At 37.7% G+C, this 72,089-nt stretch overlaps 3 protein-coding genes across 4 annotated transcripts in view; all 3 read right to left on the bottom strand.

Annotated features, from left to right (window-relative positions):
• The window catches only part of LOC116880592, a 12,934-nt gene extending 3,776 nt beyond the window's left edge, over positions 1 to 9,158 (bottom strand). Inside the window, exons 1-3 of the mRNA XM_032879902.1 lie at positions 8,807 to 9,158; positions 7,104 to 7,157; positions 3,003 to 3,146 (exon numbers count right to left, since the gene is read on the bottom strand). Of these exons, the coding sequence (XP_032735793.1) occupies positions 3,003 to 3,146; positions 7,104 to 7,157; positions 8,807 to 9,158 (550 nt within the window). The remainder of the gene's footprint in view (positions 1 to 3,002; positions 3,147 to 7,103; positions 7,158 to 8,806) is intronic.
• Positions 9,159 to 28,750: 19,592 nt separating this feature from the next.
• MS4A13 (membrane spanning 4-domains A13) lies at positions 28,751 to 47,638 on the bottom strand. 2 transcript variants are annotated; one of them, XM_032879053.1, is made up of 7 exons: positions 47,614 to 47,638; positions 45,276 to 45,394; positions 42,762 to 42,902; positions 39,427 to 39,483; positions 38,381 to 38,500; positions 33,659 to 33,754; positions 28,751 to 29,108 (listed from the first exon to the last, which is right to left on the bottom strand). In XM_032879053.1, the coding sequence occupies exons 2-7, from the start codon at positions 45,327 to 45,329 to the stop codon at positions 29,046 to 29,048; spliced, it is 531 nt and encodes a 176-aa protein (XP_032734944.1). In that variant the 5' UTR covers positions 45,330 to 45,394; positions 47,614 to 47,638; the 3' UTR covers positions 28,751 to 29,045. The 2 variants fall into 2 exon arrangements, with proteins under 2 accessions (XP_032734944.1, XP_032734945.1); XM_032879054.1 differs by having other exon boundaries at positions 45,276 to 45,391.
• Positions 47,639 to 54,432: 6,794 nt separating this feature from the next.
• LOC116880591 (membrane-spanning 4-domains subfamily A member 12-like) lies at positions 54,433 to 65,092 on the bottom strand. The gene is made up of 6 exons (XM_032879901.1): positions 64,829 to 65,092; positions 61,194 to 61,331; positions 60,532 to 60,588; positions 58,880 to 58,996; positions 54,725 to 54,835; positions 54,433 to 54,534 (listed from the first exon to the last, which is right to left on the bottom strand). The coding sequence occupies exons 1-6, from the start codon at positions 65,090 to 65,092 to the stop codon at positions 54,433 to 54,435; spliced, it is 789 nt and encodes a 262-aa protein (XP_032735792.1).
• Positions 65,093 to 72,089: the final 6,997 nt, after the last annotated feature.

The raw sequence follows: 72,089 nt of genomic DNA, 5'->3' as shown, positions 1-72,089 counted from the left end.
TTTGGCCTCCATTATTTTTCTGACATGATTTTTGCTACTCTTGTTCTTTCTCACTCAACTTTGGCAATCCTGGCCATACTTTTTTAAGGAGTGTTGCAGGCACATCGGTCATTGAAGACTTTGTTCTGGCTGATTCCTGTCCTAGAATGGTCTCCAGATTTGGCAAAAACTCACTTTTTCAAATATTTGTTCAAATATCATTGTGGTATTTTGAATTATTGGCCCCAATTCTTTCTTCCAGATAGTAACATATTTCCATACCCTTGCCATGGTCTCATGGTGGTTGGACTATATTTCTTTGTCCCCCAAATTATAAATTGGCCATTTTATTTGCTTTGGCTGAGATGTTAGCAGATGTGAGCCAAGTCAGGGCTGGCAATGTTCCTGTGTGATTAAGCTTGTCTTTCTGATGATTAGTAATGTTGAGCATCTTTTCATGTGTCTATTCACCATGTGTATGTCTTCTTTGGGAAAATGTTTATTCAGGTCCTCTGCCCATTTTGTAATCAAATTGCTTGTTTTTTGTTGTTGAGCCATGTATTTTTTAAATATATTTTGCATATTAACCCCTACCAGATCTATCATTTGCAAATACCTTCTCCCACTCAGTAGGTTGTCTTTTAGTTTTGTTGATGGTTTCCTTTGCTGTGAAAAACTTATCTTAATGTAGTCTGAATAACTTTTGTTTTTGTTTCCCTTGCCTTAGAATTCATATCTAGAAAAATGTTGCTATAGCCAATGTCAGAGAAATTACTGCCTGTGCTCTCCTCTATGATTGTTATGGTTTCAGGTCTCACATTTAGGTTTTTAATCCATTTTGACTTTATTTTTAAAAAGCTGTCCAGTTTCATTCTTCTACATGTAGCTATCCAGTTTTTCCAGCACCATTTATTAAAGAGACTGTCTTTTCCTCATTGTATATTCTTGCCTCCTTTGCCACAAATTAATTGATCATACAACCATGGGTTTATTTCTGGGCTCTCTATTCTGTTCCATTGATCTGTGTGTCTATTTTTGTCCCAATATCATATTGTTTTTTTTAAAAATTGCTATTTATTTTTTAAATTTCTTTTCAGTGTTCCAGAATTCATTGTTTATGTACCACACCCTGTGCTCCATGCAATACATGCCCTCCATAATACCCACCACCAGACTGTTTTGATTACTACAGCTTTGTAGTATATCTTTTTTTTTTTTTTTTAAGATTTTATTTATTTATTTGAAAGAGAGAGAGAGAAAGAGGAGAAAAGTCAGCAGGAGAAGCAGACTCCCTGCCAAGCAGGGAGCCTTATGTGGGACTCGATCCTGGGACTCCAGGATCATGACCTGAGCTGAAGGCAGTCACTTAACCAATTGAGCCAACTAGGCACCCCGCTTTGTAGTATATCTTGAAATCTGGGATTGTGATACCTACTGCTTTGTTTTTCTTTCTCAGGATTACTTTGGCTGGTCTTTTGTGGTCTCATAAAAATGTATTACTTGTTTCTAATTTTGTAAAAACTGCTGTTGGTTTTTTTTATAGGGATTGAATTAAATCTCTAGGTTACATTGAATACATAGACATTTTAACAATACTAATTCTTCCAATCCATGAGCACAGTATATCTCTCCATTTGTTTGTGTTGTCTTCAGTTTCTTTCATCAATGCTTTATAGTTTTCAGAGTATACGTCTTTTACCTCTTTGGCTGAGTTTATTCCTAGGTATTTTTTGTTTATATATATATATATATATATATATATATATATATATTTATTTTTTTTTTTTTTTTTTGGTGCAATTGTAAATGGTGTTGTTAATTTCTCTTATTGCTACTTTGTTATTAGTATATAGAAATGTTATTGATTTCTGGATAATAACTATGTATCCTGTAAGTGTACTGAATTCATTTATTACTTCAGTAGGTTTTGGTGGAGTCTTTACAATTTTCTTTGTATACTATCATATCATCTGCATATCATCATGTGACAGTTTAACTCCTTATTTCCCGATATGGATGCTCCTTATTTCTTTTTCTTGTCTTATTGCTATGGCTAGGACTTCCAGTACTATGTTGAGTAATATGCACAGGGGGTCAGTGTCCCTAACCTCCACATTATTCAAGGGTCAACTGTACTTTTGGTTGTGTGCCACTGAGTTTTGTCATGGCTTCTCCATAACAATAGATTACTAATAGTAATTTTTTCAATGAGGACTGCTTCTAACATCCCAATTTAAAAAAATAACTTGTATGCTTTTGTTACTTTCCCAGAACCTTCACTCCCCCTTACTCTACTTTTTCTGTTTTACTTCTATAGCCTTATCATCTTCCAACACACTATCCCTGCTAGAATAAAGCTCTGGGATCTGTTTTGTTTGTTATAGTCCAGGCACCAAGAACAGGACCTGACACATAATGGGTAATCAGTAAGTACTGGCTGAATGACTAAATTTAAAGTGTATTATTATTAAGATTTTTACTCAGGATTTTGTGGGGACAATGTTGCATCATCCACCATACTCTCAGACACGATAAAATTTTCTTTAGAGATTTCTCTTTAATTCTGCCAAATTCTTCTTGGACCAACAGAACAAAAAGATTTCATTTTTCTTTCCCTACTTAAATTCTATATGTCCCACATTTCCCTAGCAATTATGCTTTCTCATTTTACTTGTCCCACTGGCAAAATAAATGACCTATGGGTAGTGGAATGGTCATCAACCATTTTATATTTTCCCCAAATGCCCCCTGTGCATCTTACTATTGTACCCCTTATCCAAGGAGCATGTAAAAAGTGTCCCTTTAACAAAGACATATTCTTATTATGAAAGAATGTTACTGGTAAAAATCTAGGTTTTTTTCATTCTGATATATTCCTTTTCAACTAGATATAAGAATTCATTCATTGAAAATAGGGATTGTGAATTTTTTTCTGTTCTGACACACTGCTTGCTTCAGAAACAGTTATTAAATATGATGAATAAATTAACGAATAACAACCAGGGAGCAGATTATTCACTTACACATGCAGATGACCAATATGGGTACCCTGTTACTGCTGAGAGAGGAAGATACGATTTTGCAAATGCAGAAGGTTGTGAGAGAAACAAATATGTCCAGAGCAGTCCCACGCCATGAATATTCAGACCAGTCATTATTTCTATGGCCTGGAAGAAAAGAATGCCACTAATTACTTACTACTTTTCAGGCCCAACCTTTGAAAGGAGCAAACATCAAGAAAAAGTAAAGATGGAGAAGGCAGGTGACAACTTTTGAAGATTCTCAACACTTAATTCAAATGAGGAGGTTTTCTTATCATTTCAGAACAGTTTTAAGATGCAGCGACTATTTACATGCCCCATAAAACTGTACTAGGGGCTTATCTACTTGGTTCAAGTGGTCATATGGCATGAGCCCTCGAGCCCTGGAAGAATTGATCTCCCTCAATATTCATCAGCGGCTATGCGGCCAACAATCCACATCTACAGACACAGCTCTTGTATCAGGCTTGGTATTTCTGACCTTATCTGCCCTTCTCTCATCTTCCCAAAATTTGATTCCTTCTGTTCTACCCGCCCTGAAGTCATTTGTAACTATGGTTTATAGCAGAGTTTGCTGTGCTTTATAAAGAAGAGTCAAAGAAAGATAGTGAACCCTTGGGATTCCTGGTTTCCTATAACTCTTCCTAGGAACCATTATCAGGTGTGGAATTTGAGGAGGATCTCTGCCCACTGAAGCCAGATCAGCTGTGATAGTTTCTGAGTCAAAGGAGGAGGAAAATTAAAAGCTTACTACATAAAGTCACAACTCACTGTAAGAACTTTCAGTTGGTTTTCAGATAGATGTTTCTCAGGTGTGCCTCCTGCTGGCACAGCTGAATAAACTACATCTGCCTATATCCCTACCACCCAAACACAGGAGTTAGTCTGAAAAAAACCTGTAGCAGTTATACTGGAGTTCAGAAACTAGCATCTCTTGCCTTACTCATATTTCTATGAGGCCTGGGGACACTGACAACTTTTTTCTCACAGATTCCCTCATACAGGATAACTTTAACTTGAAGTTTGCAATAAACTTCTGTTCTGGCATGTGATTATGAGGCGAATGAAGATGTGGCTGGTTGGTGGGGATATTTCTCTCATTTAGAGAGTACTCTGCCTTCCAGGCAACATATAACTCTGTATTTAGTGGCATTTCTGACAGGTTGTGTCTGGGGAAGTAAGCAAGGGGACATTGGGGTAGATAGGTGGTGGAGCTTCATAGAATATGATGACTTTGTCTGAAATCTGAGTTTAGTGAAGGATATAGGATCTTTAAAAACTTTTATTTTTAAATAATTATAAATTCACAGGAATTTTCAGAAATAGTACAGAGAGGTCCTGTGCATGCTGAACATGGATTCTCCCAATGGTTACATCTCATATAACTTATAGTACAATATCAGAATGATGAACTAGACCTTGGTATAATGTCTAAGTCAAGCAGAAACATGTTTCCTACCATACACCTCCCCCCACCCCCAATCACTATCAATAGGCTGGAATGACACAACAAACTCTTAGTAGAAAATATAGAGGAGACAAGCTTCATGACATTGGATTTGGTAATGACTTTTGGAAAAAAATGGATGAATTAAAGTACATCAAAATTTAAAACTGTGCATCAAAGAACACAATCAGCAGAGTGAAAAAGCAACCCACGAAATGGTAGAGAAATTCGTGAATTATGTATCTGATAAGGAGTAAATATCCAGAAAATATAAAGAACTCCTATCACTCAACAACAACAGCAAAAACATACAATCCAATTAAGAAATGGACAAAGGACTTGACATTTCTCTAAAGAAGATATGCAAATGGCCAATAAGAACATGAAAAGATGCTCAACCTCCTAACCAATCATTAGGGAAATGCTAAACAAACCATAGAAAGGTACTACTTTATACCTATTAGAATGGCTATCATCAAAAAAGAATACAAGCGTTGAAGGGGATGTGAAGGACTTGGACCCTACTATAGGTAGGGATGTAAAATGCTACTACTACTATGGAAAGGTTCTTAAAGGTTAAACATAGGACAATATGACCCAGCATTTTCATACACACACACACACACACACACACACACACACACACAAACACACACACATGAAGAACTGAAAGCAGGGACTCAAAGAGATATTTTACACCTATGTTCATAGCAGCATTATTCACAATAGCCAAGTGTCTATTGACAGATGAATGGATAAACAAAGTGTAGTTATACATACAAGGGAGTATTATTCAGCCTTGAAAAAGAAGGAAATTCTGACTTAAACTACATCATGGATAAACCTGGGAGACATTAACTAATTGAAATAAGCTCATCACAAAAGAACAATTGCTACATGATTGCACGTATCTGAGGTACTAGAGCAGTCAAATTCATAGAGACCGAAAGTAGAATTGTTACTGCTAAGTGCTACAGAGAGGGAGAGGGAATAGGGGAGTTATTATTTAGCAGGTATAGAGTTTTAGTTTTGCAAGATGGGAAGAGTTCTGTGGAGGGACAGTGGTGATGGTTGCCCAACAGTGTGGATGTACTTGATGTCCCTGAACCAATACACTTAAAAATGGGTTTGATGGTAAATTTTATGTTTATGCATTTTAGTATAGTTTATAAAACATATCACTTAAATCTTTTGCTTCAGCAAGTCTTCTCTTGTACTGTGTTGGCAAGGATATGGGGGCATGGCCACCTATGGCCGCTGCTAGGTGGGAGTTTGATACCCTATTCAGACTCCACTGACACTGTGGGGGAGAGGGGCACCTTAGGGTTCCCCACTAAGCCTCTATGGATATCACCAGGGCTGGCTGAGGTAAAGTCACCACATTATTTCCTCCCCATGTGACCTCTACTGACACTGGGGTGGGGGTTGGGATAGGTGGCTCATTCCAGCTGAGAGATGGATGAAGGCCTTAGCCTCCCACTTAGCTGCCTCCTGATACCACCCTGAGGAAGGGGAGGGACCTTGTTGTAGGCAGGTGATGAGGTGATATACACACACACACACACTCTCTCTCTCTCTCTCTAGATATACATAGAGTGTATATGTATACACTCTATATATACACTCTCTCTAGATATACACTATATATAGAGTACATTTATACTCTATATATCTAGATATATCTATATCTATATCTATATCTATATATATACTCTCTCTCTCTCTCTCTCTCTATATATATATATATATATATATATATACACATTCTATATATACACTCTGATCCAAGTGTTTTGGTTACAGTTTTCTTGATCATTCAGTTTTGCATAAAGCAAAAAACCAAAAACCAACAAAAAAAATCACAAAAAAGCCAGGAAAAGGCCAGGGTTAGGAATCAAAATCTTTAGTATCATAATATTGGGAATGAGGAGAGGAAATTTTGGATTCATTGCTTGCTTTAATGTAAACTTCTAGGTCAATTCTAGCAGAGGATTGGGTAAATCTGAAATAAGTGATTTCAGATCACTTATAAATGATAAGGCACTAACAGACTTTAGTTGTTGGGAATATCCTTGGATGAAGCTTTAAACCTGATGGTTTGATTCCTAATCTGGCTCTATCACCCAGCAATATGGGTAGATAAGGCAAAGGGATATACTCTGCTACATCTGATGGGAGCTGATTGGGGAAACAGTGTCATGACTAGGGGACGAAGTCAAGAACATAGTGCCATTATGATCAGTGTCTACAAAGCTTTATGTCTGCAGCTTCTGAATATAGTTTCCACAATCTGGCCATCTCATTTGGGACCATGTTATCATTAGTTTAGCATGAGATAATTTATTGATGCCCAAAAGGGATTTTCTACCCATTTCCAAACTCAGAGGATATTTTCTGGGAGTATGATGAGGTTGTGATGGTTTGGGGTTATGTAAATGTAGTTGATAGATTAATAATCTCTGCTTTATTTAACTTTAGCGTGATATACAGCCTATCCAATCAGGCTGCAAGTGGAAAGTGCAGGTATTTACATAACTCTTAACTCTCCTCCATTTGGAAAGGTCATAATAGACATGGTTAAAGTCTTTTCATGAGTCTGTAGTCATTTACTTGCTCAAGTAGTACTTAGTTCTTACCCCCAACAATCTTGTTTCCTTTCTTATCCGCAGATGACGTCTTGGCATTTTTCACTAAAGATACAGAAGAGAAACGAAAGGATAAATGTGTTTATCTTTTGTTGGAAAATATGAGGACAAATTAATAATAATTATTTTCTTGGGTAACACACTTAAAATCAAGAGGATAATCTACTTCTAGAGCTACTAATTTTTCACTGTTTTGTAGTTCCCTGAGAGATGTTTTTCATCAAACCATCAAGATGGTTATCTTGAAAAAATTCAAATAATTATTTCTCAAATAGTTTTATTCATTTGCCATCCTTAAATTGGGCTGTAGCAAATTGTCTGGGGTGGCTGCTCTGATCCATCAATCCCTCTAGAAATTACCGATGTCCCCGCAGTTTATGGGGTCTGGGAAACTGGACTTCTGTTTGCTGTGCTTTAGTCTCTTACTCTATGCTATTTCTTTCCTAATTAAAATCTGGTACAAGGGCACCCAACTGACAGACTCCATTCACATGCCTATATCAGCTGCAAGGGAAGCTGAGAAATAAAGTGTCATATATTCTGTTTTGGAAAGTTGGCTTCACCAGGTAGGGACCCACAAAAATGTAGGAGAGGTGTTCAATAGCTAAGCCAATCAAAACTCATAGATATCTATCGTTACATTTGTGGATATCCTTTGAGATTTCTGTAGAACTCCTATCAGTCCTTCCTCGAATGCATATTTAATATCCATGAGAATTTTTCCCAATAGGGCCAAAGGTGAAGATCTAACTCAAATTGGGTCCATAATGTGCTCTCCCAGGTTATTTCAGCTGGTCTCCATGTGAGAAGATCTAAAACCTTGGGAGCTATGGTTTGTCATGCTCCACCCTAATGGACAAAATGGTAGAGAAAGGGAGTTTTGAGTGTGAGATGAACAGAAAGGACACACAAAAACATGAAGACAGGGGGGAGGAGAAGAACTTCCGGAGTTTCTGATGGCTTTCAATTTTCTCCTTCTAGTTTCTTTTGGAGAGCTGGCTGACTTCTTGCCCTTACCTTATATAAACGTATCTGTTCTTACATTACAATAGTTGTATTTTCATTTTGGTAAAACCAGTAAAAGACAGTTTCTGATTCTTGCAATACAAGTCTTTTTATTTATTTATTTTTAATGGCCCTGTCTTCTCACTTTCCTCACATGCCTTTGAGAACCTGCTCTCCAGGATCTCCAATGTCTGACGGCCCTTCTTTTTTTTTTCTTCAACCTCTTATCTACAGCCATACAAGTCTAACAACTTTCCCTTCTATTTACATAAACCGGCAAATCTTACAATCTGAGTTGCCCCTGAGGGAGACTCTTGACGCTTGACACTCAGAAAATGTAGAAAGGTACAGTGGAAAGAATCAAATTTTGTCCGTAACAAGTTACTACGTGGCCTTGTCCGTATCATTTATTCTTTCAAAGGTTTTCTCAGCCGCGAAAACAAAACAACCAAAACCCAAAAACCAAACCCAAACCAAAAGACCCCAAGCCGAAAACCCCTGTAGGACTGTGTTGGGGAGCAAACAGGAGAAATTGGCACAACACTGTGACTCAAACAAGAACCAGCTTTGGGAACGCCTGCTTTCAGAGCGGTCCGCTCCGACCCCCGGGGCTCCCTGCGGTCACGTGATCACAGGGCTGGCGGGGCTGGAGGGACGTGATCCGCCAGGTGGCGCCCTCAGTGCCCTACCTTTCGTCTCCTCCCGGAGTCCCGGCGGCGGCGCTTGCCCAGCGGGCGCCCCTCCTTGAGCGGCGCCCCTCATCCCCCCTCGCGCGGTTCCAACGCCGCGGTTGTGGTCGGGAGCGCGGCGTGGCGGCGCAGCGCGAGGAGTGGCGCGCTGGGGGCCTCCAAGGTCTGCGGAGTGCTGGCTCCCAGAACACTGGCTGGGCAGGAGTTGGGGAGCCGAGAAGGAGCCGACACGGACCAGCCTTTTCCGCCTGTGCTGGCAGGGCACTCCGGCCGCGATCCGGGCTGCTCCTGATTTCCCTGGCTGCCTGGGCAGACACCGCTCCAGCAAACAAACAAATGTCCTCCTCTCCATTTTTCTGCTAGGCTAGCATCCGCAAACATCCTTTCTACCTTTAATTTCTACACGGTATAGAGGGAAGAGGACTGGTCAGCAAACCTGGGGTTTGGGTCCTTAACTCTCCTTTTTATTAGATACGTGAATGCCTGGGCAAAATATTTCTCTTCCCTGTTCTTTAGATTGGTTCCCTGCACAATGAGATAATCTGTGTTCTGTGTACCTCCCACATTCACACTAACTTACTCTGAAAACTGCCATCGGGTTATACAAGCTTAAAATTTGCCATAATCAGGGTGAGTGCTGTTAAGTGTGTAAACCTGGCGATTCACAGACCTGTACCCCTGGGGATAAAAATATATGTTTATAAAAAATAAAATTAAAAAAAAATTGCCATAATCAGGGACGCCCGGATGGCTGAGTTGGTTAAGCGTCTGCCTTTGGCTCAGGTCATGATATGGGGGTCCTGGGATTCAAACCCGCATGGGACTCCAGGGAGTCTGCTTCTCCCTCTCCCTCTGCCTGCAGCTCCCCCTGCTTGTGAGTGCTTGCTCTCCCTCTCTCAAAATAAATAAAATCTTAAAAAAAAATTGCTGTCATTAGTTCCTGACAACTAAGATGTTCTAATCCTAACTTGAGTGCCATCTCCATGAGGCAGGTACCATGTAGGACCTTTTTTCTTGAACAAACAAATCACTGAACACTCAGCGCAAGGGCATTGTGTCTGGCACATGGTAGAAATGAATAAATGAATAGAAGGTCATCCACTCAAATTCCCTTGGTTTATACTGACTCCCAGTTTACAAGAATAAATGCTTGGCTTTGATGACTAACTAAAGGCAACATTTTCACAGGGAGCGGAAGGAACATTTGTTGAGGCTTTCGGGGTCAGTTGTTTTACATATGGTATACTTTATTGAACAAATTATTTGTTAAACACCACCGTGTGTCAGGTACTGTTTCACATATTGGGACTAGAGTAGTGAAGAGAATATGTGTATGTCCCTGAACCTCATGGAGCTTACCTTGGAGGTAGGTATAGATGGAGGAGACAAGTAAAAGTGTTTGGAGGTCAGGGAAATGAATATGACTTAGTGTAGGAGACAAAAAGCATAGCCACAAAAGGACCTGAAATGTTCTGGAATCTAAGAAAGAAAATGCAGAGTTATGGGAAAAGCCTCCTGGATGGTCCCTGAAGATGAGCACTGAGCATCGGTCATTAGATTTTGTCATATGAAGGTCCCTGTTGTCATTGACAAGAGGAGTTTTAGGGGAAAGGTGGAGGCCAGACTAACTGGAGTGGATCTGAGAGATAATAAGAGGAAATAAACGGGAATAGTCAGTACAAACAGTTCTTCGGAGTTTTGTTCTTAAGGGCAGGAAAGAAATGGAGTCATAATAGAGGCAGAAAGGGTCAAGAGATTTTTGTTTTGTTTTGTTTACACAGGAGAAATATTTACACGTTTATATGTTGGTAGGGACAATCCCGAAGAGAGGGAAAACTGAAGTCATCAGCTGAGATGAGGGGGAGGGGAAAGTCTTTTGACTGTGTCTCCCGGAATCTGCCTTCCAGTGTGCACAGACCCCTATACATTCTCCACCACTTTCTGTATCTTCTTGGCCTGAAACCTAGCGTTCCTTTGAGGGTAATACATTTTTTTTTTTTTTTAAACACTTGCTCAGTCTCTAGAACCATGAATCCTTGGGTAGGGAGAGTGAAGAAAGCATTTTCTATGAATTCTGCTGAGACTTTGAGACCTACACTGTCCACTGCAGCAACCACTAGCCACAGATAGGAATTAGACATTTCAAATGTAGTCTGAGTTGACGTGTGTTGTAAGTGTAAAGTGCACACCACATTTCGAAGACTTGATCTGCTAAAAAGAATGTCAAAAGGCTAAATATTTTTGACATATTGGGCTAATGAAATTTATTATTAAAATTAATTTCATTTTAATCTTTCTGTGTATTTTGTTTTCTGTTTATTTTTTGAGTGTGGCTACTAGAAATTTTAAAATTACGTATATGGCTCATGTTCTTTTTCGATGGGGTAGCACGGCTTTAGACTTTTTTAATGTCTTATAAACCTCTTCCCTCTTTCAGTTCTTCTCATCTTCTTAATGTCTTTTTTTTACATTTACATAAAATCCTAACAACTTAACAAGGCCAAAGAAGTCTACATGACCTGGCTCTGTCTGTCCTTCCAACACCATCCTTAATCACCTTCCTTTTTGATCAATGAGGTCTAACTATACCATCCTCTCAAATCAGTTGACCCTTTCCCCTTCTCAGGACTGCTTCTTCTATTTCCTCTGCTTGGAGCACTTGTCTTCTGACTTTAAAAATGTTTGGCTCCACCTTTTCCTGCTGGTTTTAACCTAAAAGTCTCATTCTTAGAAAAAAACATTTATTTCTTATCTAAAATAGTGCCCACTATACACCCCACCTCTCTTCCTATCATCCTGCTGATTTCTTAAAAAGTATTTCTTAAAATTCTCCTTCCCTTTTTAAAAACTTATGTATCATTTATCATCTTCATTTTTTTAAGATTTTATTTATTTGTTCGTCAGAGAGAGAGGGCACAAGCAGGGAGAGTGCCAGGCAGAGGGAGAAGCAGGCTCCCTGCTGAACAAGAGGCCCCATGAGGGACTCGATCCCAAGACTCTGGGATCATGACCTGAGCTGAAGTCAGACACTTAACCAGCTGAGCCACCCAGGTATCCCTCATTTATCTTCTTTAGTTCCATTACTATAGGGGTCTTGTTTGTCTTGTTTATATGCAGTATCAAGGGCAGATACCCAAATCTATGCTAAATGAACATAAAAATGGGTTGTATGTATGATATCATAGGAATAGTTAATTTTTTAGTCAAAATAGTACAAATGTGGCTTGGTAGTATTAGAAACTATGTGTAAGTGTTAACTGTAGGGATTAGAAACAAGTGATTAACGTTAATGTAATGAACAGTTATTATGGTTAAAACAACTGTGGGATATTTTTGTTTGTTATACCACTGTCTGTCTCGTCTTTAGTTTCCAAAATTTGGTTCACTCCTAGTTCTCTTTGGGCTCTAGTGTACTCCCTTCCATGGCCTTATATTTTGGTCTTAGATGATATTCTTCCCTAGGGTCTCTTCTATTTTTATCTTCTACAGAAATCACAATTAGAAAGATAATGAACTGAACTTAACAATTTAGTTTACAAACTTGAATGGGTTTTGTTTGTTTAATTCTGTGACTTGGTTTTTTAACTCTGAGGGTGTTTTTGAGGAGCTTTACAGGGGTCTTGGGATCTCTAAGATATCATCTGACCACTACTTTGTAAAGTTTCATGCCCGGTTTCTTGTGGACATTTGGATGGCTGGACCTGGGCTTCTCAATGGGACGTGCCATTTGCATATATAAAGTGTCCTACAATCCTATAAACAACTTCCAAAGCTGAACTTCACCTTAGAAATCTCACTGAGTTCCTAGTCTCATATTTCCAACTTCCTACAAAATGTTTCTCCATATATTCAAAGCAACTAGGATCTGATCTAAATTCACCCTTTTCCTCTATTTCTATTAGTAGCATCTCTATCCAGCTAAGGGTCCAAACCAGAGCTCTGGAGTCACTTGCCAATTTAAACAATCTCCAAATCCTTTTGATTTTATCTTTCACATACAGTTTAAATTTTTCCTCCCTGTCTTTGTCTTCCACAATTCTGGTTGAAGTATGTATCTTTTCTCCTCTGGAAAATTGTGGTAACCTAACCTGGGTAACCCACTTTTAGTAATTACAGCTGCTTTATTACCATCCTCCACATTCCAGCTACGAGGACCTAACCAAAATTCTAATCATGGTTTTATTTATTATGTTTCCAAGGTATCCCATCACGTATGGACCGAAATGCCAACGCCTCAGCGTGTTATTCAAGTGATGTCATCTGTCCCCTGTCTACCAGTATTTACCACCTTTTCTCCCCAGGTTCACCTTCATCACATTACTTGCCATTCTGCAAATATATCATGCTTTCTTCCCCTTGGTCAGAGCAGGTCAACTTCCTTTGCAATACTAAGTCATTCTGATTAAATCTCTATTTCTAAATGAATCTCATAAAGTTGGGTGAGTAGAGAGATATCATTATCATTAAACATTAGAACATTTTTTTGTGTGGGTGGAACTCATCATTTTCCTTTTTTTCATTCAATCTCAGAGTCTGAATCTTAATTTTTAATGGCCAGAAACAGTTTTTTTTTTTAAATTGTGTTGTGTAAATGTCAATTCAATGGTTTAAGTTCTTGAAGCTTCGGTTAATTAATAAAACTGAGGCATTATTGTCAAATTATCTCTTCATTTTTTTCTTTCTCCTTACTGTTTTTATCACAGAATTGTCCCTTTGGGAAGTTCTTCATATTTCAGCTACTATAATCTATATTGTTGAGTATTCCCTATTATCTGTTATTTGTTATGAGTAAAACCCAAAAGTTAGGCCTTAATTTGATAAGTGAATGTGTTTATTGATTTCTTATTCTGCCAGCCTAAAATCTGTACTGAAAAGTCCCTTGTAATTCTATTTCTTCACATAATTTGAACTCTTTGTTTTTATTCCCTCTTATTTTTTAATCAATTATTTGTATTTAATATGAGAGAATGTCAAAGTTGGAGTTGCTATTAGTCTATTCCCATGAGAACAAAAGGATTATCTTGGTATCTCTGATTTTACACAGACATATATGCAGTATCTGAAAATAGGCTCTGTTACCATCTGGTTCCTAATCCCCTCCTGCCTCCCAAAGTCCCAACCCTCGGCACTTCCCTTACCCCAAATCTTATTCACTTCCAATACTCCCATGTGCCAGAACCTGTTCCCATAAATACCCGACTCTATCTACATGCTCTTTTGGAACAAGGGTATAGACAAGAGCCCCCACATTGGAACCTACTATTGCCTTTGAATTTATCCTTAAGTCTGGGCCTGTGATGTGAGTTTTAAAAACAGTTGGCATCGAAGTGAAACAGGTAGATGTTCCTTTGACAAGAGTTTTCTGAGTGATAAATGAAACAAGTTGAAGACAAATTTTGTCTTCCAGATTTGGAGTGGTAAATGTTGAGAGAGTAGAACCATATATAGCTTTACTAAGTAGCTTCTGCATCAACTTTTCTTAGGATAATATCTGATGTTCCAACTCTTTAGTTCTAAAATATATGATTTTTAAAGACATTAGAATATCTTGAATTTTTATACACAACAAATTATAAAATATAGGGACCACAGATTTCTTTTTCTAAAAATATTTTATTTATTTATTTGAGGAAGAGAGAGAGAGCAAGCTAGCAGGGGAAGGACTGGGCGAGAGGGAGAGAGAGGATCTCAAGCAGACTCCCTGCTGAGCACAGAGCCTGATGCAGGGTTTGATCTCACAGCCCTGAGACCATGACCTGAGCTGAAATCAGAAGTTGGATCTTAACAGACTGAGCCACATAGGTGACCAGGACCATAGATTTCAATGCACTTTTAATCCTGTGCCTGGGGTTGGTGTGCCAAATGTCCTTGGTCCCAGGGGAATATATATATATATCAAATAAAGCAGATCTGAGAGAGATAATCATATCTACCTACCTCTATTGTCTCAGGAGAGTGAAGATATAGAAAACAAACTTCTAATTTACTCACAGTTTCGTATAAGAGGGGTGGGTTGTTTTTTTTTTTTTACATTCAATTATAAGCCAAACAAGCAAACAAATAAAACAATGAAGTACACATTTACCTCAGGATTTTTCAATTTTCTAGGAAAACTCTGTAGAGAGAACATTTTCAGTTTTCCAATTATATCAATATACTAGCCCTTCCTAATGGGTTTATGTCCTGATTTACCAGAAAGAAATGAAATACTGACTCTAGCAGTCATCAATGATTTTAAAATGTTGTTTTTTATGCCCAATAAAACTTTGTGCTCACTCCCAGATGCTGAATAGGAATAAAATACTCTCCCATAGCTTAAAAAGAAAAATGTATTATGTCTATAAATATATAAAAATACTGGGGCATCTGGATGACTCAGTTGGTTATGCATCTGACTCTTGGTTTTGGCTCAGGTCATGACCTCACGGGTCCTGAGACTGAACCCAAGTAAGGCTCCCGGCTCAGCAGGGAGCCTTCTTGGAGACCCTCTCCCTCTGCTCCTTCTGCCTCTCTCTCTTTCACTTGATCTTGGCCAAAAGGCCGAGAAGCGATCTCTCTCTCTCTCTCTCAATTAAATAAATAAATCTTTTAAAATGTATGTAAATACTTTAAGTATACAATAATGTAAAATTATAGAGAGTTTATAAAAGAGGAAAAAACCCATAATAGCATGATGACTTTATGAATTATTCATATCAGTATCTTTAGTCAGTTACAATTTATTATTTTTCTTTTTTTTTTTTTTAAGATGTTATATATTTAGAGTTAGAGATAGAGGAAGAGTGCAAGTAGGGGGAGGAGCAGAGGGAAGAGGGACAAGCAGACTCTGCTGAGCACAGATCCTGACTTGGAGCTTGATCCCACAACCCTGGGATCATGACCTGAGCCGAAATCAAGAGTCAGACACTTAACTGACTGAGCCACTCAGGCACCCCAGTTAAAATTTGTTATTAATAGGTATTATATATTATGTGAGATTTAAAACTTAAAAATATGCCACAGAGTGTTTGGTGTCTTAGACCTGAAAATAATTTTCAGCAGAGTGAGCTGTCATTTCTCTGTGTAAGTAGACAAAAAAATGTTATTTCAGAGTGTTATCTTTTGGGATTTTTCTCTGACCCCATATGTATTTCTACAGATATCAGGAAATTGACATCTAATGAACACAGGGAAAAACACAGCAGAAATTTGAGGGGGGGGGGCATGGAAAGGACTTGACAAAAGATGCCTTTTGAAGGTACTTACTAAATTGGTACTTTATCTGTTGAGCAGATAAAGTGAGAGAATTTGTATAGTGGCTAAGGGGTATCTGAGAATGGAACTGAGATGGTGACACATTCTCTTTGAATCACAGTTATTAGAACCTCCCTGGTGGACTGACATGATCCCAGATTAGATACGCTCTCACGAATGGGCATGACAGGGGAACTCACCAGGAAGGAAGGTATCTGGATGTGTCTCTAGACTCATTGGAAAGGAGCAACGGAAAGGTTCTTGGAGGCCTCCTTATACTATGCAGGACTAGTTTTTCAGATTCACCAATTGATTCCATAGGTTGACATTTGCTGTTTTCAATCGGAGGGACTGAAATTTTAAAAATTAACATTAAAATGTATTAAAATTCCTGAGGCTAAATGTGAAATAAATTTAAATAACTAAATAATAACTTTGTTTTGTTAAGTTTGCACTTCTGAAGTTATCTAAGCTTAAAGCTACCTTTTAGGACACTGTATAAATTGAAATACCTTCTCTTCTTAGTCTGTGGCTTGCCTTTCCATTTTTAAAATAGTGTACTTTGTTGAGCAGATGTTCCTAATTTAAATGTATATCATTTTATCAATTTTATCAATATTTTTCTCATGGTCAGTGCTTTCTTTTTATCTATTTAAATAATCTCCACTTGCCTCAAGATCATGAGGATATTCACTTACGGTAAAATCCAAAAGCTAATTGTATTATGTTTTCTAAAATTGTAGTAAAATATATATAACATGAAATTTGTCAGTGAAACTATTTGAAGGGTACAATTCAATGGCATTAAATACATTCACAATGCCACTACCCATAAGCCTAACCTTGTCATCATAAATGCTGTATCCATTAAAATATAACTTCCCCTTTTCTCTCCTTCTAATACCTGGTAACTTTTATTCAGCTTTCTGTCTCTACGATTTTGACTATGCTAGGTACTTCATGTACTTGGAATCATACATTATTTATCCTTCTATATCTGACTTATTAACTGTGTATAATGTTTGCAAGATTCATTCATGCTGTAGCATGGATCAGAATTTCATTCCTTTGTAAAACTAAATGCTGTTTCACTGACCGTACAAATCACCTTTTGTTTAACCATTCATGTGTTGATGAATATTTAGGTTATTCCCACCTTTTGCCTATTGTGAATAATGTTGCTGTGGATGTTGGTTTACAAGTATCTGCTCGAGCCCCTGTATTCAGTGCCTTGGGATACACACATAGAAGTGGAATTGCTGGAATGTATGGTAAAGCTATGTTTATAATTCCACTGCTTTCCAGAGACTACACATTGTATATTCCCACCAGCAAAGCACAAGGGTTCTAAATTTCTACATACTCATCACATTTGTATTTTATTTATTTATTTAATAATAGCCATCCTAGTGAGTGTAAAGTGATTATCTCATTGTGGTTTGGCTTTGCATTTTCCTAATGATTAAGGATTAATTGTACCTCTTTGGAGAAATGTTTATTCAAATCCTTTGCTAATTTTTGAATGTTTTGTTGTTGAGTTGGAGTTTTTATACATTCTGGATATTAATCATTTGTCATATATATGATTAGCAAATATTTTCTCCCATTCTGTAGGTTGTTTTTTCACTTTTTTGATAGTGTTTTTGGATGCATGAAAGCTCTTAATTTTGATGTTCAATTTATCTACTCTTTCTTCGTTGCCCATGCTTTTAGTGTCATTCCCATGAAATGTTGAAAAATCCAATGTCATGAAACTTTTCCCCAACGTTTTTTTCCTAAGAATTTTTTAGTTTTAGCCCTTAGTTTAAGTCTTTGGTCTATCTTGAGTTGATTTTTGTGTATGTATATAAGGTAAGGGTCCAATTTCATTCTTTTGCATGTGAATATCCAGCTCTCCCAGCACCATTTGTTTGTTTGTTTTTGTATGATGAAAAAAATTGTATTTAGATTTAGCCAGCTGGACTCAGTTTAGATGATCCCAATTTTGCTGGCAACATCAAAGCATCATAGTCAGGGGCCAGTCGAACATAGGCCTTCTTCTCCCCATCAGGCCTGATCAAGGTGTTGACCTTGGCCACATCAATGTTGTAGAGCTTCTTCACAGCCTGTTTGATCTGGTGCTTGTTGGCCTTACATCCACAATGAACACAAGCGTGTTGTTGTCTTCTATTTTCTTCATGGCTGACTCAGTAGTCAGGGGGAACTCGATGATGGCATAGTGATTGAGCATGTTTCAAGTGCTCTTTTCCAGTATTGGGGCTGCCTTGGGAGACGCAGATTCTTGGGTCGTGGGATTGTAGGTGATGTGCGGATCTTTATTTTGTGCCTGTGGATGGCTTTCAGCACCACTTTCTTGGCCATCAAAGCCTTTCCTTTGGCTTTGGCTTTGGGAGGGGTAGGGGCTTCCTTCTCAGCTTTTGGCACCATCTTCGTAAAAGGGATCCCAGCACCATTTTGTTGAAAAATTGTCCTTTCCCCAATGGATGGTCTTCGCACCTTTTTCAAAAATAAATTGGCCAAATATGTGAAGATTTATTTCTGGTCATCCTATTCTATTCCATCAATCTGTCCATCTATGTGCAAGTACCACACTGTTTCAATCCCTAAGCTGAAATGGCACAAAGAAGTAATTACTATTCACTTATGTGGAACAAATTTTGAATGTTCCCAGACCTCAAAAATAATGTGTTAGGCTTTTCTGATACCTTAGGATATATCTTGCTAATGGATGCAGAAGACAAATTGAGATAAAATACAGATGCTCAAAGACACAATTCAAAGTTATGGCAGCTTGATGCTGAGATGCTGAGTGTAGTTCTCTAGGGACAGAGCTTGGAAGAGCTGTGTTTGCTACTCAGGATGCACAATGCTTCTATAATGGCTCACTGTAAAACAAACACTAAACATTATTTTCACTTTTTGTCCTTGTTAAAGCAAAAATCTTCTTTGGATTTCTTTCAGTTAGGAAAAACAGACATTAATGTAGATATTTTTTCTTCTTTCTTTTTGTAGGTCTTTTGTAAAAGTGTGGTGACACAACACGGACTTTTGAAAAGGGGGGGGAATACATGTATAATTTTGTAATATAATTTAAAATCAGGAAGTGTGATGCCTCCACTTTGTTATTTTTTCCTCAAGATTGTTTTTGCTATTTGTGGTCTTTTGTGGTTCCCTACAAATTTTAGGATTTTTCTTTTTCTGTTTCTTAGAAAAATGCCATTGGAATTTTGGTGGCTTGTATTGAATCTGTAGATCCCTTTAGGTGGTATGGATATTTAAACATTATTAATTCTTCCTTCCAGGAACATGGGGTATCTTTTCATTTATTTGTGCCTTCTTCAATTTATTTTATCCATGTGCTAAAGTATTCAATGAACAAATCTTTCACCACCTTGGTTAAATTTCTTCCTATGTCTTTTATTGTTTTTGATGCTATTATAAATGGGATTCTTTTATTTCTCTTTTGGTTAGTTCATTGTTACTCTGTAAAAATGCAATGATTTTTATGTTGCTTTTGTATCCTTCAACTTTACTGAATTCATTTATTAGAGATTTTGTGGAAACTTAAGGGTTTTCTAGTTATAATACCATGTCATATGCAAATAGAGATGATTTTACTTCTTTTCTAATTTGGATGACTTTTATTTCTTTTTCTTGCCTAATTGCTCAGGCTAGGACTTGCAGTACTATGTTGAATGGAGATGGCAAGAGCGAGCATCCTTGTAACATTGTTGATCTTAGAGGAAAAGATTTCAGCTTTTCAACATTGTGATGTTAACTGTAGGTTTGTCATACACAACCTTTATCATGTATGGGTACATTCTTTCTATTCCTAATTTTTGAGAGTTTTTTTTTCATAAACGCTATTAAATTTGGTCAAATGCTTTTACCTCAACTACTGAAGTGATTATATGATTTTTGTCCTTCATTATGTTAATGTGTTTTATCGCATTTATTTATTCAGGTATGGTGAATCATCCTTGTATCCTGGGGATTATCCCACTTGAGCATGATGTATGATCCTTTTAATGTACTCCTGAATTCAGTTTGCTAATATTTTGTTGAGGATTTTTGCATCTATGTTTAATAGGCATAGTCCCTGTAATTCCTTTCTTTGTAATGCATTTGTCTGGCTTTGGTATCAGTGTAATGCCAGCCTTGTAAAATAAGATTGAAAGTGTTCCTTCTGTTCATTTTTTTTGAAGAGGTTGAGAAAAACTGGAGTTAATTATTTAAATATTTGGTAGAATTCAGTAAAGTCATCTTGTCCTGGGCTTTTGTTGTTTGGGAGTTTACTAATTAAATAGCCTTGCTTATTATTGTTCTGTTCCCAAATTTTCTATTACTTCATGATTCAGTCTTAGTAAGTTGTAGTTTCTAGGAATTTATCTGTTTCTTTGAAGTTATCTAATTTGTTGGCATGATAGTACATAGTAGTCTCTTATGATCATATTTGTTTGGTATCATTTGTAATGTCTCTTCTTTCTCTTATAATTTTATTATCTTTTTTCTTTAGTCTAGCTAAGGGTTTATCAATTTTATCTTTTCAAAAATCCAACTCTTGATTCTATTGATCTTCTCTATTATCTTTCTAGTCTCCATTTCATTTATTTCCTTATTATATCTTTCCTTCTACTAACTTTGAACTTAGCTTATTCTTCCTTTCTTAGTTTCTTGAAGTATAAAGTTAGGTTGTTTATTTGAAATTGTTCTTGTTTCTTCATGTAGGCATTGTTTCATAATTTATTTATAGGCTATAAGTGTCCCTTTTAGAACTGCTTTAATTGCATCAAATAAGTTTTGATATGTTGTTTTTCCATTTCTGTTGTCTCAAGATATTTTTCATTAAAAAAATTAATAATTAAAAAAAAGATTTTATTTATTTATTTGACACAGAGAGAGAGAGCACAAGTAGGCAGAGGCAGGCAGAGAGAGATGGAGAAGCAGACTCCGTGCTGAGCAGAAAGCCCATGCAGGCCTCGATCCTAGGACCCTGAGATCATGACCTGAGCTGAAGGCAGAGGCTTAACCCACTGAGCCACCCAGGTGCCCCCCAAATTAAATAATTTTTAGATTTATTATTTGACCCATTGATTGTTCAGAAGTGTGTAATTTAATATTCATATTTTGGTGAATTTTTCAGTTTTTCTCATATTGTTGATTTATAGTTTCATATCACTGTCACTGGAAAAGTTGGAAAAGACTTGATATAGTTTGACTTTGGTTAAATTTGTGAAGACTTCTTTTTGTAACCTAACATATGGTCTATTTTGGATGTGCATGTGCCCTAGAGAAAAATATATATTCTGTCTCTGTTGAATGGAATGCTCTGCATATGCCTGTTAGATCCATTTGTTCCAAAGTACAGTTCAAGTCTATTATTTTCTTACTGACTTTCTGTCGGGATGATCTGTTATCACAATTAGTATTATTGCGTTGTATATTTTTGCCTTTAGATCTGTTAATAATTATTTAATATATTTAGGAGCTTCGAAGTCACCTTTCAAAGGAACACACATACGGGGATGTGAAGCATTTGTGACCATTTGTATAAGCTACCGGTTATCAATTCTCTGTGCCCTCTCATTTCTCTTGGCCTACATGAAGGCTCAACTTTCTTCTAACCTTCTTGAGAGTATCCATAGTATAAATTAATTTATACTCTTGTCTCTACTTTTTCATATACTGTTACATCATTTTTACCTCCTAAAATTTAGCCCAAGATATAAATACCAACAATTTATTATTTGCCATTTTCATTACTTATTTGACCTATTTGAATCCCTACCTTGGAACTCACCTCTCCTTTAGCTTTCATGATACCATAATTCTCTAATTTTCTTTAATTTCTATGACCACTGCCTAGACTTTGTTATATCTTTTTTCTTGTCATCAATCTTAAAATTAGGTTTCTCCATGGTTCTTCCCTCAGTACTCTTTACTATTCACTCAGTAATTTCATGCTGGCTGGTTTTATCCATTCTCATATTAAAAGAAATAATTAGGTTGAATTAAATGTACCCAAAACTGTACATATCAATTATACAGGTAGATGAATTATCCAAAGTGAAAATCCATTGATGTAAATACTACTATCTCTTGAGAAGCTCCCCTTCAGCTCTGTGATATCAAAACCCCTTTTTAAACTTTTTATTTTGTAGTAATTACAGATTCATGAAGCTTCACAGAATTATAGATTCACAAATACGGTACAGAGAGGTCCCATGTAGCTTTCACTCAGTATGCCCAGCAGTTTTTGTCTTACATAGTTACAATGCAATATCTAAACTGAAAATGTGATATTGGTACTATGTGTGTATAGAGTTCTAGGTCGATTTTATTATATATGTAGAGTCATGTAATCTCTACCACAATCAAGATACAGACCTACTTCATTACCACGAAGATTCCTCCTGATGCTACCCCTTTATAGTAACAACCATCCCCCATCTCCTCACAGTCTCTAACCCGTGGCAGTCATTAACCAAAATATTGTTTTTTCCCCCCTCACTAGAATAATGCTCTTGAGATCCACTCAAGTTGTTACATTTGTTAACCCTTTATTAAGAGTTTTTGCATTTGTATTCAAGGGGGATATCAGCTGTAGGTTTTTTGTTTGTTTGTTTGTTTGTATTTTTGTACTGCCTTTGTAATGTTTAGCCATCAGTGATACTGGCTTCCTAGAATAAGATGTAAAGTATTTCCTCCACTTCTGTTTTCAGGAAGAGATTGTGTAGAATTGGTGTTAATTTTCCTTAAAATATGCGGTAGAATTCTCCAGTGAAACAATGTAGACTTGGCAATTTCTTTTGTGGCTAGTTTTAAATTATCAATTCAATTTTTAAAGTAGTTATAGGGCTAGTCAAATGATCTATTTGATATACATTAGTGAGTAGTGATTACTTGTACTCTTCAAGGGACTGGTCCATTTCATGTAAGTTGTTGAATTTATGCACATAGAGTTGTTTGTAGGATTCCTTTATTGTCCTTTTGATGTCTGCAGGATCGATAGTTAAATCTTGTTTCATATATTGTTAGTAATGTGTTTCTTCTCTTTGACGGTCTTGCTAAAGTTTCGTCAATTTTGTCAATCTTTTCAACAACTAGCTTTTTGTTTCACTTTATCTATTTTTCTGTTTTCAGTTTGATTTCTTATTTTTTCTTTTTCTTTCTTATTTTTTATTTCTTTCTGCTTGCTTTGGGTACTTTTTCAAGTTTCCTAAGGTTAGGACTTAGTACTGCATAGATATAATAAAATAAAAATAATTTAAAACTTATTAATAAATTTAGATTTAATAATTTAATAAAATTAAAAATAGTAAAAGTAAATATGCTGGGTGGGTGGTTTATGTTTTATTTAACATGTACTCTGATGTTTTTGTCTGCTTGTTCCATCACTTATTAAGAAAAGTTGCTAACATTTCCCCAGTATAACGGGTGGTCTATTCAATATTTTAGTACTTTTCCACCTTTGCTTTATATATCTTAATGATATGTCACTATTTACATATGAATCTAGAATTATAGCTTCCTGGTGGACTGACACTTTTGATGAAATTTCCTCACCTCAAGACTTTTTCTTGCTTTAATATTTACCCTAATACTAGTTTGTCTACTCTGCTCTATTTTTTTTTCTTTCTTGCTTTCTTTTGGATTTCTCATATTAAATCAGTTTTCTAAATTATTAGGCTGTTATACACTCTTTTATTATTCTTTTAGTGATTAGAGATTATAGCATGCACCGTATTTCAACTTATTAAGGGCTGTTATAAATCAGTTCTTTAAGGTAAGGACCCTACAACACTTTAGCTCCATTTATCACCTGTCTTGTGCTGTTTCAGTTCTTTTCTAAATGTTTTAGTATGCCTAGAAGTTATTATTTATATGGGCACATTCATTTATCTTTACTCAGATATTTATCCTGTTCCATTTTTTTTTTCCTTCTTTAAGTTTCCATGTGGGATCCTTTCCCTTTTGTCTTCAGAACACTTCCTGAACTTTTCATATTCAGTTCAGTGTTAAGGACTTTTGGCATTTATTGTTTTTGTTAACAAATCAGCTGCCATTTTCTTTTATCACTGTTCCTTCAAAGTAAAATGTCTTTTCTCCTCATCAACTTTTTTTTTAATTGTCTTATGCATTTTTTGGTATTTTTTTAAAATTTTTAAAATTTATTTTCAGCGTAACAGTATTCCTTGGTTTTTGCACCACACCCAGTGCTCCATGCAATACGTGCCCTCTCCAATACCCACCACCCGGTTCCCCCAACCTCCCACCCCCCACCTCTTCAAAACCCTCAGATTGTTTTCAGAGTCCATAGTCTCGCATGGTTCACCTCCCCTCCCAATTTCCCTCAACTCCCTTCTCCTCTCCTTCTCCCCTTGTCCTCCATGCTATTTGTTATGCTCCACAAATAAGTGAAACCATATGATAATTGACTCTCTCTGCTTGACTTATTTCACTCAGCATAATCTCTTCCAGTCCTGTCCATGTTGCTACAAAAGTTGGGTATTCATCCTTTCTGATGGAGGCATAATACTCCACAGTGTATATGGACCACATCTTCCTTATCCTTTCGTCCGTTGAAGGGCATCTTGGTTCTTTCCACAGTTTGGCGACCATGGCCATTGCTACTATAAACATTGGGGTACAGATGGCCCTTCTTTTCACTACATCTGTATCTTTGGGGTAAATACCCAGTAGTGCAATTGCAGGGTCATAGGGAAGCTCTATTTTTAATTCTTGAGGAATCTCCACACTGTTCTCCAAAGTGGCTGCATCAACTCGCATTCCCACCAACAGTGTAAGAGGGTTTCCCTTTCTCCACATCCCCTCCAACACATGTTGTTTCCTGTCTTGCTAATTTTGGCCATTCTAACTGGTGTAAAGTGATATCTCAATGTGGTTTTAATTTGAATCTCCCTGATGGCTAGTGATGATGAACATTTTTTCATGTATGTCTTCATTGGAGAAGTGTCTGTTCATATCTTCTGCTCATTTTTTGATATGATTGTCTGTTTTGTGTGTGTTGAGTTTGAGGAGTTCTTTATAGATATTTATATATCCTGGATGTCAACCTTTTGTCTGTACTGTCATTTGCAAATATCTTCTCCCATTCCGTGGGTTGCCTCTTTGTTTTCTTGACTGTTTCCTTTGCTGTGCAGAAGCTTTTGATTTTGATGAAGTCCCAAAAGTTCATTTTCGCTTTTGTTTCCTTTGCCTTTGGAGACATATCTTGAAAGAAGTTGCTGTGGCTGATATCAAAGAGGTTACTGCCTATGTTCTCCTCTAGGATTCTGATGGATTCCTGTCTCACGTTGAGGTCTTTTATCCATTTTGAGTTTATCTTTGTGTACGGTGTAAGAGAATGTTCGAGTTTCATTCTTCTACATATACCTGTCCAGTTTTCCCAGCACCATTTATTGAAGAGACTGTCTTTTTTCCACAGTGTATTTTTTCCTGTTTTGTCGAAGATTATTTGACCATAGAGTTGAGGGTCCACATCTGGGCTCTCTACTCTGTTCTACTGGTCTATGTGTCTGTTTTTATGTCAGTACCATGCTGTCTTGGTGATCACAGCTTTGTAGTAAAGCTTGAAATCAGGTAATGTGATGTCCGCAGTTTTATTTTTGTTTTTCAACATTTCCTTAGCGATTTGGGGTCTCTTCTGATTCCATACAAATTTTAGGATTATTTGTTCCAGCTCTTTGAAAAATACCAGTGGAATTTTGATTGGAATGGCATTAAAAGTATAGATTGCTCTAGGTAGTATAGACATTTTAACAATGTTTATTCTTCTGATCCAAGAGCATGGAATGGTCTTGCATCTTTTTGTGTCTTCTTCAATTTCTTTCATGAGTGTTCTGTAGTTCCCCGAGTACAGATCCTTTACCTCTTTGGTTAAGACTATTCTCTCTGGCTAGTTTCATGCAGTTTCACTATGATGTGTGATGTATTTGCTTAGTTTAGGATTATAACCTTTCTTGAATCTATTATTTATTTTTTTAATCAACTTGGTTAAATTTCCAGGACATAATCTCTTCGAGTATTACTTGTTTTTAATCTCTACTCTCACGAAATTTCAAATATGTGGTATTAGAACTTTTCAAGGCCATCTGTATCTTATTCTTTTCCTTCCACATTACATTTTGTCATTTTCTTAATGCTCAAGACTGATTTTTCCTTCCATTTTATCTTTTAGCTCACTGATTTCATCAGTTATATCTAGTAGCTGTTACATTTATATATTTAGATCTTATTTTATGTGATTTCTCATTTCCATTTGATTCATCTTTAGATTTCCATTTCTCTGCTAAAATCTTGTCATTTAAGGTTTTATAATTCTGTTACTTGGATCTATTGTGTGCCTGTGGTTTCTCTTGGATTTCTGTTAATTTTTTTCTTTAAACTCTTGTTTTGATGAAATCTGACATTGTGTATGAAAAACTGTCTTTATGCTCAGGACGCTATCTTCCTCTTGAAATTTTTACTTTGGCAGAATATCACATATGGAGAAGCTCACTTTATTACAATCTGTAACCTGGCTGATTTGGGTCCAAGCAGCAGTCTATGAGAGGGAAGGCCCACTTTTTCTCACCTTTACTGTTAGGATATAGCCCTTGGAGAGAACACAACAGAAAATTTTAGGTGTTTATGAGCTTCTCACACTTCAGTGAGCCTGGGCTCCGATTAGTTGTCTTTACAACCCAAAAGAACACTGGAAGCTCTTCTCACCTTTTAAAATATTTTTTTGTTACATTATGTTAGTCACCAGACCATATACATCATTAGTTTTTGATGTAATGTTCCATGATTCACTGTGTATAATACCCAGTGCTCCTGTTTGTGATTCAGGAAATGCATCTTGGAGAAAAGCTATGTCGAAAGCCTGGACTGTATCTTGTCTTCAACTCTGGAATCTTGACTCCTTAAATCCTAGCTCCCTTAAATCTTAGATCTCAGATACCCTCCAACAGATGTTGTTTTAAAATTCTGGCTTGCTTTTGTTGTGTTCTTTCCAAGAACCTAGTTCTTAATTGTTGAAAATGGAAGCTCATTTCTACATCTTTACCACCAAAATCAATCAACATATAGCTAATTTTTATTCAACCCCAGGTATTTTATTCAACCCCAGGTAAGTATTTCAACTGCCTAATAGATAGCTCTACTTTAATGTCTCCTAATTATCTCAAATTCAATTTATCCAAAACAGAACTTATCACAGTTCATTCAATCCTCCCATGTCTTCTATATTTTATATCACTGTAGGTATCACTCAATCCAGGAACTGGGGAGTTAAAATTATTTTTTTCCTTTTATAGTTATGTCTGCTCAGTCATCACAGCTAAAACTTACCCTCTTTTTCATTGCTTGTCTGACTCATTGCAACAGTGATCCATTACTCTCTCCTACACTCTAGCTGTTCTTATCAAATTTATCCTTTCTAATGCATTTCCACCTAATTAATAATTTTTCCTCAAAGTAAATCCAAGCCTATCATTCCCTATTTAAAAACTCCTCAAGGGCTTCCCATTACCTGCAGGATATGGTTCAGTACAATACAGTCATCAGTCCATCAATATTTGATTATTTGACTTAGCATATGGCTTCTTACCTCTCCAATTTTCACTTGACCTATTCCTTCCTGTCATTGTGTTTTAATGAACATATTTATTTTAGCTACTGGAATATACTATGAACTTTCCCCACATTTTGGGTTTTGCATGAGCTAATTTTATTTGAATTGTTTTCCCACCTTCCAGTCTGCTTTGTAAACTAGAATTAATGCCCTGCTGAGAGGCTGTATCCATCATAAAGCGTTATTCCCTCTCCCTCTTATTTTCTAACAAAAGGATTGTTATCTCTTCTGTGCCACTTCAATTTTCTTCACACTTATGTTAATATATGTATCACACTGCGTAGCCTTGATTTGTTACCTGTTTGTTTCTTCCCCTAAAACAAAAACTTTTTGTGGTGAGGATGCTCATTAATCTTTGATACTCCTGACTTTAATATAGTCATTGGCACAATGGAAGACACTCAATATGTGTTGAACTGATAGACGTAAGTTAACCACTGAAATTCTTAGACCCATGAAATTTTTTGTAGTATTAGATAACAACTGATGAAACCAATTGAGAGACAAGGCAGAAAATTAAAAAAAAAAAAAAAAAAAAAAACCCAGCAGCACATTTAAAAGATATGGATGAACTCAGTGGTATGATTAATATTGCTGAGCAAGGCTCTCTGGCACTCTGTTTCCTATTAGACGAGAGGTGGAATCTGAATTCAGAACAGGTTTTTGGGAAATTCTCATTATGGAAAAGCCACTCGTTTGCTTTGAAAGACAATTGAACAGATGGTACAAGCAATGGTAAGAAGTAATAAGCAAGGGAAATGAAAGGGAAGGAAGACAGTAGAGACTTTCAGAGCAGAAAGGAACTTTAATGAGGAGAGGAGTAGTCAAAGAAGAACAATGAAAGGATTATGAGTTGGATGACTTTCGATTTGTACTTTGTTCAGGTAGAGGCTAGTTCAGGTAGAAGAACTCATTCTGAAATGTACTCTTCACTTGTAGGGGCATAAATTATTTAAAGTTTTCCTGGGAATTACACAGTATTGTGCTCCAAGTCTTTACTGCCTGTACTCTAGAGACGTTTTGCTTGTCCTCTAGAGACAATCACAAATCTTTTTTAATGGTCTTTTGCAAAAGCTCTATTAGGGAGAGTTGACAGATTTAGAGTTACACAGAGTTGACAGGTACAGAGTACTTAGAAAATAAATTTCTCCTTGTAATAATATATTTAAGTAGGGAAAAGCTTTCTACTTGGAGCCTACAAAAATATGTGCAGAGAAATTTCTTGAATACCAAGAAGAAAAATCCAGCTTGTTTGTATTTTCCTTTGCACAAAATCTGTGGGCTTTGTAGCAGCCTTGTTATGCAGAGATATAATTAGGGCCCATGTCAGGTATGAGCACCAGGAGAAATCTCACATTTCTAAGGTTTTTAAAAAGTGCTCTCAGCTTCCTCTGAAACAGCTGTGAGAGTATCTTCATCATGATGATGACTCTGAAAAAAAAATTAACTTCTTATAAATCTTATCATTCTTCCTAAGATCATACATGTAACAAATACTCAATTTTTTAAAAAAATAAATGGTACTGATGTTTACAGAATAAAATGTTAAAGTGCCATGTGTCCTCTTTGTGTCCCAAGTGTACTTCAAACTACTCCCTTAATTCCTACTAGACATTTGAAACGTTTTTTTTTTGTTTTTTTTTTTTTTTTAAGTAGGCTCCACACCCAGTGTGGAGCCCAGCATGGGGCTTGAACTCAAAACCCTGTGATCAACCTGACCTTAAATCAACAGTTGGATGCTCAACCAACTGAGCCACACAGGGACCCCAGACACTTGTGACTTTTTGGTATACTTCCAAACTACAACAAGAACAAAAAATTCTTCTTGAACATGAACAGATGCCAGCACCCCAAAAGTTACCCTGTCATGATATTTCCCAGTTATTACCCATTTCTTCCTTCCAAAAGTAACTTTTTTTTTTTAACTTTTAGGTAATTAATCTTTTCTTTTCTTTCCAGTTTCACTAGCTTGCATCCCTCTGTAAACATTGTAGCTGAGCATTAGTTTTGCCTGGTTTCAAACGTCATCTGAATGGAATTAAAAAGTACACATTCTTTGGGTCTGTCTATACTTAACATTATGTATGTGAGAATCATCCTTATTGTAAGTACAGGTATAGTTCATTCTAATTACTATGCAGAATTTAACAGAGTTATATACTTCAATATACTCACCATTCACTCATTTGCAGCGTTTCCACTTTGGGACTATTATGAATACTATTGGTATTTTCCTGGAAGTGTATCTTAATACATATGCATACACATTTCTTTTGAGTATATGCTAAAAACTAAAATTACTTATAAGGTATGCACATCTTAACTTTCCATAAAAATGCCCCAAAAGTTTTTGAAGTTGTTGTAATAATTTAAATTCCATGTAGGAGTGAGAGATTTCTTTTATCCATCAGCATTATCATCAGTTAGAATTGTATTTTGAAACTTAATCATTCTGTTAGGAAATGAATATCTCAGTGTGGTTTTATTTTAGTATTATTGAAATGGCTGGATTTATGCCTAATCCCTTGCTTTTAAATTCCTATAGGTCTTGTGTCTTTTATGTTTCTCCTTTGCCTATTATTACTTTCTAGATATTATCTTAATTTCTTTGTTATCTTATTATACTTTTTGAGTGTTCTTAGTTTTTAGTTCTTAGTCTAGGAATTAGAATGTGCATCTTAATTTATCACAGACTGCTTCAGGTGCCTGCTACTTTAATTCCAGTAAAATATAGAAACTTAATTCTCATGTAGCTCAATCCTTCCACCTTCCTTTGTGCTATTACTGTCATGTATAGTACACCTAGATGTTATGTACTCAACAATACAGTGCTGTAATTTTTAATTTTATAAACTTATTTCTTAAAATTTCAGAGGAAAAAGGGAACAATATATATCTATAGAACAAGGGTTGGCAAACTCTGGAATATGGACCCAATTGAGTCCACTAACTGTTTTGTAAAGTTCAATTGAAACAAAGCCATATCTATTCATTTATATATTGTCTATGGCTGTTTTCAAGCTATAAGGTAGAGCTGAGTAGTTGTGACAGATGGAATTAAGGTTGGTAATAACATGACTTTAAAATAAGGAGTTAATTTTGGATTATCTGGGTGGACCCAATGCAATTTATGCAATTGTTTTTTCAATCAGCTAAGAGAAGCACAAAAGGTATATTTATATATTTTTTATAGTCATCTGCAATAATTACCTTTAATGATGTTATTTCTTCATGTATTTTTGAGTTCTATCAGATACCACTTCTTTTCAGACTAAAAAACTTCCTTTAGTGTTCTCCTAGCCATGCATTCTCTGTCTGCTCATCTGTGTATGTCTTTATTTGCCCTCCATGTTTGAATGGTTAAAAGATACAGAATTCATGCTTGACTGTTTTCCTCCAACACTTTGATGTGCCATGTCATTGCCTTCAGGTCTCTGTTATTGTTGATGAGAAGTCATCTGTTAATCTTACTGTGGTTCTATTGTATAAGAAATCATTCTTCTCCTGCTGCTTTTAAGATTTTCCCTCTTTCTTAGTTCAGTTTGGTTCTCAGGTGTCTAGGAGTGAGTATCTTTGTGCTTATTCTAATTGGAAGTTATTGAGTTTCTTACTTATGCAGAATATTTTTCATCAAATTTAGGAAAATTTTGGCCATTATTTCTTCAAGTATTTTTCCTGTTCCCTCATTTTCTGGGATTCTCATTATGCATATGTTGGTGTATTGGGTGGTATCCCAAAGATCTCTGAGGTGTTATTAATTCTTCTTCTTTTTATTTCCTGATCTTCAGATTGGATGATCTGTATCATTCTATCATGTTTACTAATTTTGTCTTCTGTCAGCACAAATCTGCTACTCAGCCCCTCTGGTGGGTTTTTCATTTCAGTAGCTGTATTTCTAAAGTGGATTTCCATTTGGTTCTTTTTAATAATTAGTATCTCTTTTATTTATATTAATACTTATTAAAAATTAATAGCTTTATTGAGGTATAACTGTTATACAAATAACTATGTATTAAATGGGTGTAATTAAACAAATTTAAACATATATGAACACTATGATACCATCACCAGAATCAAGGTAATAGACATTCATACTCTTGAGGAATCATTATTTTTAATGTTAATTAACATGTTAATTTTTTAACACTTTTTTCTTTAGTTCTTTGAAGTCTTTGTGAAGCCCAACATTTGTCATTCTCTTCCCCCCCAAAACTGTAGCTACTGTTTTTTTAAGTGTGTATGTTACCATTTCCTGTTCTTTGCATGTCATTATTTTTGTTGTTGAAAAATGGATATTTTAGATAAGATATTGTAGAGACTCTGGATTCTGATTCTCTTATCTTTCCCCCAAAGTGGTTGTTATAACTGCCTTTTGTGACTTGCCTATACTAATTTTGTGGAGCCTGTGTCCCTTGCAGTGTGTGGCCTTTGATATATTTACTTATGTTTTTCATTTTTTTAAATTCATGGTTTTTGTTTTTGTTTTAAAGATTTTATTTATTTATTTTACAGAGATCACAAATAGAGAGGCAGGCAGAGAGAGAGGAGGAAGCAGTCTGAGCAGAGAGCCCAATGCGGGGCTCAATCCCAGGACCCTGGGACCATGACCAGAGCCGAAGACAGAGGCTTTAACCCACTGAGCCACCCAGGTGCCCTGATGTTTTTGTTTTTAAGACGCGTTTAGTGGGGTTCTCCCCTGGTCAGCTTAAGTAGGCACCAATGACTAGTCAGAGGTTGTGCTTAAACACTATGTAAAGGGCTTTACCGTGTCCCCCTAAAGTTCATATGTTAAAGTCCTAACTCCCAGTGCCTCAGAATTTGACTCTATTTGGAGATCGAGTCTTTATAAAACAGTAATGAAGTCATAATAAAATCATTAGGGTGAACTTTAATCCAATCCAAATATTTACTAGTCTTACATGTAAACATCATTGATTATAATTTATACACACATAGATAGATATATATTTACTTGTTAATTGTCCTTTTCCTCTACTGAAAAGAAAACTTCCTGATGGCAGGGATGTTGTCTTGTTAATGATTGCATCCTTAGTGCCTATTACAATGCCTAGGAAATAGTAGGCCCTCCATAAATATTTGTGAAAGAATGAATGTGTAGATATCTAGTTTCTTTTTTCTTTTTCTTGAGAGAGAAAGAGAGAGCATAGCATGCAAGAGAGAGGTGGAGAGTAGCAGAGAAAGAGAGACAGAATCTTAAGCAGGCTCCACATGTAGTGCAGAGCCCTATGCAGGCTTCCATCTCATGACCCTGAGACCATGACCTGATTGGAAATCAAAAGTTGCCTTAACCAATTGAGCTACCCAGGCACCCTGATATCTAGTTTTATTTAAAGCTTGTATAAAATAATCATTCTCATAAACTTTTGTGGTACTGTGAATTATTATAGCATTTAGGGATGTTATCAAACTTGTCATTACACTTCTAGGAATCAACTACCTACAGAAATACTAGTCTTACATGTAAAGATCATTGTTTATAATAAAAAAATAAAAAATAAAATAAAAAAAGCCAAAGATGCAGCAAGAAAAAAAGTCAAAATAAATATTAAGGAAAAATATGATGCAACTAAAAGGCATTGTTTTGTTTCATAATGAAAAGATGTTTATGATAGTTGGGAAAAATCATGTGACAAACAACATGAATATGATTACACAATTAGTAAACAAGAAAACTGTGTATAGTGTGTCTGTGTGTGTGTTTGTGTCTTTTTGTTTAGATTTGGATGTGTGGGTATGATGAGGACTACAGTAAGAGGGACAATAATTTTTACTCTATAATTTTACTTTATAATTTCATGTATTATTTTTGTAACTTTATAAACAATAAAAATAACAGAAATAAAGGAAATATTGTGACATATTCCATTTTCATGAATTTTAACATATTGTATCATCTCCTTATAGAGTGTATGTGCTAGAAATCAGCAACTCTTGACTTGCCAGAGTAGATAAACACTTACCAAATCAAGACAGCCAAAGATTGAGTAAGTTAATGCAATAGAAAATTCCAAGGGGTAAGATATCAGTAAAATCCGTGAAACTTCCCTTCCAAGTTTCTGAAACCAGAAAATAGGGAGAAATCTTGCATTATTATCTTTAATAAGTGTAAATATGTTCACAGAACAGCTCCTACTATGAGTGTCAAGGAAAATAGGAAAAATAAATAAGCTGCTTAGACCATTCGACTTCCCTAGTCATCTCTACTACTTTGCCTTCCACTCCACTTTTCCTAACCTTAATTCCCCCTGCTCATTATCTTCAGCTTCCACTGGTGATCTTCGTCACTCAGCATTCTTGTCTCACTTCTTATAACTCCTCATTCTCATTATTCTCTTCATGACAGAGTCTCTAGCTGTTGGGGTTAATGTAGAGCATGAAATCATCCCTAATACCTGGCTTACTAAAATGTAACACAGAGGCCGCTGGGAGCAAGGGAAGGTTTTGGAGAGGGGTGTAGGACTTTGGAATGCCGAGGCCTGTGCGACCACTCTGCCACTGGAATGCTGTGGGAGTTGCCTTTCCGGAATCTTAGCCCAAACAACCTTCCTGTGACCTAAAAGATGTATGCACTGTCCTCTAGGCTATGTTTAGTAGGACTTGGAGAACACACAGGTTAGCATATACTATCTTTCCCATAAACAGATCCTCCTAGTTCCAGTAAAACCCCTTGTCACACATTACATGCTTGAGAAACAGTGACAAAGATTTGTGATTATCCTGAAGCACCAATAAAGCTGGGAGCAAAGAAGCACAAAGGGTCTTTGTCTCTGAGCGCTGACCCCCTTGCCTCGTCTCTTTCATGGCAAAGTCTGGAGTAATCTTTCAACTGTCTGCAGAGGGATTGCTGGCCATCCCTGACATCTATCCAAGCTCTTAGGTCTGTAAGATTTGACTCTCTGTCTCCAGTGATAAGATGGCTATTAAGAGATTTTATCAAGCAATTCTCATGTATTAAAACAACTGTTATTAATTACAGACTTACTTAAATTTGTATGTGTGGTGATAAAAATCTTACATAGAAATTGCTGTAGCATGATGTGGAAGGATGAGTAAATCCTCAAACAACAACATCTCACTTGAAAATAAAGAGTGACTATGATTTTGCTGGAATAATAAAGCAGATCCCTTCTACTGCAATCAGAAAGATATTTTCAACTACATATCAGGATGAATGATATTGGTTCCAATCCTGAAAATAAATGTAGTTTTTGTGCTGGCTGTAGAAAGACAAGAATGATTCAGACCTGGAAATAATAACATTACAATCTCTCTCCTTCAATTCTTTCTCTTCCTCCTTCTGTTTTTGTTGGGTTTATTTAATATCTTTTATGCAAGAAACTATTAGGTGGTAGGGAGTATATGGTAAGAATGAGATGACAAAAAATTCCTGCTTTCTCAAAGTTTATATTCAAGTAGAAAAGACAGAAAGATAATATAAAATAACATATAATAAGGTCAAATATGTCAGAATGGATAAAAACTTGTTCAGGAATTTTAGGGGCAGGAAGTTTGCCCTAAGCCATTCGTATCCAGGAAGTCTTCATAAAAGGCAAGACATTACAAATAAGAGTAAGACCAAGAAACAAAGGAGAGAAGCAACATTCTAGGCAGCTTTAAATTCTCATTTACTAGTTTTTTTGTGACTTGTTCTAGAAAAAATGTAATAGCATACATTAAAAGTGTGATAAAATAATTAATGGAGACAAAAAGTAGAAAAATAATAAAGCTAAAATAAGTATCACATGACCAATGTTTGATAATGTGAGGGGAAAAATGCATGGAAGAATGAACATGTTTTAAGAAAATGATAAAGCGAGTTTAACTCAGGTAACTCAGTATAACTCAGGTATAGGGAGTGTATGATAATAACAGGAAGATAAAGAAAATACTATAGAGGGTTTGAAATATCAAGTTACCTTATCAGAATTATGATTTAATTTTGTTGGCAGAAACACAATAATAGTAGCATTTTAGCTGGGAAGTACTGGTGACCTCTTTGTTGCCAAGACTGTAAAAAGTCATTTTGTCCACATTCCTTAACTTGTATATGTTAGGGTTATTCTTAAATTCTGCCCCTGTAAATAGCAAGAGAGCTGCCAGCGAAGTTCAAACAGGCAAACCACGGACAGAATGACTGAGTTAAGCCTTTGAGTGCAGCAGAAGTCAGTAAGTGCCCCTGTTCTTGCTTAAGTCGATTTGGGTTGTATTTCCTATCAATTATAACGAAGAGAGCCCTAGTTAATAAAAATTAAAGTAAATAATAAACAGTAATTGGTATTTGGGAAGATAGTGGAGAGAGAAGGGTGAAGGATTACATCAAGGTTTTCAGCTTTAGAGGCTGAAATAAGGGAGTTTTGCAGCATAGTACTTTTGAGAGGCAAATATTTTGTTTTATATCTGTTGAATTTGAGATGGTGACAACAGAAGCATATCAAAGTGGAAACATCAAGCTGGCGCTATATGCAAACAATGAATCATGGAACACTACATCAAAAACTAATGATGTACTGTATGGTGACTAAGATAACATAATAAAAAAATTAAAAAAAGAAAATGAAGCAGCAATTGAAAAAATAAAAAATAAAAGAGTAACAGGCCTGGAGTCTGGTAGATAAACAGTTTAATAGGTATGTGTTAGCACTTTCTCTATTGACACAGAAAGAAGGAACAAGGGCGCCTGGGTGGCTCAGATAGTTAAGCATCTGCCTTCTGCTCAGGTCATGATCCCAGGGTCCTGGAATCAAGCCCTGCATCAGGCTCCCTGCTCTTTGGGGAGCCTGCTTCTCCCTCTGCCTCTGCCTCTCTGTGTGTGTCTCTCTCTCTGTCTCTCATGAATAAATAAATAGAACTAAAAAAAAAAAAAGAAACTAAGGAACAGGGAAGTTAAGAAACTTGTCCACAGGGTCACTGACAGTGAGTACTGAAGACAGTGTTTAGATAAAGTCAGGCTGGTTCTGGATTTAGATTATCAACTATTTTGTTATAAGAGAAGTATGTTTCAGAGACATGCACTTTTTGGGATAGCTGAACCTACCTGGGCACACTGATAACTTGATGAGTTTATGGGTTTAGCCAAACAGCTCGTTTTTATTAGAAAAGCTGTCATGTGGCAAATCTTGTAAAAGGTTGGTGCCTTAGTAAATGCAGGAATAGTATTCTGTAATGCCTCTAAGAGAAGATTGTGGGTTAGAGATGTAGGTCTAATATATAAGTTCATTCATGTAATTGATCACTGCAAACAAAAATGAAACTTGTGCATTTGGGAGACTATGAAAATGATCATTAATATTGAGTTCAGATAAATACAGTCTACAATGGTTTGTAATGGTGTTTACAAAAGGTGAGTCCTGGAAATTATGTCATTATTATCTTAAACTGATGATTATAAGCTTGTGAATAAGAGTGGTCAACTAAATAATTTGATATAATCCTTCACTTAATAACCTAATTATTCCTCCTTATCTCTGCCACCAGAATTAAAACTGAAGATTCCCAGAATGAATTTCTAGGGAAAATGGAGAGTTTCTTAAAATGTATAGGGAAAATCTGATGCATACTTATTTAAATCAATCATTACACACAGTCCATTTGGGGGTACTATTGTATCTTCTCTCATCCTTTCATTGTTCTCTAGGTTTTTGTTTTTCATGCTTGGATTCCCTCCACTGATGGTCCCTTTATAATACAGTGCAGGTATAGAGAGAGGAAAGTTGAGATAGGGGAAGCAGGAAGATTATGCCTCATCTACAATGAGTCTTCTCATTAGAATTATTTTTGAATTGGAACTTACAAGTTGCTATTTTTTGTTTTGTTATTCAATAATAAAGAGGAGCTCTACTCTAATATATTCTCATTTGAAAGTCTTTTGCAGCACTAATATTCTATAATTCTGAATTTAAAGCGAACACAATTGAAATACAGTTATTTCTCTGGTACAAAGTATGTGATTGGATATTTAATTAAATCGAAACAAGACAGATTCACACACATTTAACATTTGACTACATAAAGCAAAATTCATGTGAGACACAAAAACAAGCTCTGTCTGGGTGGCTCAGCTGGTAACATCTGACTCTTGACTTTGGCTCCGGTCACGATCTTAGGGTCTCAGGATAGAGCCCCACCTTGGGCTCCACACTTAGCAGGGAGTCTGCTTGAGGACCCTCTCTCTCCCTCTCCCCCCACTTGTGTGCTCTCTCTCTTTCTAAAATAAATAAATAAATAAATAAATAAATAAATCTCAAAAAAAATTGGCTGTGTATGAAAAGCTCTGTGTTAAACCAGAAATGACCAGGTGTCTACAATTCTAAATGTATGCATCAGTTGCAGAATTATTTTGTTGATTTTGGGAATGGTTTTAAGGTCTAGGATATGCTTTTATTTCATTAAGAGACTCATCAGTGACCCTATGCCTAATGCATATACACTTATCACTGAAGCCTTCACATTATCTACTTGCTTTATTTTAATTGGGTAGTCAGGAAATCAAACATTCTATTAATATTTACCAAAAAATCTTGTTAGAATTACTTTGGAATTGAAACTTTCAATCAAGAGCTTACTACTTAAAACAAAAAATTTCTTAAAGACTAATAAAAGCCTTATTTTACTTCCAAAGGCTTTAAAACCTTGGAAGAGAATTGTTCAAATTTAAGATGTTCCTAAAGAATTGGGTCACTTACTGCTTGTCCATAATTCCTATAGGACACGGAATTAAAAGAAGACAACTCAATTGCTGTTAGAATTGATGCAATAACTGCAACAATTATGCAGAAGATGTTCATGATAAAAGCAAATGTAATCTGAAAAGAAGATACATGGTAAGCTTGTTATATTCTGAATAAACACTTAGGTTAAACAGTTTGTATTGCCGAAAAAAAAATCATTTCGTCAGAACTCTGATCTAGTTTCTGAAGCTTTAGAGGTCTGGAATGCTTGCCACTAGGATAAAATATTTTCCTCGTTTACATGAAACCCAACTAATCTGGAAGGAACGGTGAATTATCACATCAATAAGTATCAATCTTCCATTTGGGCTAAAAAGTGTTGTATTTTACAATCTTCTGAGTCATTTGGAAGAAAGATTGTTAAGATAGGATTTGAACAAAAGGAGATCCACCATAAAATAGAAAAAGAAACAAAAATAAAGATGGAAAATGACTACTTATAGAAATAAGCCAAAGAAGATTCAGTGATCTTTAATCTAGGATTTTCATTCTCTAGGGGAATCCATCAGTATCTTTGGATATGTTTTTATCTGTATAATTGTGAGATCAGACTCACTGATTTCTTAACTCTAAGAGTCTAAGATATTTTTCTTTCCAGTATTTTACCTATACCATGGATGGATCTTCTGGACAGATCCTCTATTTTAATATAAGATATAATACTGTTCTCAAACCCAATAAGAAAATGAAGTTTTATAGTAATATTATATCTATATATAAAGGCTTTATTAGGTTCTATTAAATTCTGTCTACTAGTAAAGTTTATACAATATTAAAATAAGGTAGAATACCAAACCAAAAAACCCTATATTAAATTTAGAACATTTACATAATGATTCTAATATAGAAAGTTTGTCTACATTAAGTTATGTGTTCCTAGCTTTTCACTTAATTCTTTATTTTACAAGTAAGGTAAATTCCTTCATTGTTCAGATACTCACTAAAATCTACTTAGTTTTGTGACAAGTGATTTCTAGGATAACCGAAGCATCTTCACTTACCACGCCTTGAGTCTGATGCCTTACTGCTCTTATTATGGAGACTCCTGTAATGATAAACTGCATATAAAAACATATTTATAAATATTCATTGATAATGCTCATCAACTTAAGATGTATTTTTAACAACCCCTCTTCCACGTCTGTTATTTTTAGAATACTAAGAGTAACAAGATATAAAGAAGTTTCAGTAGAAGGGGTCAGGACAAGTTTCCATCATATAGTCATGAACTGAAAGCTAATAGCCGTGTCACTAATCACAGAAACATAAGGGACAGTGGGCAGAATTCAGGTTGTGGTATAACCCAAAGATGACTTAAAGAGTCCCGAATCAGGAGCCAAGTTTGCTTATATCTTTGCCTGCTTTCTGAACTCATCTGATTATCATTTCAAATGCTATCCTTCCTAATAATCCTTCCACTGATTGCAATTACTGTATGCATATCCAAATGTGAAAAGTGGTTCATGAGTCTATTCCAAATTGTGTTTGTACAAATTATATCTCTTGAGACTGTGGCCATTACTAAGTAACAACTGTAACTCATGTTTTTGTATTTTTTTTAAGAGTTTCCATTATTTCATACCAGGTTACTTTGATTATTTCCCATAAGTGTAAAGTTATACCATATTGTTTGGAGGTGAGCTGCATAATTCCTTTGGAACATTCCTTTTGTCCTATCCATTTTAGTTAATTTCACAAAGATCTAAATCAAAGAATAATCTGTGGAAATACAGCATTCATGCTATACCATTTATAGGGAGACCAAATCTTAAAGCTTACTAACTCCTCCAGGATAAATTAGTGTGTACTAATTTACACACACAGCACTTCATTCTGTAATAAAAGCTGAGATTTCTAAGGAGGTACACAGTGAGAGGAAGAGCTAGTATGAGTTGAATTACAAACTAGAGTGCTCTGTAGCTAGATTAGCAAACCATGTGCCTCACAAAATGCCTTTCAAAGTTTATGAGAGTTTTCCACTGGATTTAATTTAACTGAAATTTTAGATAATTTATTCTAGGAGCTACACACGTTATTTTTATAACATGTGCAATTAAACACTGAGGGACATGAATCATTTATCTGGATTTTGTCTGCAAATTCACTATTGTTTTCTAAAGCAATGCTTTGACCCTTGTGAGCCAATGTACAAAGAAAGAGGAACTCCTAGAGGCCACTGCTTTCTCTGGAGCCCTCTCAAGTGGTGGCCATTTTCTCTTACAGCCCTTATACCACTGTTTCTAACTGTGGGTAAGTGGTCTCCTTGCTCCTTATTACTTCCAATGCTTGCCTCTCCCCCAGCTTTGAATCAAATGTCATCAGATTCTATCACCCACTATCTAGCCTGGTTGAAGTTGATTTGGTCACTCTAGTCTTGGTGATTTTAATTCCTGTCTTACTCTCTAACACTTCTTAGACCTTGGTGTGTGTGTGTGTGTGTGTGTGTGTGTGTGTGTGTGTGTGATCCTTCTAACACCTTGGTCTTACAGTTCTTTGAATTTCTCTTCTCTAATCCTCAGCCCCCATCTTATCTCGGTCGCTCACTCCCATATTCATTCTCTTGTGTTTGTTTCTGCCAATAAGTATGTCATCTTCTAAATTTCAATTCCGAGTATCCCACTAGGACTACTAGTTTCTATCTTTCTACATCAGGTTCCGTAGTATCCCAACTTTAACAATCCTTTGAACCCATCTGCATCTATGATCAAGCCCCTCACTTCCGTTATATTCTCTCCTTCACCAGTTTAAATTCCATGGTTAACTATTACACTCACTTATATACACTTTCAACTCCTTTGCACATTCTTGTTTGATCACAGATGCACGGTTAAACCCAAATTCTGATTAAATGCAGTTTTCCTTCTCACTGAATGCCTGAACCCATGCAGCCAAATGGGACCTGAGAAAGACACACAACCATTTGACCCACATCTCACTACACATACCCTGTTCCTAAAGCTTAAGTGAGCTCTTTATCTTAGTGGAAGTCAGACTACTTTTCTACAGTGCATATGCTCTCTTTTTCTAGATGACTATTTTAAACCCTCCCTTCAAACAACCAGTTCATTATCCAATTCTCATTCTCAGCCCATGATCTGGCTTCCTAATTCACGGAGATATGTGAAGCCATAGGAAGAGAAGTTCCACAAGCTCCCAATATCCCATCTACCTACCTATCAAAATTTGTCCTTTCTCTTTGCTCCTCTACCTTTCTATCCTGTTACCCACCTTGGCACTATTTACATTAAAGATGGATAATTCTTTCTTATGAGGGTTATCTTGTACTTTGTGGGATATTTATGCATGTCCTTGGCTTCTGCCTACTAGATGCCCACCCCTGCTGTGAAAACCAAAAATGTCTCCAGACATCACCAAATGTCCTCTAAGGGGTAAAATCACCTCTAGTTGAGATCCACTGCTAGACATGAACTGTCCATGAACCCAAGTATTTGTGTATTAAAAAACATCATCTCTTGACTACCCCAGTGCAGGATTCTATTAATCCCTCCTTTTCTCCGTTTATTTCATATTGATTTTCGCTCTTCTGGTTCAGTCCCCTCATAAAAGACTTACTTTTGATACTTCCAACTTATGGAAACAAATAAGAAACCTTGTCTTGACCCAAACTTCCTCCCTCTACTACCTCATTTCTCAATGCCACATTACATCAGAGTCCTTCAAGGACTTTTATTTGCTGTCTCTATAGTTCTTCTCCTTCCATTATTTCTTAAACCAACTCCAGTCAGGTTTTGCCTCACCATTCTACTGAAACTACTTGTCAAGTTTATGGCTGGGTTCCACATTGCTAACTCCAATGGTCAATTCTCAGCCTTATTTGGCAAAATAACAGAATTTAATATAGTTTATCTTTCCCTATTTGTTTGCTCAGCTTTGAGGATGCCATACTCTTCAACTATTCCTACTACCTTATGGCTGTCTAGAAACCACAGAAGAATGCAAGTAATGACAAATTTAGAAAATGTGTGAATATAGACTCGTTGTGTGAAGAAGGTAAAGACCCTAAATATGAAAATTAACCATGCTAATGGATATTATGGTTAAGATTCTTTGTCTTTCACATATATAAAGTCAATCCAACCTATGGTTGTCATTGTGTATTCCTTCGTGTATCCACATCTCTTGTAATAACCCTGGTAAGTTAAAGGTACTAAGGAAACATGTGTTGAAAAAGGAATTTGATTTTGAATAAATTACCAACATGAGATTTACTTACATAATTCTCCTGAAATCTCTGTTTAAAAGCTGTTCCCTATCTTCCACTAGTGGCATGAATAGTATTTACTGAATGATTAAATCATAAATATATTCTACTCACAATAACTCCCCATAAAGAACATCCTGCTTTGTAAGTTATAGGTTCATACGTCCCAAAGACTCCTCTAATTTGTCCCATATACAAAATCAATAGGAAATACCACATGAAAACATGAAATATGCCAATCATAATCTGGACAGCCTGTGAGAAGAAAATGATATTAGTACCAAAACCATGTAATTTATAACATAGCTCCAATAAATGTTAACTGTAAGAAATATTCAATACTTTATGAAAGATAAAAGTTAAATAGGAATGCACTTACCATGTATTTTCTGGACTGGTTAGACCCAAAAAGCAAGCCCTAACCAGGAAGTACTGAGGTTTACCAAATAGGAATCAGCCATTCTTGGAGCATCATACTGTTCAATAATAATTCTAGTCAATTCTCCCATAAAAAAGTTGACAATCTCTTACTACTGCTATCCTTTCTACCTATCAAGCAATGGCATGAGAAGAGAATACTGAACGTATCTGGGGGAAAATATGGTTACTACTCTATTTGGATGCAGGAAGCCATTTATCCAATATGTTCTTGTATATTAGTAATTATAAGGTTGAAACACTTTTTGCATCTTTTAAAGGTTTACCTTTGCCTCCAAGGCATACTTGTTATGTATCTTTATCACAAGCATGCTTGGGTGAGGTACAATCCAACACAGAGATACAAAGAATATCCAGTGTAGACTTGCTTATACCAGGTCTTCCTATTGGATAGGGGAAAGTTTGGTGGAGGGGAGAATTATTACTCAACTTTAATTTTTAAGAAGATAACTATAATCCAAAAAAATATGTGCCAGTAAATTTATTTCTCAATTTATATGTGAACTGATATTTCATGTACTGAGTCACATTTTTAATTACGCTTTAAAAATTTCAGAGGATTGGGCACCTAGCTGGCTCAGTCAGTGAAACATGTGATGCCTAATCTCAGGGTCATGAGTTCAAGCCCCATGTTGGTTGTGGAGCCTACTTAATTAAAACAAATAAAAGTAAAAATTTCGGAGGTAATATTATTTTTACTTGAATATAAACTTTAACAGGAAGCTATTTAATGCTTTAATAGTTCCAGCTCCTTATAAAGCAAGTAGTCTAAAAATACATAAATGCAATCAGCTAATATTAAAGATACATTTTAGAGAATTCTCTTTATAGAAAGACCATTGTTACTTTTTCAGTAACAATCTTGCCCATTTTTATACATTTAGATTTTAGATTTCCTCTGCACTGAATTTGAAAAAGTGGCATTATCTTCAGAGATTCTTTGGATTTGATTGGCAGAATATCTTTACTAGATAGATAAATCCTTGAGAGACTGAATTTAGTTATCTCACTGTTGTCACCAACCTCTACAAGCGGGAACCCAGTAAATATCTCTTGAATAAGCACATCAGAATGAAGGACATTAATTCCATTTGACTTTCCCAACTCTTAAGTGAAGTTGAAAAGTAGTGTCTCCCTTTATAATTGGGGCTGTCCTATATAATACTATGAAATATCCTAGTAGCCATATTAGAAAGCAAAGCTGCTAGTATGTGGAGAAGAACAAGATGGATTTTCTTATTTAAAAATTGTTCTTAACCTAGAGCCAACAAATGGCATTTCAGGAGGTCATAGGCCTCTTCCCCACACACAAAAATATGAATGCAAAGGATTACAATATGTGTATGAAGCTGGGGAGAAGATTCAGAGCTTCCTTCCTATGTCAGAAAGGGTCTGTGACTCCCAAGAGATTAAGAACCTCAGCTGAACAGTCAGATGGGAGACAATCTACACAGCGGCCAAGTTCAAAGGAAAAGTTCACATCCAGTAGAAAAGTTCTTTCTCTTTCAGATGGGAAAGAGCATGATCTTCATAATTCCTTGGTGTTACTAAGAGATAGCTAAGCTCTCTGTTTATAATTGAAGAGACAAATTAATAATCATTCTATCACATAGAAATCAGTACAGTAATAGAAAGAGATCAACAAGAGATCCCTCTTCCAGTTAAAAAAAACAACACGTCTTTTTCTTTTATTCCTTTTTGGGATTTCTCTAGCACCCTATGTATATTGGTTTAGTCAGTATGCTTATATATAAGCACATATTTGTGTATGAAGAGACATGAGATCAGTCAAAATTTGTAGGAGACAATCAGTATTAAAAAAATTTTGGGGGGGTGAGGGGAAGTGGGAGATACAGGGAGATTTCAGTTATGGAATGAACAAGTTACAGAAATAAAAGGTACAGCAGAGGGAATACAGTCAATGATCTTGTTACAGCATCGTATGGTGACAAATGGTAGCTACCTCTGCTGGTGGTGAGCAGAGCATAATGTATAGCGAGGTTGAATCACAATGTTGTATACCTGAAACTGATGTAACATTGTGTGTCAACTATATTCAAAAACAATTTCTTAAACCCATTTTTACCCTTTGACTTAACCAAATATGCCCCTTCTCAGATTCAAGAATAATCCTTAGTAAATTGAAGTAGTACATATTCCTGAATTTAGTCAAACTGAAGTCTTACTTACCCCTAGAGTAAGACTATCTGCTGCAGAGAGTTTTGAACATACACATCGAGCCATACTACCAGCATTTCCTCTAGATGATTATGCTTCTAATCTTTGGTGAAATTTTTATTAACAAACTTCTACAAAACAATACAAAACACATATACACACATTGCTCAGAAGAAAATACTTAAGTTTGATTTTTTTCCCACTGTTTTACAACCACCTCCCACACTCTGAAGCAATTGTTTTCTTCTTTTTGTGCCTAACTTTGTAGAGGCATCAGCTGGCATCTACCTGTTCTGAATAATGGCCTCCATAAGTGAAAAGCCTCTCCTTACAACTAAAAAGTATAGGCATATTTCAGTTATTTTCTCTGAGTAGTAAGCAGTGGCCCTGGATGATAAAATATATAGAACACTTAGGAAACAATGTTAGAGAATTTTCAGTAAAGCTTTTAACAACTTATTTGCAATTCATAATGAGTTCAATGCAATTCATAATGCCATGTTTGTGTTTCAAAACCAAGTTCTTATACTTAAATTCATCATGGGCTCATGATTTTTTTTCTCTGTCACATACTTGCTATCTAGTTCTTTATATGAAAGAACTTTTTCTACCATCAGACAACTTACCAAAGTTGCTTCCACAATCCTCAAGATTCTCCTAGGAGTTCTTTTGTTGTTATTGTTTCCTTTTTTCCCCACTAAAGGCTTCTTCTGGGAGTTCTTTCATTATTGTTTTTTCCCCTCTCGCCCTCCCTTTTTCTGCATTTCTCCCTGGTGTTCAGAAAACCTGGCTAATAACTGTATCCTTTGTGGATCTGACATTACATTGTTCTACATCTTCTAACATGTCACACTTAGGTGAATAACATGAATCATGCCACTTAGGTGATAATGTAATGGATGATCTTAAACCCTGAATCTTGGTCCTTTTGAGAGACAGGTTTGAGTAAATGAACTCTCATTCCCTGTACCCTTAAAATCTCATGATTTGATTATTTTAATGTGTCTTTGGTTTCTAAAATTGATTTTCTGAATGTCTCTTAATTCTATAAACTACAGAGACAGAAAAAAGCTAGGTAAGACTATAAGAGCTATTGACAGTAGAGAAAACAATATGTTAAGTACAACAACTTAAGTATAAATAATAAGTTTCATATATTAAACGGCACCTTTGAGAAATACCAAAGAAAGTGTAGGGGCCTAAAGGCAACCAAGATTAATCATTCTGTCGTGCTCAAATAAAAGGCACAGAATTACAGAATTTATATATAAAGTAATGAGGAAGTCCTATCTAGATTGCTAGTGTCATTTTGAGAAAAAAAGGAAAATAATAAAAAATAATTAGTCCTTTTCTTTATGTATAAAAATTCTCACAGCTGATAGTGGAAGCACCAGGAGTAGAATATTTAGCATCCTATAGTCTCTCTCCTTCAGGCCCCCACCAAAACCAACCCAGGTGAAGTATTCATTGACATACCATGAAAAAAGAGATCGTGTGTGTGTTTAAAAATCTTTAGCTTAAATGTTGGAAGAAAATAAGAAATCTACAGTATTGTTTCTGGAATAAAGGACAGTTAGAATTTTTTAGAAAAACATTCTATAGTCAGTTACTCTAGAACCCAATGAAGTATCTCATTTTTGTTAAAAAAAAAGATAAAAAATAGAAATTAATGATTTGTTTCTATCCTCTGGTGCTTTCATCACTAATCAAAAAGCAGCTGCAGAACAAGCCCCTAGTCCTCATTCCCAACCCTATCCTCATTCCTTACGCTTGCCTTAAGACAGAGAAATTCTGAAACAGTCCCCGAGAGCTCATGTCTAGAAGCCACTTCTCCATCTTTAGCAGGGATGCAACTCCTGTCTTCAGAATAAGGTTCAAACTCTTCAGCAGGGCCCATAAAGCCCTTCATGAGCTGTTCCCTGCCCACTTTCTCGGCCTCATCCCAGGCCCTTCCCGGGGTTTCTGCCCTAATAGCTCCAACAGCACCCTTCTTGGGGAAGCCTCCTCTCCCCCAGAGTCTATTAGTACTCCTCTCCTTGCTCCCCTACACTCCATCACAGTGTTGTCTACCTAACTCTGAATGATCAGGTCTGGGTCCCAAGGCAGTGTCACCTCCTGGGACCCAAGGAATTCATTTCCGTATGTCCAGGGCTAGTCCTGGGCTGCGACTGACGGACTCACACTTGGTGAAGTGGACTGGACTGGGCGCACAGCGGGTGGTTGATGCCCAGCGTCTGCACAAGGATGGATGGGGCAGAAGAGGGAACGTAGGGGGGCCCGAATTCTGTCTCTGCGACCCTTTTCGGCTTTTAACACTTAAGAAATACCGAAAGCAAAGCGACATCATTACCCTTCATTGTACTTGTTCAAGGTCCTAAGGATCGAGTTATGCCCTTTCAGGTCCAGGTCCAGGTCCAGGCTCAGGCTCAGGGGGCGGAGTCCCCGCGCTGGATGGTCCTCTCGCCCAGGAGACCTCCTCCGGCACCCCGTCCAGGTCCTTCTGCCAGTGCCCAGGCCCGGATCAAGAGGCAGATCTCCAGGGTAGTGTCCTCAGGGCCAGGTCACCAGACACTGCCTGGCAAGCATCACTGAAGGTTCAAGGAGCCCAGGACCCAGCAGGCCCTCAGGCTCCTCAGGCCACGCGGGCCTCCAACGGCAGGCAGCAGCTGAGGCACTGTCTTCGTGCGCCTGCGCACCCCACGCCCGATACGTGGTGGGGGGGGGGCGTGTGCGCAGACTCACTAGGGCTTTTCGGACCACGTGGTCAGACTCACGTGAGAACTACCACTTGGCGTCTAGAAAAATGGCTTCTTCAAGTGCCCGTTTGTGATGTTGGCCCTTCTGGTGCATTCGCCAGGGTCACTGATGAAAAGTCGGTCCTTCACCTTCTCTGTCCTCAGAGGAAAACTGTAGTGCAGTTGCCTTTTAGGAGGTGTAAATATTGAAAAAGGTATCTGAGTCCATGACTATACTCTGCCCTTTTTGTTTTTTAAACGTAAGGAGCCAAAGAAGGAAATGAATGAAGAGACTAGTTGGCAAGACATCAGAATGACTTTTCCTCCACCTGCTGAGGTGAGTCAGCGTTTCAGGTTAGACCTGGTATCAGTTTTCTATTTGATGTGCAGAGTCCCTAAAACAACGTGTGTGAAAAGATGTGTAAAGAAGTAGCGGTAGCAGCGGGCAGATACAGAAGGGTCCGATGTCGTCGATGAGGGGTTTGAGCAAACATTGATTCAAACTGAGAATGGTTGGGAGCAGCTCATGAGCAGGCTCTAGGGGAAAGGTTTCTTTCTAGAAGATGTGGAAGCAAAGCAAGGAAATTATAGTTTAGACAGCTGCCTTTCTTGAGCGCTGTGGTTGGTTGTTCTTAATTTTCTCGGGCTGGGGTACATTGATTCTGGCTTTGGTTTCAGTTTGCTCATGTAGGCTCTCAAGGCCTTAGAGCCACTCTGGTCTAATGGCCTCCTTGTGTAGCTGCTTTCACACATTGGCTTATCTTATTTAAACTGCACCATTGTTAATACTTGAACTGGTGAAAATACGGACCCTTGGGGAGGTTAGGGATCTTGTTCATAGTCACACGGCTTATAAATGTGCAAGTTGGGGTTCTGATTCCAGCAGTCTAGCTCCAGAACCTGTACCCCTTTGCTTTCTTTGGCCTCCTTCAGGAAGAGCTGTGCTGTATGACCGTCGCAGAATTGTGTAAGGAATACTGCTGGTGAAATTACGAGGCCTGGGCATGGTTCTCAGCACTAGTTCTGGCTGTGTGCACTCCATCATACTACTCTTGGACTTTTGTTTTCTCTTCTGACTTACAGTGTAAGTCCTTGATGCTCCTGAAAATACTTATGCAACAGGATGCATTGGAGTCGGGGGCTCTGATGCACACGCCTTCAAGAATTCCTCAAGTTGCTTCATCTTCTCAGCTAAGGCACGATGTTTCTGGGGCCAGAATGCCAGGCTCAGGGGCACATGTTCACCCAATTTTGCAGTCATTAAGCTTTTGATTGCCAGTACATCCATTTCAAAGACAGTCCTCTCAAATAAATGAATTGCCATCTGTATTACACAGCTACTAACAAAACAACTAGAGAAAAAATGGGCCACTCCACCTCCAAAGTTTCCCTTTTAGAAAGTTCTCTGTGGTTAACATAGATAACTAATCACTTGAATTAGTGATTTCCCTTCCTGTGCCCTAATTCCTGCTCTTAGGTCTTAAATTCACCCATAAAGAGCGAACCCAAGAAACTGTAGGTACACTACCTTCAACCTTAATAAAGGCGGAACCCCGGGTTTGTACTTTCTCTCTGTTCCTCTCCCTTGCTACAGGACTTACTTGTGAGTAGTAAGTCTTGTCCTTCTAAGTTTCCTGATGGTTAACAGTAAGAACCACAAGGGTCAGTCCAGCCACATCACTTGTTCCATAGGAGGCACATCTCTGGGGGCCACTATGAGTTGTAGGGCTCAGGTGAGGGCCTTAAGACACTCAGGTCAATAGCATCACTATCAGTAGGCTGAGACCAACAGAACTAGACATTGCAGCTAGCATTCTCTGACTATATGAAGCGATATTTGGCCAAAAAGTCTGTACCAGATTATAAGTGTTGCTAAGTTCTTAGGTGAGTGGCAGGTATTGTGAAAACAAAGTCAAATTGCGAGTGAGGTTTAAACTGGGTAGGGTCCATGAGTGGAGAAAGAGATTGGTGGAACCTACTGAGGACAGGTGAGCCAGCTGGTAGAACGGAGTAAAGGGATATGTCCATTTTTATTTTATTATTATTTATTATTATTTTTAAAGATTTTACTTATTTGAGAGAGAAATATTTATATTTCTTGAGTGAAGTCTTTGTACTCAAACCCAGCATTTATTACTTGTAAATAATAAGTACCTGCTGGTGGAGAGGGGCAAAGGACAAGGGAGAAGCAAACATCCTCCTGAGCCAGGTACCCATAGTCACGGTCATCATGGGGCAAGGGATATTCAGTTTTTGAGTGAAGTCAGGGAACTGAGGAGTGGAGTAGAGGTGGGTTTGGGGAGAAGAGTGAACATTGCAAAAATATAAATTGCCTTGTCCAGAAGAAGGAAGTCGGGAGAGAGGAAGGCTTTGTTTGTTTTATTTGGAAAATGAAGGGAGAATGGCAAAAATTAGCCAGTTTTAAGAAAATGCTGATGTCCAAGTCCTCTCCATCCTGTGGGAATTAAGACACACTGGCAATGTGGCCACATTTGTCTGGCTTGCCCCTGATCTGCTCAAGTACCCCTTGGTTCCCTGCAAATCCCCACTTCCAGAGTATTTCTGGGTGTCCCTGGAATTTTCACATTGTTCTGTATCACAGCAGCCACTTTCCGTCTGCATCTTTGTTTTCCCAGGCCATGCAGCTGCCTTTTTCAAGAAGGCTGCTTTGCCCTAGGTGCTGTCCCCCAATGCTTCCCAAGCTCCAAGGCCCTGGGGGTCCAGCAGCCTTGTATTTTCTTCACTCCTCCTCACAGAGCAGGATCCTCATCATAATCCATGTGCAAATGAGAATGCCCCTTTCTCCATGGGGATCAAGCCTGGTTTGACCAGGCACGGAACTAGACTCCATGTTCTGCTCTTTCGGTTTGAGCTTTGGATACTTGAACTCAAAGCTTCCTGCAGGATCTTTCCCTGATTCAGATCACTCCTACAAATAGAGGCTTGGATACCCTTGGCACCTCCCTCCCAGTCACCCAAATTTAGGATGAGTTTGGCCAGCATCTGCTCCATGGGACAAGGGGACAGTTGTGACTGATTTTTAAAGGGATTTAACAAATGCAAAATATACTCTGGAAAAAACTTTCAGAAAAGTGTAGGCCAGGCATGAATCAATGATATGTCTGTATCTATGATGTGTTTGTAGATTCTGGAAAGATAACTCTGAACCCATGTACTTCATGAGATCTTGACCTAACTCTTAGAATTTAGAGTTGGTTGATGGTCTGGAGCCCTGGAAATCTAATAATAACCCGTGTTTTTCTGAAGAAGGAAGACACTAAATACAGGATGCGCTTGGGTTTTCAGTTATATTTCTTGAGTGAGGAGTTGGTACTCAAACCCAACATTTATTACTTTTATGTGAAAAAAACTTATGTATACTGCATTAAGATAAAGCCTGCTCTATCCTGTTTTATATTACTCTAATTAAAAAGTATGTAAAACCTTAATTTTAGGTAATGGCTTAGCACAGTGTTTGGTCATGAAGTAGTAATATATTTTTTTGAGCAAATGAATGAATAAATGAGTAAGTTTTTAGATAATCCAGAATGAAAATCCATAAAGCCTTCAATAATTTAGGATCAGTATTTTAAGTAATTTAGTATTAGTATTAGTAATAAACACATGACTTCTGTGCTGGAGTGTAGTATTTCTACTCTAGTCACTTTCTTAGGTCTTAGGTCACAAGTGCATTTTTAGAAAGCTTAGAAGATTTAACTTAAAATGAAAGTCTAATTTTATTTTTCACAGGAAGTCTAACACTTAGATGACATAAGTATCCAAGGAATGGAATTTTTGTTTTTCTCAAGCACACAGAACAGTGCCCTGTAGAGTAGGCACTAAATTAATTTTGATTAGTCAATGAATGAATACTTTCCCCAGTTTCATAAAAACATGATTACATTGTTTGAAATGAATCTACTACATAAGAATATTATGCTTACAGCATAGTTAAAATTGTAAAGGTAGGCAGTCTTGTTTTTTACAGTGTAAGAAGCCTCAACTTAAAATATAATCTTGGGTGGTTGAAACCCAAATCTATTAGCATCTTTTAACTCTCTAGCCGAAAGAGGTGTTGGGGGAAAATCGATTGACACTCTAGATATTGAGTTAAGGGACTCTCAGGTGAGATTAAAAGTCATGGGGTAACTTTCAGATGGCAAGTGCTGAAAGTAATGGTATTATATTACTAAACCCCTTTTCACCCATCAGAGAGTTGGGTAGTTCCTTCCACATTTACCACAGGTTTACTGTAGAGAAACATGTTTGTTTGTTTTCTTGTTTTGGAGCTACAAATCTCTGCTTATATCCCAGACAATAAGAAGAGTGGGAGTAATGGTTAGGAGCACTGCCTGAACTTGGGAGCTGGACTGCCTGGGTTCAAATTCATCCTTCAATCTTTGCTAACAGCTCATCCTAATGACAAGATTTAATCTCTCTGCTTTAGTTTTCTCATCTGGAAAGGATGCTGATTATAGTACTTGTTTCACAGAGATGTTGTGAGCACTAAGTGTATTAATTTATATAAGTGTTTAGGGGTGTGCCTAGCACATAGAGTGGGCTAAATATTTGCTGTTACCATTAGTACTACTACTAAAGTAAAGTGAAAACTAGAATGTGTTCGATGGAAATTTATTTTAAAAATCAACTTTGCTAGAAATGCTTCTCTTCAATAAAGCAAGTTTTACTTTTTAAGTCATTTATGTGGATTTATAGTATGCTACTCCTACAGCCATTTTGGGAGCACTATTTAGTTCCTAGACCCTCAGACCGTAGAGCATATGTCTTTACTTTCACTTAGCTGCCAAGCTTCGTGGTGAAGGACACAGCATTCCTCATCACCCAAGCTGCTAAACAGTTGGGACCCAGGCAGAGGAGGAAATTTGGAACTGTGTAACATTCACCTATGTAACATTCACATAATACATCTGCTTTCCCAGATACAGGAATTCCATTCTTCTCATCTGCTTCTTCCTTGATTTTGATTTCTCTACCTATTCTTTCCCTATCTGTTTTGTCCCATTTGGCTTTTAAAAATAACTCTCAAGCTTCAAAAATGGGTACTACTTTGCTGTTTCCAAACTGTTTTCACATAATATTGTCTTATTTGATCTTTCCAACAGCTCTGTGGAGAAAGGCAGATAACAATATTTGACCAACCTATCTGTACTTTTTTCCCTTCTCTTCTTAATCCAGTTTAGACTCATAGTCCATCATGGCAGTAATACTTCTGACGATATCCCACGCTTTTTTGCCCCTTTGGCATTTTATCATCCCCTCTTGCAAAACCCTAATCCTGGACAAAACCAAATTGGCCCTGTATCTGGATTCACATCTGAGCGACCAAGTCTTGCCAAAGCAATCAGTTTGTTTGTGCTATAAATGTGTGACCACTTCTTTAAATGTGCCCTTGGTACAGCCTGGCAGTCCTCATCTGTTTCTCTGATCAGTTTATTCTCTATTTCCATGGCTTATCCAAAACTACCCTTTCTGTTCAATATTCTCATTCTACACATGGCCCCCACCTTGGGCATGACCTCACTTCTGCTTTGATGGGGATGACACGAGCCATCATAATGGAGCCTCCTACATACTCCGTACCATCTCTGCAAACCTATTGATATAGGCAACATGACATCCTCCTTTCTTTCATGCAGATAAACCACCCTTCCTCATGACTTAGGCCATGCCTTCCATGTACACTTTTGATTTCTTGATACTTAGACTGCAATCATCCCTTTTCTCTCCTATATTCAGTAGCTTTCTAGTGTATCTGGATTGTTCCCATTGGCTTTTAAACATGCCCATGTTTTTTTCCCATTTCAGAAACAAAACAGCCATAATCTGGATAAAACTCCCCCAGTGTACCATCCTTGGCCTGCTCTTGTCCCCTTGTGAATGAGTTTAATGAACATGAAAAATACTCTGTAAATAGCAAAGCTTTGTAGCTATCCAGGAGGCAGGGTTTGATGAAATCAATGTACAAAATACTGTGAGCCATTTTCAATCTTCTGGTCATCCATTTCCCCAGCGTGGTAGTGGTATATACATGTGGCAGGGAAATACATGCAGTTATCATTAATGACTAAGAAAAATCTTAAACACAGTCTTGAAAGATGAGCAATCATCGTGGACAGCAGAGACCAGCTTCTTAAGTTCCTGCAGAGCAGTTTAAGTTCATGAGATTGCTTGCTGCTTTTTTTTGTTTTTAGCCAAATTCTTTCATATGATTTTTAAAATTTTTTTTAGGTGGAGGGGATGCGTGTGTGCACAAGAGTGGGAAGGGTAGAAGGAGAGGGAGAGAGAATCTGAAGTTGACTCTGCACTGAGTGTGAAGCCTGACATGAGGCTCCATCCCAGGATCAAAACCCAAGTGGAAACCAAGAGTCAGATGCTCAACCGATTGCACCACCCAGGTGCCTCTCCTTGTTGTGTTAAGTGGCATGAGTGAGGTGGTCATCATTTCTGGGAGGAGCTGAGAAAACCCTTGGTTCCAAGGGACTGACTGTATACTCGTTGGGAATAACCAGGACAGGCTGGAATGAACAAAACAAGCAGTATTATTACTATAATCCTATTCCGTCCCGTGCTCCACCCCGTCCCCACCCCATGACTCAAGGACAAAGTGCACTCTTGTTAACCTGCAGTGGGACTTGGCTGACACTTGTCTGTATTTCCCCAGCACATCATACTCAGAGTATTTTACAGAGAAGAGGCCCGGCTCACCCTGTTGGTTTTGGTGATTGCTCGTTTGGCAAAATAGGCTGTAGTAAAATTTGTGCAGAATTCCAAGAGAGAGAAGATAATCAGCATGGCTGCAATTCCTTTCCCAGAAAGCTGAAATCACGGAAAAACATACCAAAATTTTGATTAATCAAGAAGTCTTCACACAAGCTTCACAAAGTTTTTGACTCATCAAATGTGCAATTCTCCTGCTCAACTTACTCCATGATTGTTTCTCTATTATCATCAAATGCTTATTTCAGGGAATGTGAATTAATTTTGAATTTTCTTTAAAATGTCAGAAGAATTTCTTTTTCTCCACCAGACTATTTAGAAACATTATAAAGGAAGTACCTTTTTTTCCTTTGTGATGGCTTTCTTGTTTTTATAAAAATGTAAAAATGTTACCTACTTATTTAAAAAAATCAAGCTATATAGAAAACAGTCTTCCCTAGGGGCGCCTGGGTGGCTCAGTGGGTTAAAGCCTTTGACTTCGGCTCAGGTCATGATCCCAGGGTACTGGGATGGAGCCTGGCATCAGGCTCTCGGCTCAGCGGGGAGCTTGCTTCCTCCTCTCTCTCTGCCTGCCTTTCTGCCTACTTGTGATCTCTGTCTGTCAAATAAATAAAATCTTAAAAAAAAAAAAGTCATCCCTAATGTCACTGCCTAGAAATAAGCAAAATTGAAATTTGTTGTCTATTATTCCCAGTCTCTACATAGAGGCCGAAAGGCAGATAGAGAAATGGATGCATGGAGTGACGGCAAGAGAGGAAGCAGAATGAGAGAGGGGATGAGAGAAAGCAAGAGATAGAAACATTGTTCTTGAAGAATGGAATGGCTTTGTACTTGCTATTTTGGAGCAAAAGTATTACTTGATCTTTGAAAGAATAGAAATAGGTAAATTAAGTCTGCCAGAGTTAAAAGTTAAGGAGTCCATGAAGAAGCTGAAGTAATTTTAAACCAAGTTTCCATTTTTAGGCAGTATGAAGTGATTGCTATGAAAAATGAGGCAAGTGGCACTCTCATTCGACATCTCTCTTTTCTTCCCTCTCTTTACATCCCAGTTTTTGGTGTTTTTGTGGTTTTTCATGTTTTTTGGTGGAGGGTGCTGGGTGAACATTAAAAACTTTATATTCACTTCTATAGCTGTCATTTTTCCAGTTGTTCAGTCTTATAGTCTTAGATGAATATTTAAATGGTCTTGTGTTCACTTATCTCTTTACATAGTTTCTTCCTGCCTTTCTGAATCTTGATTTAACTTACCTCCTATATGGTGTAATATTCTTTTTTTTTTTAAGCACCAGTGTGTTATCATTGTTTACTGAGAGTATCTTGTTTTTGCTTTTATGCTTGTACAAGAATTTTATTGGGTGTGTTATTCTTGAGTCACAGTTTCTGTTCATCAAAACTTTATGACATTGCTTCATTATTTTCCCCCATTGAATGTTGCTGTGGTGGGGACTGAATCATACTGATTTTTTTTCCAGGTCATAGGTATTGGATTTTTCTCCCTAAAATCTTAAAGAACTCTTTGTTGTACTTTCTATCATAACAACGGTCTATATCTATACCTATGTCATTTATCTCCATTATTTTACATGTCTTTCTCCCAGTATAGGTTATTCTCTTTCAATGTACAAGTTCAGTTATTCTCTTATTTCAGGATCTTTTCAGTATTACTGGAATAATACTGAAAATTACCGGAATAATACTGAAAAAGTATACATTTTTTCTGTACCATTTGTTGGATTCTCTAACTCAGGGAAACCACTTATTATGTTGGATGAAACTTGCCTGTCTTCCATGTTTATCATTTTCTCTCTAGTTATTTAATATATTTGTCATTTTCTTCTGTGAAGACTGTGACTACAGTTTTTCTCTCTACCATTTTTACCTGAGTCCATTCTATCTCTTGCTGTGTGTGGTTTCTTTACTAGATCTGTAACAGTGGTTTGAAGTACTCAGTTGATTTCTGTAATACTGCAGTGTTCTTTTATTTCCTTCTGTCATTTTGTTTTCTTATTAATGCTTTTCAATAGTATAAAATGCTCATGGGGAGTCTTCTATAGATAATTGGATAATATTTCTTCCATTTTTAAAAATCTGTACCACTGACATGCTATGGTATAACATGGTTTGTCCTGCTACTTGGAATTTCCTTTTGTTGTCTCTGTGTTAAATTGAAAAATGTGTACTTAGAATTGAATTGAATACCAGTTCCTGAAACCCAAGTGCTGTGTCTGGGACATGTGGTAATCACAGACTAGAGTCACTGTTTCATAGGACAAGAATTTGAGCTAAAATTTGAGGGTGTGGCTTTTCAGACAGGTAAGGAATCTAACCATGATAATGAGGAAACTCAGTGTATTCCTGATTTATGTGACTCACATTCCCATCAAACCAGGGCACATTTTGTGAGGAAAAAGGAAAGCACATGTGTTTGCATCCATTTTATCATCTGACATGTCTTTTATTCCAATCAGCTGAATTGCATCTTTTTTTCATAATAATAATAGGCATCTGAGTGTTTCTGCTGACCCATGGGAATCTTAAATATTCTTTCCTTTTCCCTTCTCTTTATCCTTTCATTTCTTCCTTTAGTCACTCTAAGGTATTTGGATAGTTTGCCTACCATTTTTTTTTTTTTTCAATTTTCTCGTTCTTAAAGTGAACAACTATATACAGGCTTTACTTTTGTTTGGATATGGTATAGGAAAGTTTTCCTTGATTGTGTTTCTACTTAACTACATTGATTTTGTCTTTCTTGTTTCCAGTTTCAATTTCAGAGGCAGATACTGTTTTATGTTCATTTTACTGAATGCTAACCATGCAGCTGTAGCAATGAAAGAGATGACTTAGCTGGCACTGAGCACAATTCTTGCTATTGGATGTAGACTTCGCTTTCTCTTTCTTTTGAGAAATGTCTATACTAAGACCTGCTACAAGACCAGAGGTATATTCTGTTCCTATGGATTTCTGATAATTTCTCCATGTTATCAAGGGGGTACTGAAAGATGTTAATTTTGGTGCTCTACTTTTCTTGAGGTACTGGGGTGCTACACAAGGGCTTTTGCCATTCAGGATTTGCTTTATACTTTCTTTTTTGTTTTTTTAAAGATTTTATTTATTAGAGTGAGTGAGTGCATGAGCAGAGGGAAGGGAGAGGAAGAGGGACAAGCAGACTCCTGGTTGGGTGGTGAGCTGGATGCAGAGCTCAGTCCTAGGATCCTGAGATCATGACCTGAGCCAAAGTCAGACGCTTAACTAAGCCACCCAGATGCCCCTGCTTTATACTTTCTTAGAACTGGCTGCTTTCTGCCTAAGTCTTCTTAGCTCAGCTTGGAGAGCCTTAGTGAGACTTGTCCATATTTTTTGGTGTCCTGCTTTTCTTAGTTTTGTTTCTGGGGAATAGAAGACAGGATTAGGCGATGTACTTTCTTCTGCCACCTCGAGACACAGCAGACTAATTTGGTTTTTTACTTGGATGCTAATTTAAAAGGTAGTTTTTGAGTAATTTTTGTTTCTTGGTTTGGTATTATAGAGGATAAATTTTGTGTTCTTGCTTCTTTCCTTCTTACTTACCAAGAAGTTGCCTCATATTCTTGCCCTCTTATAAGTGCTTCTGTACACTTTCTCCACTCTTGGGGTAATTGTCAGAGTCTATGCTTTGTCTAATGTGATTATGAATGGACAGTTCTGTCTTGAGAACATTGAGAGGCACGTGTTTCATTTTGAAGTTGCTTCATTCTTTGAGTTTCTCTAATAAAAGTGAAATGTCCTTGTTGTAGCCAGTTGCCCCTCATCCCATACTTACTCTAAAATAAAACTATGCAATAACTTGACTATCTTATTTACATAGAGTTTAAAATTTTTGGAAAATTCTATCTGGGTATCTTTAAGTGTCCTTAGGTGTTGTCCCCCATTGTTCATGTGATTAACAGTGAGACCAATAAAGGATGTCCTTTCTGCCCTAGTTCATCTGTAGAGATAGCTCTCCCACTTTTTCTGCAGTCCTAGAGATCACACTATCAGGAATAGGGCTGGAATAGAAAAAGGGATTTTCCACTAGGGCTACTATACAGTCATGAGAGGTAAAAAAAAATGGACCCTCTGTGTGAGAGTGTAGGGGAGGCACATGGTAGATGATGGGATACTTACAACTGCCCAGTAGTCTTGGTTGGGTAGGCCATTGATGCTCACATCCACCAGCAGCAGAATCACTCCAATGAAGGCAAAGAAAGTACTGACAATGTTCATTCCTAAGCTGCTTTTGATCTAATGGAGATGACAGGAAAAACAAATCATATAGGAGAAAAAAATTGAATAAGTAAGAAACAGTTAATGTAATGGTTCTTAATCTTTGAAATCTTAAAAAAATTTTTGAAGTTGAAATGACTTTTCTTCCTCTGCCTTTCTGAGTTTTCGTGAAAACTACTATGTATGCAGCCTAAATGTAGTGTACTTCTGAAATCTGTAGAAAAATGTAAATAATACAAAGCAGAAGCTCATCTGTTGGGGTTGCCTAAAAGCCTCACACACAATAACAATTTTTCCCCTTTAAAGTAATAAAACAACAAATAAACCATTAATGAGCATTTTTCTGTGACAGGCGCTATGTTTAAATCATTTAAATACAGTATCTCATGAAGGTCTTACAATGACCATATGATGTAATACTATGTAGCATCCAGTTTTATAGATGGAAAAGTATGTATGCAAAAACATCTTTGCTGATAACATTAGAAATTGATGAAAACCCTGAAGTCTTTCTAGGGACTAGATTAAAAAATCCAGATTTAGAATGAGGAACTCATTAGGCTTTTGTGGGTAGAAATGTAGGGTAGAGTACAAAACTTTCCTGTTTCTACAAGAAGATTCTGACACGTTCTGTGCTGGGACAACATCAGAAGGATCCGTAAATCGTCCAGAGAAGGATGGTCTACTTTTTTTTTTTTTATTACAACAGAAGTGGTTAATTGGGATTAGGCTGATTTAGTTTAGTTTAGCCTGGTTTTTAATCTAGCCTCTAGTCTAATGTTTAGTGTCTAGTTTAGTGTCTGCTCTAGCCTCTAGTCTAGTCTCTGGTATCTAGGAGAACATGAACAGCATGATTCTGTGTTCCCATTTTTCCACTCTTTCCTCTTGTGCTGGAGTAAGTATAATCTTGAAACCACCTCTGCTCTAGTTGTCACTATTTCTTGGCAAATCATTTTCTTTCTCCCGTTTCAGAAGTAGACCAGGAAATTGCAAAAGTTGGAGCGCTGTGATCAGGAGAATTAAGAGACCTGTCTCAGTGATTATTTTTATAAACTCTTTTTGTGTACCCAGTTGGTGCTTTTAGCGATGATTTAACATACTGTAAAACAAAAGTCAAATCTGAGTAAAAATAGGAGATATGTGCAAATAAAAAATAAAAATGCAAACCAAGGCAGAACTGAGAAATGGCAAATGAATAATAGAGGCTTTGATAGTGAAGTGGCAGGTGGGTATTTCCTGGCTCCTATATTCTGCTTTGGGCTTCCCCTAATTCAGTGTAACCCAACTGAGCCAGGTAGCCTTTAGGGAGAAGCTCAACAACCTTATCTATACCACTTCTCACTTTTGTGATTGAAGAATCAGAGGGGCATTTCCGAGGGGCAACTTTTGTGGACCACGCTGAGGCACGCATACCATGGAGGCAATCAGTAGAAATAGTTTTGGGAAAAAGTGCTCCCCTTTGCATTTGCTGAATCCACTTTCTCAGTTTTCCTCTCCAAATCAATTAAATGAATCTTCAGAAGAGTTTAATAAGTAGAAACATTCTGACTTACCAGACTAGGAGAAAGCTTCTTGGACGCCAGTATAGAGAGAGTACCCGTAGTGATGAACTGTAGAAACAGACACATTTATTTATGAAAGATGGGTTCTTCAGTCCTGGGAGCTTCTCTCTTTGTAGGAAAGACTGGTCTATTTATATTCATCTAGTTTACCTATCAAAAAATTCCTCTCATACTTCTCCATTTTTCTGGAGAAATCTTCAGAAATTGTGTCCATTTGACTTCTCCCTTTTTTTCTCCCCTTAGTTTCTTGCATGTAAGGAGCTCATTCTTTTGTGAGCTTACCTTCTGCTGATGGTCTGTGAACTCGTAGCTCAGTCTCTTGTCATTATCACTTGCATAGTTTTAATCATGCTCCCCATCACCTCCTTTTGCCCCTCTCTACCCAATGCATACATTTCCATCTTAAATGTAATCAGGAACTAAAACTTTGGCTTCTTGGTTACTGGATCAGAGTAAACTTGAGGGTATGAGTTTAAGCCGCAGGTTAAAATGGAGAACAAAAGCTCTCCCTTATTTATACTCAAACAGAGCTGTTATTTCTCAATTTTTCAGCTGATCAGATGTGAGGCTGATCAGAAAATGAGTTGCGCATAGGCTAGGGGTAGCTGTCCTCAATAAACTGAGATGGATAAGTGTTGTAGCAGCTTACTCACAGAGATGCCACCCCAGAATGGATATCCGCTAATAATAGCAAGGGATGCAAATCCGAAAACTAATCCATAAGTGGTGTACATGAAACCCAAGATAGTTCCGAAACCAATGTGCATCAATCCAATCATGATCTGGATTGCCTGAAAAAAGAAAACAGACATTTCAAAGTTGTTTCTTCATTTACAGTCACTAATGAGACATTACTGACATTGCTGCTGCTGCTTATTTATTGTACCCTCTGTCAAGATCCACAAATGTCCTTTAGGCATACATACCTTTACAGCAGGAGGTGAGCCATGAAGATTTTGGCATACACTGGCACAGGGCCTACCTCATGGGCCTCGTTTGAGGTGTTTGGGGTGGCTTGTAAGGGTGGCCAAGGAGAGCTCTTCAGAAGGTGCTACTGATTAAGCATGCATTGGTGTCCCCGAAGAGCCTCTAAAAGACTCTCTGAAAAAATGCTTTAACTGTGACTTTGATGGCTGTTTCAGACAGACCTCTTCTCTGCTTGGGAGATCCCAGTAATGGGGAAAATATCATGAAGGAAGTCTCAAGGGGTTTACGGGGCATTAACTACATGTTTGAGAGTAGTCTCAACACTTCACATTTATTATTTCATGTAATCTTCCCAGCAGCTGGATAGAGACACAGAAATGCCTGTTTCCGTCTTCTCAGGCTGCTACAAGAAAGTACTACACTACCCTCTGGGTAGCTTATAAACAATAGAAATGTTTTGCTACAGTTCCGGAGGCTGGGAGGTTCTAAGTTCAAAGTACCAGCATGGTTGCCTTCTAGTGAGGGCCCTCCCCCTAGCTCCTAATGGTGCCTCTTCACTGTGTCCTCACATAGTGGAGAAGGGCTCACGATCTCTGAGGAGCCTCTTTCATATGCCCATTCCTGAGAGCTCCACCTTCTACTAGTAAGTACCTCCTCAAGGCCCATGTCCTAATACTATCATTGTTAGGGTTAGGATTTCAACATAGGATTTTTGGGATGTCATTCAGAGCATAGCAGTGTCCATATGATTACTGAGGGGCAGCAAATTGATTCCAGAAACCATGACTTTTAACTATTAAATACGGCTTTCCCTCGGGCTCAGCTCCAGCTCTTCCATGAAGTTGTCTTGATTATATTAGTCAATTTCAGCTATCTTTTCTCTTTCTAAATTTCTGTTTTATCTTATATAAATTAGACATCTTATTACTTGGTTTTGTAAGAATTTATACTGTTCTTTTTTTTAATTGCAGGCATGCAAATGTTTTCTTATTGGCCAAGACATATTCTCAAAGATGAGATATATTTTGTACCTCTTAGGGCACCTTATTTCATCCTGAATAAACATACTTGTGAAAAATAAGTGCTTCTAGTTTGGGCCAGAAGCTAACTGCAGATTTACCATCGGTTTCTTCCCAAGCTTACATCTTATCTGTCCAAGAAGACTGCAAATACAAACATTGCTGTGTTTATTAAACTTAAGTTATTAAACTTGCTACTGAATACAGTTATTAAGTTGAAACAGTTGGAAAAAATCACAGCTTCCTAAATAATGCTAAGAGATTAATATTTTCTTTGAGTAATGAATTTCTTTGAGAATAATAAAAACTATGAATCTTCTTGAAAAACTCTCATCACACATTCATACAGACACACAAAATCTTGTTACATATCTGTACATACACACACAACACTGTTGCACAGGACTTCAGAGGTGTCACAGGCTAAAGTCAGTCATGGATCTCAGTTGAAGAACTCCTGAATTAGGCATTATAATCAGTTGTTACAAGTTCTTCCTTAGAGCAGCAATTCAGTCATCTGGACAAAGACTTCTTATTCTCATCCTTGCCTTCATCTTGATGGCAGTCAGATACCGGATTAGTATTGGCTTACTTTTCTCCTAGTATAATGCTGGCTCTACCATTTACTTACCAAACTTGCCTGCAGGCCAGACAGTAATTTGGACTTTTGGTCACTGAACCACTTTGAGTTCTGAATCAATTAAGGCAGATGCTCCCCATCCTACCACCTAAAGTCCCTGCATTGTTGTGGTGATTGGGAGCTACTAATAGCATAAGTGTACAATCTTTAGGGAGAAGTATTCTGCCAGCTGGAACTTTTAAAAATAAAATGGCATCCGTCACTTTAAAGTGCTGTTCTTGAGTACCTCTTCGTTGCCAGGCAGAATGCTCCAGTGTTAGAGTACAAGCCAGGACTTCTGTCTTCCAGCCTCACAGGGGCTGGCCCCCACCCTTCCTCTGCTCTCCTCGAGGCTACAACCTCCCTCCATCATTCTGTTCTACTTTACTGGCCTCCTCCCTGTTCATCAAACACAGCACCCACATTTTCCTCTAACGATCCTCCCAACTTTGCCTGGAAGCTCTCGTCCTGGTATCCACGTCGCTTGCTCTTCCCTTCATGTCTTTGCTCAAATGTCATCTTCTAAGGACACTGCCTGGTACTAACCAGCCCTTTTACACTTTATTCTGTCCACATCATTTATCACCTTCTAACACATCGTGTATTTTAGTTCTGTTTTATGTGTATAGTCTGAGCCTGTGATTCTGATCTAGATGAGGGCAGTGATCATGCCTGTTTTGTTCTCTGTAGTATTCCTAACACCTGTGTGGGGTTGGCTTTGTGGGGTCCCAGTTTGTCCCTTTGCTCAGTGGGAGCGGGGGATTTCCTTTCTCTGCCAGGAGGAGAATCAAAGGGGCCACCCGCCTCCCGCCCACAGCCTAGATCTGTCGGCTAGAGAGTGCAATGCTCATTTTTACTTTTCTAAAGTGGTGAAACCTGAAATAGTAGTAAGTAAGTACTTAGTACTTACTTACTAAGTAGTACTAAGATGACTGGATGAGCTTCTGGTACGTAAGGGGCACTCAGTATAACCTACTGAATGCTCTAGCAGAGAAGTTAGAACTGCACACAGAAGAGACAGTACTGTGGGGTGGAATTGTTAGTGGCATGAATGGCGTATCTGGAAAGCACAGCAAAAACTAACAGTTCTCTCTGTGCAGGTGGAATCTTCATCTAAAAGTAGGGCATGTCTTATAATTCTTACATAAACAAGATTATGAAGGTTTGAAGTGCCCTTTGTAGAAGTAGAATGGCAGTTAAGTCATAATGTCTGCACAGGCCCTGGGTGAAAGGCATAGCAGATGGAATGGCCGTGAATTCTTCCCCACCCAGTCCCCCCAGACTGCTCATTTATAGTTGCCTCTGTTTTTAAGGCAGCTATCAATGTTCATTTTAATGTGAATTTACCTGTATACACAAATACCAGGCTTGCAACTAATCTGAGATGGGATCGAGGGTGCCCAAAGTGTCCTTTGCAGAAGTGAGATCAAGCTAGAAGTAGCGGTGTTTCCATAATGTCAGTGTTACTGAATCATCCTGCTCGGAAGAGTACTTTGTCACCTGTTAGAGTCTTGCTAGAATCTAAAATAAATTGAACTCAGGTAAAGTCTATATGCAGATGAATTATTTCTTCCTTAAAGGGACACAGTTTCCATTAACGTTCAGAACTTTTTAATGATTGGATGTAGGTCATGAGATCATAAACTTTTCTCCACCTATTACTTATAGGTACAATATATCCTTGCAAAAGCAAAATTAAAATTCTCATAGTAAGTAGACTTACCCCTAATATCTTTGCTTCTTCTCTAAAGTTTGTGATTGCTGTTCCTGTAGCTGGGTTTACCACCTGTGTATTTCCTTGACCTTGATGACTGTTGGTGATGATTCCTGGAGACCCGAGGAAGGGAGGCTGGCCACTCTGAGCTTGGTTTCCCAGGTGTATGAAACCCACAGGTTGTTGAAACCCAGGAGCCATGATGCTGTTTGGCGGGTAAGGATTGAGTACGGTTTCATATATTCGGGGCTGGGTTGTTGCCTGGGATGACATCACTGTGTCCTAAGTACTACAAAAACGTAACAAACTGATTAATTTACCCAAAAAAAAGTTAAAGAAAATCTTGTCAAATGTCAAATACTATGTAAATACTATAGAGCAAGTGAGCAAATAATGGGCAATAATGACCAATGTAAACATGAACCTCTTTAGACTTTTGAATCTGTATACCCTGTAGTTCAAAGGAAGCGAAGGAGGGGAAGACAGGAGTGACTTTATTTTCCAGTTCCTATTTGATTTGACAAAGTATTTATATATATTCTTCCCTGAGTTTATTGCATCTGAAGTACAACAGAGGGAAGGAAGTGATGGTGGTAGGCAGAATAATGCATCTCCCCCCCCCCCCACCCAGAAATATCCACATTCTAATTGAGGAAGCCATGAGTGTGTTTGGTTACATGACAAAGGGGATTTAAAGTTGCAAATGATATAATGTTTGACAGTCAGCTAACCTTAAAACAGGGAGATTTCCTGGGTTGTTTGGGTGGGCCTAGTGTAATCACAAGGTCCTTTAAAGTGGAAGAGGGATGTAGAAGAGAATCAAAGAGATGTGGTGATGGAAGCGGGGTCAGAGAGATGCTGTGCTGCTAGCTTTGAAGATGGAGGAAGGGTCTGGGAGCCAAGTACTAGGGTGGCCTCTAGAAGCCAGAGAAAAAACCAAAAACAAACTTCTTCCTAGAGCCTCTGGAAAAGAATGCATCTCTACCAACAGTGTGATCTTAGCTTAGTGAAACTGGTGGCCTACAGAACTGTCCGACAATGAATTTGTGTTGTTTTAAGCTGCTAAATTTGTGGTAATTTTTTGCAGCAGTAAATGGAAAACTAATGGCACCAAATATACAAATGGATGGTAAGGAAGGGAGTCCACAGTAAAATTATTTGTAACTACTTTTCCAAGTAGGTATTTCACATATGGCCAATTAAATTGTCTTGTTCTTTAGGAAGAATTCACTTGAGATTCCTGATTCATTTTTGTCCTTCGGAAGCACAGAGTATCTCAGGTCCTTTTTGGCCAAGAGGAATTTTTTTTTTTTTTTTGAATTCAATTAGGACAACTAATATGGACATCAATCACTATTTATCCTTGAAAAAAAATTATGACACTTAAAAATGTTTGTCTTCAGGAAGGAAAAGGAAAAAGGATGTTTCCTTTTCTGAAACATCCTCCCCGAACAATTTTCTTGTACACCATAAATATTAAGAAGGAGTTCTGAATGCCTTCATCACTGTATGAAGTATGAGTAGTCCACTGGCACGTTGCACCACTGGCATTTTAACAGGGATGCTTGTTCATACTGTGTCCTAGAATCCTGAAATTTCAGAGCCATTCCAGTCATTCTGTCTTTTACCCTTGGTTTGTAGAAGAGAAATTGAAGCAATACAAGTTAAATGCTGTGATCAAGGTCACATAGAAAACGCGTGAAGTACCCCCCCGCCCCGCCACCCACGCTGCTCACTCTGGACGCTTGCAGAGCTGGTGTTCCAGGCCAGCCTTGGTGAACTGACTCTGTCCTTACAACCACCCAGCAGCAAACCTGCTGTCTTCTTTTGCTGTGGGGAAGACTAGAAACCAGTCTCACTTTCTGATGATCCGGTGATTAAGTTAGTAAGGCCTCTTCTTGTGAGCCTTGAGTGAGCTATCTAGAGAGCTAACATTAAACCCTCACTGTGGGCATAGCAGGGGCTGTACAGTGTCATGGTTTAGAACATGAACTTGGGGTTAGAATCCTGGCTCTGATATCAGCTCTCTATGTTTGGCAAGTTCATTAAACTCTTTTTCTTGTCTGTAAAATGAGGATCCTTCCTTATACGTTTACTTTGCATATTAAGGAGTTAGTCCATGTAAAGTTCTTAGAATTAATTGTACCTGTTATAACTGTGTGGTTGGCTACATTATTGCTTAGTGGGTGAGGTATATTCTCTCTCTTAGTCTCTAAAACCTCCAGTGAGGCAGGTACTAATATCCTCCCCGTGTTAACAGTGAGAGAATTGCATCAGAACCTGTACCCACAACCCTTAATTCTAAGCTGCTGGGATGCTAGATACAACTGAAAAAGGCTGAGGACTCAATGGAAAGGTGGGAAACACATTTTGGAAACCTCTGATTACAAAGAGATTACTTTTTCAGAGTGGAAACAAATTTTAATTCACAAAAGGTTATTTTAAACAAACAGTTCCATAGCTGTGATTCTTGGAGTAACTCCCTTTGACTCTCTAATAGTATTTGAGAATAGGAGGTTTCATTACTCGTGCATGTGGTGTCTGCGGCCACTTAGTACTCAAACGCTACCAATCTGCCATCTCCCTAATCCCCAATCCACTACTTTAATGACCACGGGGCCTTGATCAATTTTCTTATCTAAATCCATGTTAGTCCCTGTGTCTCAGCTATAAAAGGAGACTAAGGATGTCATGGTAACTGGTGTGGAGGTAGTTAAGAATGTGGAGTAGTAGGGTTACCCTGTGTTTGCCTTGTGTTTTGATCACAGCTAAACCAACATCCAGCTATTGTGAACAACTAGGAAGATGATCTGAGGATTAAGGAAATAATCTCTGCAGAGGGAGAGAACGCAGTAGATGTGAGGTTTAGAGCTGTGAATTGGAGAGGAAAACCTCGTGGCCGTGATGGGAAGGGAACCCTTTTTGTGGAGCACAGTCAGGGAGAGGGAGAACGTGAGAGATAGGGACCCCAGGAGAGGGACCTCAGGATAAGCTGCAGTGAGGAGATCTCCTGGGTCGCCCTGGGAAAGATAGTTCCCCCTCCTGTAGTACATTTGATGAACACTCATGAAAGAAATTGAAGAAGACACAGAAAGATGCAAGACCATTCCATGCTCTTGGATCAGAAGAATAAACATTGTTAAAATGTCTGTACTGCCTAGAGCAATCTATACTTTTAATGCCATTCCGATCAAAATTCCACTGGTATTTTTCAAAGAGCTGGAACAAATAATCCTAAAATTTGTATGGAATCAGAAGAGACCCCAAATTGCTAAGGAAATGTTGAAAAACAAAAATAAAGCTGGCGGCATCACGTTACCTGATTTCAAGCTTTACTACAAAGCTGTAATCACCAAGACAGCATGGTACTGGCATAAAAACAGACACATAGACCAGTAGAACAGAGTAGAGAGCCCAGATGTGGACCCTCAACTCTATGGGCAAATAATCTTCGACAAAACAGGAAAAAATACACCGTGGAAAAAAGACAGTCTCTTCAATAAATGGTGCTGGGAAAATTGGGCAGCTATATGTAGAAGAATGAAACTTGACCATTCTCTTACATCGTACACAAAGATAAACTTGAAATGGATAAAAGACCTCAATGTGAGACAGAAATCCATCAGAATCCTAGAGGAGAACATAGGCAGTAACCTCTTTGATATCAGCCACAGCAACTTCTTTCAATATATGTCTCCAAAGGCAAAGGAAACAAAAGCGAAAATGAACTTTTGGGACTTCATCAAGATCAGAAGCTTCTGCACAGCAAAGGAAACAGTCAAGAAAACAAAGAGGCAACCCACAGAATGGGAGAAGATATTTGCAAATGACAGTACAGACAAAAGTATCCAGGATCTATAAAGAACTCCTCAAACTCAACACACACAAAACTGATAATTATATCAAAAAATGGGCAGAAGATATGAACAGACACTTCTCCAATGAAGACATACAAATGGCTATCAGATGCATGAAAAAATGTTCATCATCACTAGCCATCAGGGAGATTCAAATTAAAACCACATTGAGATACCACCTTACACCAGTTAGAATGGCCAAAATTAGCAAGACAAGAAACAACATGTATTGGAGGGGATGTGGAGAAAGGGGAACCCTCTTACACTGTTGGTGGGAATGCAAGTTGATGCAGCCACTTTGGAGAACAGTGTGGAGATTCCTCAAGAAATTAAAAATAGAGCTTCCCTATGACCCTGCCATTACACTACTGGGTATTTACCCCAAAGATACAGATGTAGTGAAAAGAAGGGCCATCTGTACCCCAATGTTTATAGCAGCAATGGCCACGGTCGCCAAACTGTGGAAAGAACCAAGATGCCCTTCAACGGACGAATGGATAAGGAAGATGTGGTCCATATACACTATGGAGTATTATGCCTGCATTAGAAAGGATGAATACCCAACTTTTGTAGCAACATGGATGGGACTGGAAGAGATTATGTTGAGTGAAATAAGTCAAGCAGGGAGAGTCAATTAATATGGTTTCACTTATTTGTGGAGCATAACAAATAATATGGAGGACATAGGGAGATGAAGAGGAGAAGGGAGTTGAGGGAAATTGGAAGGGGAGGTGAACCATGAGAGACTATGGACTCTGAAAAACAACCTGAGGGTTTTGAAGGAGCGGGTGGCGGGGAGGTTGGGTGAGCCAGGTGGTGGGTATTAAGGAGGGCACGTATTGCATGGAGCACTGGGTGTGGTGCAAAAACAATGAATTCTGTTATGCTGAAAAGGAAAAAAAAAAAAAAGAGCATATTTTGCATCTCCAAGGACAAAAGTCCAGCCAGGAGCCATTGAGCAGTGCTCAACAGCAGGGCCAGATGTGTGTGTGAAGGGCAGAAAACCTCTTAAATTTTCACCATGAGCCACAGTAGGCTTAAACCTCTTTGTGCATGCCGAGTAGCTGCTTTTCTGTGGCAGAGCTGAGCAGAGAGCAGAGACACAGGCAGATCACAGACAAAGCAGCTGCTGATTTCCAGTGTCTGCCACAGTAGATTCAAGCCTGTTTCTGATTGCTTTTCTGGGACAGGATGGAATGGGGGACCGAGTTGCACATAGCTGATAACCTGGTTCCAGGTTTTCACTGAGTGTTACAGTAAACTCTGGCCTCCATGCATGCACTGTGCAACTGCTTTTCAGGGACAGGACAGTGCTGGCCATGCTGCGAGGCTCTCCTCTGTGGCTGGGGAGTGGCCTGCACCTTGCCAGGCCCTTTAAAACTTGGGAATTTTGCATCCCAGCCACCAGCCAGAGATAAAATATAGGAGCTCTGTGGTGCCAGGTGTGCCGATGGCCCAGAAACAGACAGTTTAAGGGCAGGGAACTGATGAAAGCCCAGGCCACAGGAGATTGGTCGCTTTTATGAGAGGGCCTCCTGAAAAGCAGTGACCGGTAGTTGCACTCTCTGGGACAAGAGGGCTGGGTGACACCATATTCTTCTTCCTCCACTATGCCCCACCCCGCAGCACAGTCTGACTTCATAGAGGAACGCCAAGATCTCCAGTGGAGGCTGGAGTCCCGTACACTAAACCTCCTGGCAGGGGCATTTTTAAAAGGGCAGCTTAGTTTGTGAGCCAGCTGAGCAGGCTTCTCCCTCTGCATGTACCAAGCCTACTGATGAAAGAAAGCTCCAAAATGTCAGCATCTGGTAAATATGATCAGGTTTGCTTCTTTTTTAAAATATATATATATATTTTTTACATTTGTACATTTGTACTGGACCACTTTCTTACACCATACACAGAAATAAACTCAAAATGGGTGAAAGACTTAAATATGAGACAGGAATTGATCAGAATCCTAGAGGAGAACACAGGCTGCAACTTCTTTGACCTTGGACACAGCAACTTCTTACTAAACAGTCTCCAAAGGCCAGGGAAACGAAAGCAAAAACAAAGTATTGGGACCTAATCAGGATAAAAAGCTTTTGCACGGCAAAGGAAATGATCAACAGAACTAGAAGTCAACCTCAGTGGGAGAAGATATTTGCAAATGACTTATCAGATAAAGGGCTAGTATCCAAAATCTGTAAAGAACTTACTCAATTCAACATCCAAAAAACAATCCAGTCAAGAAATGGGCAGAAGACATGAACAGACGGTTCTTTAAAAGACATACAAATGGGGACGCCTGGGTGGCTCAGTTGGTTGGACGACTGCCTTCGGCTCAGGTCATGATCCCGGAGTCCCGGGATGGAGTCCCATATCGGGCTCCCAGCTCCATGGGGAGTCTGCTTCTCCCTCTGACCTTCTCCTTGCTCATGCTCTCTCTCACTGTCTCTCTCTCAAATAAATAAATAAAATCTTTAAAAAAAAAAAGACATACAAATGGCTAATAGACACATGAAAAAATGTTCAACATGACTTGGCATCAGGAAAATACAAATCGAAAGCACAATGAGATACCACCTCGCACTGTTCAGAATGGCTAAAATGAACAAGTCAGGAAACAATAAATGTTGGTGAGGATAGGGAAGAAAGGGAACCCTCTTACACTGTTAGTGGGAATGCAAACTGGTGCAGCCACTTTGGAAATAGTACGGAAGTTCCTCAAAAAGTAAAAAAATAGGTCTACCCTTTCACCCAGCAATTGTACTACTAAGTATTTATCCAAGGGGTACAAACATAGTGATTTGAAGGGTCACATGTATACTGATGTTTATAGTGGCAATGTCCACAATAGCTAAAAAATGGAAAGAGCTGATATGTCTATCGAGAGATGAATGTATAAAATTGTGATATATGTATATAATGGAATATTACTCAGCCATCAAAAGGGATGAAATCTTGGTCTTTTGCAATGATGTGGATGGAAATAGAGGGTATTATGCTAAGCAAAATAAATCAGTCAGAGGAAAAAAATACAATATGATTGCATTCATATGTGGAATTTAAGGAACAAAACAGAGGAACATAGGGGAAGGGGGAAAAAAAATAAGACCAAAACCGAGAGGGAGGCAAACGATGAGAGAGTCTTAACTATAGGAAACAGGTTTGCTGGACGGGAGGTGTGTGGGGGATGGGTTAACAAGGTGATGGGCATTAAGAATGGCACTTGAAGTAAGGAGCACTGGGTGTTATATGCAACTGAAAAATCACTAAATTTTACCCCTGAAACTAATAATAAGTGTATGTTAACTAAATTGAATTTTAAAAAAAGTAGAAGAAAACTCAAAGTGGCCAGTATGAAGATCAGATAATCCTAATTCCTATTAAGCTGTTGAAACTGCCCAGCCTATGGTAAGGCCTTCATA

Source organism: Lontra canadensis, unplaced genomic scaffold (genome assembly GCF_010015895.1).
Source record: "Lontra canadensis isolate GAN:19392208 unplaced genomic scaffold, GSC_riverotter_1.0 scaffold66, whole genome shotgun sequence".
NCBI classification, from domain to species: Eukaryota; Metazoa; Chordata; class Mammalia; order Carnivora; family Mustelidae; genus Lontra; species Lontra canadensis.
The sequence above is the reverse complement of the archived record's forward strand: the minus strand, read 5'-3'. Positions and strand labels throughout refer to the sequence as shown.

Bases quoted from the DNA above. Each gene is read 5' to 3' on its own strand.
- LOC116880591 (XM_032879901.1), bottom strand. From the start codon at position 65,092: ATGTCATCCCAGGCAACAACCCAGCCCCGAATATATGAAACCGTACTC. The intron at 60,589-61,193 runs GTGAGTAAGCTG...CTGTTTCTACAG, and splicing joins CATTCTGGGGTGGCATCTCT to TTCATCACTACGGGTACTCT. The intron at 54,535-54,724 runs GTGAGCCGGGCC...TGTTCATTCCAG, and splicing joins CAATCACCAAAACCAACAGG to CCTGTCCTGGTTATTCCCAA.
- MS4A13 (XM_032879053.1), bottom strand. From the start codon at position 45,329: ATGGCTCGATGTGTATGTTCAAAACTCTCTGCAGCAGATAGTCTTACT. The intron at 39,484-42,761 runs GTGAGTAGAATA...TTTTATATGCAG, and splicing joins GTTCTTTATGGGGAGTTATT to TTTATCATTACAGGAGTCTC. The intron at 33,755-38,380 runs GTAAGTGACCCA...TTCTGGTTTCAG, and splicing joins ATAGGAATTATGGACAAGCA to AAACTTGGAAGGGAAGTTTC.